The sequence below is a fragment of the Uloborus diversus genome, chromosome 5 (assembly GCF_026930045.1).
Source record: "Uloborus diversus isolate 005 chromosome 5, Udiv.v.3.1, whole genome shotgun sequence".
Classification (NCBI taxonomy): domain Eukaryota; kingdom Metazoa; phylum Arthropoda; class Arachnida; order Araneae; family Uloboridae; genus Uloborus; species Uloborus diversus.
The window spans coordinates 29,760,264-29,832,352 of record NC_072735.1 but is presented as its reverse complement, the minus strand read 5'-3'; the positions used below and the strand labels follow the sequence as shown (position 1 = coordinate 29,832,352).

The 72,089-nt window shown below is 34.7% G+C and overlaps 1 protein-coding gene and 1 long non-coding RNA gene across 5 annotated transcripts in view; one reads left to right on the top strand and one right to left on the bottom strand.

Moving 5' to 3' along the window:
• The first annotated feature begins 38,304 nt into the window (after positions 1-38,304).
• On the top strand, positions 38,305-47,588 carry LOC129222279 (uncharacterized). The gene is made up of 3 exons (XR_008580578.1): positions 38,305-38,455; positions 41,619-41,789; positions 47,294-47,588. It is a non-coding gene; the product is annotated as an uncharacterized LOC129222279 (long non-coding RNA).
• A 15,050-nt stretch (positions 47,589-62,638) lies between these two features.
• LOC129223354 (prominin-1-like) overlaps positions 62,639-72,089 on the bottom strand; it is a 192,609-nt gene continuing 183,158 nt past the window's right edge. For 3 of the 4 annotated variants that reach the window (XM_054857924.1, XM_054857926.1, XM_054857925.1), the window contains one exon: positions 62,639-65,977. In XM_054857924.1, coding sequence (XP_054713899.1) covers positions 65,902-65,977 — 76 coding nt within the window. In that variant the 3' untranslated portion in view covers positions 62,639-65,901. Of the gene's footprint in view, positions 65,978-69,386; positions 69,458-72,089 lie in introns of all 4 variants that reach the window. The other variant, XM_054857927.1, reaches the window with a different exon arrangement.

Genomic DNA, 72,089 nt, shown 5'->3' with positions numbered 1-72,089 from the left:
TGATTTTATTACTTTTTTTTTTTTCGATATCAAGGAATAATTAATACGAGAGCATATTTTTTACAAATAATGACTTCTGATACTTTTTCTCAAAGTACGGAGCCGTAGGATGTTGGTCAGTTTTGAGGCTATATTGGTCAAATTCAAAGCATGTGTGGAACTTTAAAATATAGTTCATTATTAAAATGATTACATGCGGTGTGTAACTTTTCCCAGTTTTTATGCATGGTCAACTTCAAGGCGCGGGCGAACCCTCAAAATATTTTTTTTCTGTCGAAATCCTTTTGCCATGACTAAATATCTTTACAAAAGGCAACTTTTCGGCACTATTACTTAACGTTTATCAGATTTTGATTTTTTTCACTCCACCCTACTTGGTATCATCAAATTTTTCGATGTATGTTACTAGAGGGTCGAACTTTTTTTCAAAATTAAGCAAATAAAAATAGCAATAACTAATTCAGAGGAACCCGAAGCAGCCAAACGTTAGATGAGATGTAGTTGCATGAGAAAAAAAAAAGAAAAATTAATTTGAATTTTGACATCTTGAATTCAAATTATGTTTTTCGCAATCACGAGTGTGTGTATGTAGGCGTGTGTGTTTGTGTGTGGGGTATGTGTGTTTGTGTGTAGGGGTATGTGTATATGCGTGTAGGCATATGTTTGTGTCTACGTGTAGGCATGAATGTGTGGGTAGTTGTGTGTATGTTTTTTGTTTGTGTATGTGTAGGTGTCTGTATGTATGCGTGTGTGTATGTGTATGTGTGTGTAGGTGTATGTATGTGTTTGTGGGTGTGTTTGTGTGTGCGTGTGTGTGTGTGTGTAGTTGTGTATGTATGCGCGTGTGTGTAGGACATGGATGCAACCTGGAGACGGCTTTCGCTATAGGAGCAGCATCGTGAGGAGCCGGTCGACGGTGAGGAGGGTGGCGGTGGGAAAATAAAATGATAGCACACCAAAAACAGTCAAATGAAAGCAATAAGCAATCGTAATTGCTCAAAAAAAGAGTTTTAAAATTCTAAATACAATAAAAGGCTCAGAAAATTGAGTTAACCTGAGAGCAATGTCTTAAGCATGTTTGTTATTGGTGCCATAACCCTAAGTTCTTTTACAGTAATTGCTGTCTAACACACAGATTAATTCATTTTGAACAATGAGACTGATAAAAAGAGACGAAATCATAGCACTAATGGTACATTCGAAGCGATATAGTTAATTTAGACTTACCAAAGGCTAAAGCTAAAAAAATAATAATAAAAAAAAAGATAAAAATTAATTTGAATTTTTGGCATCTTGAATTCAAATTATGTTTTTCGCAATCCCGAGCGTGTGTGTGTATGTATGCGCGTGTGTGTTTGTGTAGGCGTACGTGTGTGGGTGCGTGCGTGTGTGTGTATGTAAGCGTGTGTGTGCACTTTGTGTACGCAGTGCTGTGTGTGTACGGATGTGTGTAAGCGTTCGTGTGTGTGTATGTATGCATGTGTGTATATGTTGTGTATTCAGTGCTGTGTGTACACACGTGTGTGTAGGTGATGTGTGTGTAGGTGTATGTGTGTGTAGGTGTGTGAGTTTGTATGCGCGTGTGTGTATGCGTGTGTGTAGGATATGGACGCAACCTGGAGACGGTTTTTGCTATAGGAGCAGCATCGTGAGGAGCCGGTCGACGGTGGTGCTGGCAGAGAGTGCTGGTGGGAAAATAAAATGGTAGCACGCCAAAACAGTCAAATGAGAACAATAAGCAATCGTGATTGCTCAATAAAAAATCATATCAATTGATTTGCATAAAAAATATTCACGGAAAAGTTTCAATCTGAGACAAGCAATTTTTTTCCTACACTACAGTCGACTTCTAGCGAATAAAGCCAGTTCTTCCCAAAATGATGCGGATTTATCCAGTTCCAAGTTTATTTTCAGACTTCGTCTCGGGAGTGGGAGAAAGCTGTAGAGGAAGAGGAAAGGTCACGCGTGCTGATGGACTTCAGTCAACAACGGACTTTGAATAGGAAGATGGGGTTAAGATAGAAATGTGAAGACGGAAGAACTTCACACGGAATTCAATAACGATAAGTCGAGCCGGGAATATCCTTTTGGGGAAATCTGGATGATTTTAAGTTCAGTTTCTTTAAAGTAAACAGCAGAACCTATTTGCGCAATTTTAATCGAAATCGTATTCGAACTGAGCAGTTTATTTTTACTTCCTTTTACGAAGTGGAGGAAGTATTGTATTCGCGAAAAGAATTTCACCCAAAAATCGGTCTTAATTTCCATTTTGCTCGCCTCCGAATGAATATTGAGTTTTTTTTCAACCCGACCACACGTGGATATATGCCTAAGAACGTATAGGCGCCCGAAATATCCATTTTGACTATCCCCGAGTTAATTACGAAGAGTTTTCTCGTGACGTCCGTATCTACGTATGTATGTGCGTATGTGTGTGTTTCTCACATAACTCAAAAACGGTATGTCCTAGAAAGTTGAAATTTTGTACGTAGACTCCTAGTGGGATCTAGTTGAGCACCTCCCGTTTTGGTTGCATTTAGATGTTCCAATGGGGGTCTTTTACACCTTTTTGAGGGGAAATCATTGTTAATTTCAATGCAAACTCAAGTGGTGTTATAATTTGGCAAACACTTGGCGAGTGTGTGTTTCTTTGCCTAAGGCACTATTATCATTAAATTGGCGTAAAAGGAAGTCATGTGACACTCACATCAGCTCTTTTTTTTAAGAAAGTAGGAAAGTAAGCCTAACTGTAAAAAGATTTGTTGGTTGAAACAAGGAAAAAAAATATTATTTTTTGTATATATAGTAAAATCCCTCTAAAGCGGACACTAACGGAACAACTTTTTTTTTTGTCCGCAATAGAGGAGTGTCCTCAGGACAGAGGTTTAATAATGTTATTTGCCTTGAAATCGGGGAATGAAAAACTATCCGCATAATGAGAATGTCCGCTCATTTGAGAGGTGTCTCTTAGGAAGGGTTGTATTGTATATTAATATAAAAATGCAATAAAGCGTTTGCATTCAGCATTACAAAACTAATAAAAATCAAAGGAGCTATGCAAAACAGGGTTTCAGAGTGGCAAGCTTTAAAATTCCACCCAACTTTTAATGCTGTGACTTTGCAGTAGTACTTGAACAATTTTCTGGCGAAAAGGTCTTTGAACAAATTTCTTAGAAGTTTATTCAACGATATTATAAGGCTACTCTTTCGCACTTTATATTAACAGATGCTATTTAAGAAGTTTATAATTTGACTTTTGAGTATTTGATACAGTTTCCTATGACAGTTATTTTATAATCTTAAAACTACTATTATGCCTTAAATATCTTCACATATATGGATATCATCCTATTGAAAAATTGGTAAAAGCAACGCTAAAAGTGCGATAATTGGCATAAGAATGGGGTGGCTCCTTTAGTCAAAAATACTACTTTTAGTTATTGAAATGGATAGAATGAGCAAAACAAATTACATGACCCCAGAAAATACTTTCATTTTCCCCAACAGTTTTTTTTTTAAATTAATTTTTTAAAATGTTCGATTTTTCAAACAAGGCGTGGTCTAGATGACGTCACAAATGCTGCACTTTGCCGCATATTTCTACTACGTTTCCACGTTATGATAATCAAGCAGCGAATTAAAATTGCGCTCTACGCTTGCTATCAATCCTATCGTTGCCAATACACGTGAGTAAAGATGCGAATTAAATATTTTGCACTGTGAATGGCAACACAGAATGGCATTTCATCCTTTGGGATGTCATCGGCAAGAAATGTAAACAATGAAAGATCACCGATTTAAGTAATTTTTTTTTTAAATATTAAACTTAAACAAATTATTTAAAAAATGGTTAGATCCTATGTTTTTAAGCATGTTCTTGCAGAAAAAAATACTTTTAAAATATTGGAAACGATCCCATTGAAGCACTGTGTGGATCTCTTTTCATAAATAAGTTTTTTTTTTTTTTCATGAAAAAGAGCATTTCTTGTAATCCCGAAACACGCGTCTGCGTTTATATTGTTGCAGTTTGCTTTTTATTTTATTTATTTATTTATTTATTTAATTTTTATTTTATTTATTTATTAATTTTTATTTTTATTTATTTATTTTTATTTATTTATTTTTATTTTTTTATTTTTATTTTTATTTATTTATTTATTTATTTATTTTTTTTTTTTTTTGACTGTTGTGACTTTCTTGTTCAGGCTTCACTATTCTATTGGTTTAAAACTGCTATACAATTAGTATTTGAAATATTGAAGAGAACTATTATGGCTATTCTGCATTGAGAGGATTATCTTTACTAATAATAAAGCTGAAAGTCTCTCTGTCTGGATCTCTCTCTGTCTGTCAGTATCTCTGTCTGTCAGGATCTCTCTCTCTGTCTGTCAAGATCTCTCTCTCTCTCTCTCTATGTCTGTCTGTCAGAATCTCTGCGACGCTCATAGTGCATAAACCGTTCGGCCTATTGTCATGAAATTCAGCATAAAGTTAGTTTGTAGCATGGGGTGTGCACCTCGAAGCGATTTTTCGAAAATTCGATGTGGTTCTTTTTCTATTCCAATTTTAAGAACAAAATTATCATAGGATGGACGAGTAAATTACGAAATTATCATAACGTGGAACCGTAACATGTGCACAAGCTAATTGGAGAGATACGAAATTATCATAACGTGGAACCGTAACATTGGTACAAGCTAACTGGCGAGAAAATTCACTATACATTATTTGTAAATATACAGGCGAACCAAAAGACCTTTTAATTTTTCTATTACGGACAAAGCCGTGCGGGCACTACTAGTTATGCAATAAATTCTTTATTGTGATTACGATTATTCGATATAACATTCTTCACAATATATATATATATATATATATATATATATATATATATATATATATATATATATATATATATATATATATATATATAGTATATATATATAAATTATTGAGCCCAACAAGATCGCCCTAGAATGGCTTCACTTTCTTGGCGCAAGAAAAGGTCCTCCGCAATGAAGGCATTTTTACTCGTGCGAAGAAAGAATCAGTGACATCATTCACTAAGCGTTGGATTAATCTACCTGGAAATCAAGCATGCAGGTAAACACCGAATTTTTCACTGGGGAATTGAACAGCACTGAAGTCAAGGTTAAGGTTGCAGTAAATTAATTCGGATTATAGCCTCTATTATTCAAATGATGTCACGGGTTTTATCTCGTTGAAAGTCACTCACACGGATTACTTTATATTCAAAACAACCGGATCAAGAGACTAGAAATGTATTTATTTGCTCCATTTTTTTTTAAATAATAGATAACGAAGAAGGAATTTAAGGAAAAACTAAGGAACTAAAATATCTAATACAGTCGGACCCCAATTTAACGAATTCAACAGGACCGAAACTTTTATACGTTAAATCGGGGTTATTCGTAATATGGGGGTGTGAAGTTTTTTGAGCAATCACGATTGCTTACTGTTCTCATTTGACCGTTTTTGAGGTCCGTGCCTTTTTCAGCTTGGACCAGAAGCCTCTGCAGCACCACCGCCCACCGTCCTCTGCAGGTGGCGCGGCGCGGCTGCTCCGGTCCTGTGCTATCCGCTTCTCCTGGACGGAGGCGTCCATGTCCTACACAAACGCACACTCACACACATACACACACAAGCCTACGTGCATACACACAGGTCTACGCACACACACAAACTTACACACTTACACACACAACTATGCACACGTAACCGCCCAGGAGGAGAGGCAGGCTTGGGGGGCGGGGGGGACAGGAGCTGTTTTTAGAAACAATACTCCAATGAGTAAGGTCCTGTCTCAGTTCGTGATTGCAAAAAACATAATTTGAATTCAAAATTTCAGAATTCAAATTAATTGATTTTATTTTATTTTATTTTTAAACTGCACTTAGCTCATCTAAAACTCTTAATAAGCAACAGCGAAAAATATCCATAATGGGGTGATTTCCTTCCGTCAAACTACTTTTAGTCTTTGAAATGGATAGAATGAGCAAAAAAAATTACATGGACCCAGAAAATACTTTCATTTTCAAAACAGTTTTTTTTAAATTAATTTTTTTAAATGTCCGATTTTTCAAACAAGGCGTGGTCTTGATAACGTCACAAATGATGCAATTTGGCGCATCTTTCTACTACGTTTCCGCGTTACGATAATCAAGCAGCGAATTAAAATTGCGCTCTACGCTTGCTACCAACCATATCGTTGCCAATACACGTGCGAAAAGATGCGAATTAAATATTTTGGACCGTAAATGGCAACACTCTGTGGCATTTCATCATTTGTGATGTCATCAGCAGAAGCCTTAAACGATGAAAGAGCACCGATTTAAGTAATTTTTTAGAAATATTAAACTTAAAGAAATTATTTAAAAAATGGTCAGATCCTATGTTTTTAAGCATGCTCTTTCAGAAAAAAAATACTTTTAAAATTTTAGAAACGACCCTATTAGAAAGTGTACACTTTTTATTCCGCTTTCCACCACTTATTACACACTTGTTAAGTGAAATTTTTAAACTACTGAGTGATAGATGTTTGACAATTTCTTTGATACTTGACTCGAAATAGTTGTTCTCTTTCGGCTTAATAGAGGGAAGAAAATACTGTGCCATTTTCAGCCTGCTGCATGAGACATGTTTTTAGCTTTCGGACCAAGTAAAGCTTTTGAAAAAGTAAGTTTTAATCGGAGTTTCGTTATTGCTTTCCGCATCAGAATCAATACTCGTTGGTTGCTACCCTCGTCCGTCAAAAATTGCCAATTCCAAGAAAAGTCTTTTTCTGCTTCGGACAGTATATGGATATAATATTTAGAAAACAATCCAACATTTCCGAACTCGAATTGACATTTTTTTTCGGCTGTTAAAATAATTTGTTAATTCGGGGTTTATTATTCGGTAAATAGGGATTTTTGCCTTCATTTTAGTCGGAGAAAAAGAAAAATTCGCTGAATCATGAAATTCGTTTTTAATAGAGGTTTGTTAAATTGGGATCCGACTGTTCTTATAAAAAACAGTCGTGTATGCAAGCATATCATTACACTTTCACTCTTAATCAAAACATATAAGGACTTTTTCATATTTCTGATGGTACTGAACGATCACACCCGTAACACTCACAAATAATCATTTTATTATTACAAGCATCCTCACATAAATAATACGCGATGATCGAGTAACCTGCCTGTTTCAACTATGAAACACGCGCCACGCCATGATAATTTTATAATGTTTTGGTAATGCTTAACATGCAGGGAAAGGCTTTAATGTTGACAAGGCTGAACTCGATCCGGTAACTTAGCTGTTTTACTGTTAAGACTGTGTCATTTCAGGGGAATGAAGAAACGAAAAAGTGGTTGAAAATTAACGCTATCCACTGGAGTTTAGGGTTAATTCGCTAGAGTTAAGGTTCAAATTTCAACTATCAAAATATTTCCAAACAGGCAATTTCTTCGTTAAAATGTAAAAGAGTTGAAGCAATTTTCACCCATCCTACCTTGGCGGGCGACTTTCTAGTAATTATATAATGTTGATACTTTATATTATGATACATAATGGTTGCTCTTCTTCAACTACGTAAAAATTAAAGCCAAAGTGTAAATTTCTGGGAATAAAGTGCAAATATATCCGTAAAAACTTCAGACCCGCGCAAATGGATTGAGAAAACTACAATTAATGCTTTGAGCGTGTAGACATTGGTTCTTGACGGCTCCAATTCTAAAAACGCAGAATTTCAGATAAAAAAGACAAAAAAAGTCTTATTTTGAAACAATTTATCTTGTGAAACGTATCACTACAATCTACATCTGTTGCAAAAAAAAAAAAAAGTATGTGATGAGTATTAAAGGAAACAGATCACATGTACTGAAACCCTTCTCTGTTTACTTTTATGAGACAAAATATCAAGGGCAGTATAAAATTTTTGATAAAAGGCAAGGCCAAAATGATCAATATAATGAAAATGATAATCAAACTAGCAAAAATACCCGGCGTTGCCTGGGTCAGTAATAATTATTAGAAAAAATCGTTACTTGCTTTTGTTTTCTGTTTTAAGTGAAAGAATTTAAAACACATCTTTTTGACGTGATTAAAAATCGAGTTTCTTTCTTACCCATAAAACTAAAATAGCAATAAGTATAAAGAACAAAGTAATATTGATTTAGAAACGAAAGCACTATATTTAAGCATATACAAATTTAAAAAACATGAAATTAATCTTCTCATATTTAAAAAGATTAATCTGTTGATACTTTTTTTTTAACATGGAGTCTAAAACCTTCTCTGTATGGCTAATGAAGTACGAAGTGATTAAAAAAAAGTAGCTGCGCTCGTAATCCCCCTTATACTTGCTTTAGTTATTTCGGGAAATTTCAATCATTGTGGCTCTTGGTGCGATTTTACCGAATTTGCGAAAGTCGTTTCGTGGTACCTCCGATGATGCTCCCCCATTCTTTCCTTACTTTGTAAAACGATCTTATACATATAAAATCTGAGTATCTATCTATCTATCTATCTATGTCCAAGCTTCTTCTCCCGAACGACAGTGAACTGACCATCGAACCAGGTATCGATGGATTCGTAATCCTCCCGTCTTCATGTTTAGCTATTTAACATAATCCTCCGATAATAATTAGCGGAGATATCAATTAAAAACTATTAATTATGACTCTTACCAGGAAACATCACGAGTTCAGTAATCATGAAAAAAGTTAAAAATGGTCGCATTCGAAAGAGTATCTTTAGAAAAAAATTTGACCCAAATATTGTGTGCCCACGTCCTTTTGTTTTTGAGATATGGGGGGTCAAAGTCTGTCGAAATCTTACGAAAATTCGCCAAATTTAAAGACTTGGCAAGAAATGGAAAATACCACGTGATTTCATCGCCAGCGTCTAGCAAGACTCATTTCCATTTCTGGTCATCTGCAAAGCGCGTAAACGATGTTTCGAATTAACCCTTTACTAGTGTGGGTAAAATTAAAAAGTAACTATGAAGCCTGTGAAATGGAAACTAGAGAGCTTTATCCAGATTAGCTACAACTTTATAACGAAATTGAACGTAGGATTTAACTTTGTAATCGTGATAATAATGCATTTCAGAATTTAAGTGCATTTCAAGTGTGTTTTACTTAACTAATTTAAGTTTGTACTCTTGTAATGAAATGTGTTGTAAGTAATTAATAATTATGTACGAGAATTAATATGAATAAGTAAAAAAAAAACATGCTTATTAAAGCTTATATATTGAAAATAAAATGGATAGTTTTTGATGTTGAAAGAACATGATCATGGATTGTAGTATCCCAGCTCGTATTTATTTTTTCAAAAGTTATTATCATTCATGAAGTTTTATTGTCTGACCACTGCTAGCGAAAATGTTTAATTTAAAATCGAAAAAAATAATAATTAAAAAAAAGAAAACAACGAATAGCAAATGTCAAAAATTTGCACAGCAAAACTAACGATGTCGGAAATTACTTCATAACAGATTCTTATCAAAAATTTTATAGTCGACGTTCATTACAACAACCCCTGTAGTTCGAAAAAGTCTGTCACTGCAACTGAAAGTCACTATAACGTAAATGCACATCATATTGCATGTTATTTAGTCATTTTTAAAAATACTAAAGTCACTTTTACCAATTATGTTTCACGTTAAAAGGGAATTCAAATGCGAGCAAAATAAAAATTAATACAGTTTTTTTTTTTTTTTTTTTTGACTTGTTAGAGGGTTTACACATAACTTGAAAACGATACACATAACGAAAAACACACTGAAAATAACTGACAGAAATCGTTTTTTTTAATTTGAGAACATGGTTTGAAATCTTTAAAAATGTCGTTTTCTTCGTATTTAGATACTGTTGAAGACTTCAGATTTACGACTTTTCAAAAAAAAAAAGACTTTAAAGTGTGTTTACCGTTTCTCTAAGGTTATCATATTTTTTTCAAAACAGTTTCATCATCGAAAAAACTCTTTCAGTGAAAATATTTCACCCGCAGAAGCATAAAAGTTTTAAACATCAGTTTTTTAACAGTCTTAAGAATAACAAAAAATTCCATTGTTTTTACAATAAAATAAAACAAATATTTCGGGCTGTGGCGTTTTCCCCTATACAGTTGCACGTTAATATCACGGAACACAAGCCCCTAAAAATTTCAATGCCGCAGTCTGTGCCACGACACCCCGCGCCATGGTAGTCACCCCGAGTAAAGAATTAATGCGATATTTCTCACGCGCTTTGGTGGTGACCAAATATGGAAGTGAAATGTCTTGTCAGATGCAGATGTTGAATTCGCGCCGTACCTTCCATTTCTGAACAAAACTCGCTAAATTTGGCGACTTTACTAAAAATTTCGGCAATTTTTAAGACATCATATTTCGATAACGTGGTCACGAGGGCACGTAGTTTCAGTGCCATAAACATGTTTTCCAATGCTCTTTCGAATGCCACCAATTTGGAATTTTTTTGAATTTCCTTGATCGTGATGTTTCCTGGTTAGATTTCAAAATCAAATCCCTATTTTTCGAAGGCTTTCCTCTATTTAAATTATTATTCAGTGCTTCATCTCAACTTTCCGCAACAATGCTTTTATTAAAATGTATGTGAGCGTGAAGAAAATCATTGAGATGAAAGATCTGTTGCCATATTTTTTCTCGAATATGCTCAGGTAAAATTCTTGTTTTTGTTTTGAGGCTCTTCCTGTAATCAGGGGATTTAAAATGTTTACTTTATGGGGGTTTTCCGCAATCTGCCACAAAATTTCACTGACCTTTTTTTTTTTTTTTTTTGGTTCAAGCCTGAGTGTTGAACTCGCGTCACTTGACATAACTTTTATTTTCGAGGTGGACCGTGCACGTCGTAAAGTAAATGAGTGATTTACAAGTTATTTGAGTTCTTTGAGGGTTTGTACCTGGAAAACGGATTGATGTAATTCTTGTACGACCATGTGGATATAATCCATCCAAATATTTATCTGAGTGGTATGTTGCATTAATAAACACCCGGGCAACGCCGGGTAGTAGACTATTTTATGTAAAAAGCGGATTGTTATTGTGCATTAATATTTCCGATATAGTCTATCAGCTGTAATTCAGTTTAACGTGAGTAAAGATTATAGTTGATAATGCATATATTTTCCCCTTTTGTGCTGACTGAAAATGTACTCATAACTTGTATCATTGATAACGATTATTAACGTTGATGAGGTGTTTTGGCAAAAATGTGTTTTACTGGTGTTTTGCAAACCTTGCTTTACGCGCATTTATTTATTCCTTAACGCGTTAGAAACTAGTGTCAGTGTACTACAAAAGCATCAACTGGACTGCTCTTACATTTTTTAGGTAGCCCGTGCAACGCCGGGCACGCAGCTAGTATGATATTAATTTTCGTTACAGAGATATCGTCGCTAGATGCTGAGATATTTTTGGTCACCATAAAATGGCGCTAAACAGTTTCATCCGAAATGTTACCAAAATAAGTAATACAATTTGGTGATTGTTTGAAATTGTGCAAAAAGGAAAATTAATGGAAGTTTTTGTGCTGTTTATGGATTTGCCTAATTTAGTTGCTGGATTATTTAACACAGTAAAAAAGGTCTTTTGAAAATTCTTTGATTGGCGATATTTTGTTTACATCGTGAAAGCTGAGAAACATTATGACGTAGTCTTCGGCTTCAAAAACAGCAACGTTGAAAAAACTGCCAAATGCATCAGCTACGGAAATCTTTCTGCAAAAATTTTGGCGATCTGCTGGTTGTTTGGATAATGAGTAAGTGTTCAATCAGCATAAATAATAATAAAAACCATTAATTACATTAAAGTTCCGTTTAAATGGAAAATCATCAGCCAAATCATGTATTATTTGCCAATCTTGTGCAAAAATCTAACTTCAAGATTTGACTTGAGAAAAGCCTTGAACAATCACGAAAAGCAAAGAAAGTCAACAATACAACAATTGTCGCTATCGACAGGGAGTTGAGATGATACACTAAATACTGTATTGAGTTGAGGAAAGCCTTCGAACATGGATCTAAAAAGCTCATAACTCGTTTTTTATTCTACTTAGAAATTTCGAACAGGTGCCATCTTCAGCAGAAAAATCAGAGCTTTCGATGGACATATAATGTAAATATGTGCAAGTATTTTTTCATCCCAATATTAGAGAATTTATACAAAAATTGTGTTTTATTGCCCCTCTAAGGGGGTTTTGCCCCCCATAACGGGACGAAAACTACCCTATGTGTTATTCTGATGCATAAGCTATATTATTGTAAAGTTTCATCAAAATCCGTTCAGTAGTTTTTGCGTGAAAGAGTAGCAAACATCCATCCATACATCCATACATCCATACAGACAAACTTTCGCATATATAATATTAGTAAGATAGAGATGGTTTTGGAGAATTTTAGAGAAAAGGACCATGAGAAAAATTCACAATACAAACATTGTCTTGGTATAAATTCTTCCCCAATTTTAAAAGCTCAAGATGCGTGTTTTTTCAGAATATCTATAGAGTGGAATGATATGCCTGGTCACTTTAGTGACTCATAATTTAAAGTACAGAGCAGCGTTCCTTTATAAGTGGAACTGTTTTAAGGTTCTTTTTTACGGTTTTTAATGTTCACATCCAGCTCAGCCACTTCCTATTCCCGGCTGACGAGTGCTAATGAGCACGAAACTGCAGTCTTCGGATAGAATGACTGAGCTGGCGGTGTATTTCATGTACTTCTACCTTAGCCCTGTCTATAGGGCGGTAACTTACTGAAAATACCATGCCTTGCCTTCAATCTTCGCGTTGAACCGAACCATTGCTTCGGTCACTCGTCTGATCAGTGCTACGTCCATATTAGCTACCAGTTTGTTTGGCACTCTTGGCTTCCTTAAGAGATTTTCCACCTCCAGCTCAGTCACTTCCTAATCCGGGCTGACGAGTGCTAATTAGCACGAAACTGCAGTCTTCGGATGGAATGACTGAGCTGGCGGTGTATTTCATGAATTTCTGCCTTAGCCCTGACTATAAGGTGGTAACTTACTGAAAATACTATGCCTCGCCATTCAGTCTTCGCGTAGAACCGAACCATTGCTTCGGTCACTCGTCTGGTCAGTGTTACTTTTATATTAGCTGCCAGTTTGTTTGGCACTCTTGGTTTCCTTAGGAGGTTTTCCACCTCCAGCTCAGTCACTTCCTATTCCGGGCTGAAGAGTGCTAATAACAGTGGCGGCGCTAGGCGTCGGCGACTGCCGACGGCCTCGCGCAGATAGGGCCTCGCAAAATTCTCAGAAGTAAATTCTCAGAAGTTTTAAGAAATTTAAATGTTTTCATATGAAACTCTTATTAAATACAACAGAGACAAAAGTAATCAAAATAGTGCGTGCAGGGGAGACTGCACAGAGCCAGTCTTAGCAAATGCAGGGCCCAATTCTGTCGGGGCCTGAATTAAAAATATTCAATAGCTACAGTTTATTAATCAGCCAACTCTATTCCCCCCACCCCCGTCCTATTTCTTTTCTTTTTTCTATTGTTTCCTACGTTCGTCTAAAAATAAGAAAATATTCAAAATGCTGCTCTTCCGAACCCCCCCCCCCCCCCCATACATCCACACACCGAATGCATTATGGAGCATCTGAAATTTCGTTTCCAGGTAGGTCTTTAATTTCGCGATATTTAAAGCTTAAAGCCCCCAAATACTCAACAACATCGAAAATCGCTTAAAATTGCGTTTTTGTAGCTTGAATTTAAAAAATTACCGAGCCTAATATTACAAAATATGGCCTTATAATTGAATTTGAAGGCTTGAATTTCAGAAAATATTCGTTCAAGCGTCCCCATTCCGCCTTTCTTTTTATATCATAAGCAATTGGGTTTTTTAAACTACATTAACAAAAAGGTTAAGTGGAATGGCTCTTAAATATAAAATATTACTGAAGTTTTTAGGACCATAATTTTCAAAATTTTTCGAGGGAAGAGCTCGCTTTCTTGTCTAAAATTCTGTTTTTGAAATTTAAATTTCGAGAATTTGCAGGGGATTGATTTTGACCTATTTTTTTTTTTATTTAAAGAATTGATCTGGGACAGTCTCTGACCCTAAAGTCAATAAATATGGCCTATAATTGCGTTTTTAAGGCTTCAATTTCTAGAAATTTCCACCGAGACCTCTGTACCTCTTTTCCCCTAACATCAGCAAAGAAAGCTTAAAATGGCGTTTTTAAACTACAAGTTTCAAAAATTTTCCGGGGGAGAACCCTCGGACCCCTCTTTCTGTCAGGTCATTTTTTCCCCTTCAATGGACTACCCCCTCCCCTCACCACCACAAACAACTTCTTTTTGATTGCGCTACTGGTCATGAAATGTTTTTGTCCTAGTAATTAAGTGAATTAGGAACTCAAGTGCCAATAGTTAGTACAAAAATTAATTCCATGAATTTAATTATTTGTCGGAGAATATTTTATGATTAAAAGGACCTCGCAAAACTGCATCGCCGACGTCTATTTTTGCTCTCGCGCTGCCACTGGCTAATAAGCACGAAACTGCAGTCTTCGGATGGAATGACTGAGGTGGCAGTGTATTTCATGTATTTCTCCTTTAGCCCTGACTATAAGGCGGTAACTTACTGAAAATAATACAAAGTATGTTTCACGGTTAAGCAACCACTTGACAACATCAAGCATTAACTGAAAAAACAACTACTAATTTAACAATGTCCCCAAAACATTGATAAACGTTGCAAAAATACCCTAATATTTTGGCAGAATTGTCTACATTTTTTCGTCATAGAATTAAGAGAAGTAGACATTTTCAAGCGCACCAAACTAAAAAAAAAAGAGTCCTGCGATCTTCTGTCCCAAAGATAAACTAAACGTAGTTTTAATATGAGTTTCGCTTTCTTGTACTGACATAGTCGAAAGTCGTACGTTGACAATAAATGTTTTTAACCCACAATTAGTTTTTCTCTACTTTTCATTCGAAAAATACTGAGTAAACGCTTAACTCAAACCTATTTATCGGTTTCTTAAGTGTCTAATTTTAATTCAAAGAAAGAAAGCAAATGTTTTGGAAACCACGAGTGATCTCCGTAGACTGTCGTATTATATAAACTGCAGTATTAGTTACATGTGTTAAATCTATGGGTTCTGAATTGTTGACCCTCAAATTGACCCTTGCCAAGCCTCTGGCTCCAGGTAAAAAGTGTGGGAGGGAAGAGGCAAAAAAAACTAAAAAATATAGGATTTTTAGCGACAGCAAAAAAATGGAAGATAGAAAAAGTACAAAATTTTGCTAAGGCTAGTTTTGAGAGCACATGAGCGGTAATTGATGCAAATATAACAGCTTAACTTACATTTTTCTTAAGATTTTGATGAATTATGTACACAATAACTTTCCCCGAAGAAGCACTTAGACATGAAATAGACTTACATTATTTATCCCTAAGTACTTTGAGATGTCACAAACACTTGGTAATAATTTCATTAAGCAAGTATGGCTTGTTTAAGTGAAACAATTGGTTTACTATCTAAACAATTATAGGCCAGTATATTGAGGCCTAACTTAGGGTCGATGCACCACAAATTTATAATTAGCTGAATTCTTCAGGATAAATTACTGAGGATGTGTAGAACGAATCCTGAGAAATCTCCTAAGTTCCCACGTGAGTTTCTATCTAAAATGGGGGATCGAAGATGGCCGCCTGGTACCTTTTGCCTCCCTTATATCTAAATCAAAAACGAAGATTTTTCAGTTCTGAAAAAACCTGTAGGTTCTAGAAGTAATATAGTTTCGATACATAACTTAAAATAACCAATAAAATTTTCAAACATCTGTTTTGACACTAAAAACTGAAATTTCTGTGTTCTACGTAACATGCTCCAGAACACATAAGCTACTAAAATAAATAATTCTTTTACGGTATTTTTTAATAAATATTTTCACTCATATCTTAGTCAAGGCAATTTATTCTTCGATTTTTAAAAATGCTACTTACTCTGTTTGGATTGCTACTTATATTTTACCAAAATTTCCCCCATAAGAAGCTGTAAACGTTATGATGCAAATTGCAAATTGTGTTTTTGGCCTGAAGTGCACAATTTTCCTTTTAAAAAATTCATTGCTGATCTGCTTAGCTCCTTAAAACTACCAAAAATCGTAAAATGGTTCCGAATTCCTGAGGGAGGATTTAAAATAATAATAATAATTAAAAAAAAACACAGGTAACAATACAAATTCGTCAAAAATTCTTCAAAACTTTCATTTTTCATAAAAAAAAAGGTCATTGTTATCTCAAAATCGTATTTTTTGTGCATTTTATGTAGCAAATAGTTACTTAAGAATGATTTTTTAAAAATATATTTCCATATAATTGTAGTCGTGACAATGGAAAAAAACTCGGCGAAAAATTATTGCTTTCAACTTTAGAAAGTTCTCTTGGGGTGCTGGAAGTTCAACTTCGGAAAGAAAGGCTAATATTAAGAAATGACTGTTCTGCTCAGTCTTCTACAGCTTTTCGCCAGGATTGCAGCTGTTCTCAAAAAAAAAAAAAAACTGAATCATCTCAAATATGAATTTGCCCCTCAACTTCCCTCGCTTTTTTATCGGGTTTCTCGGAGAAAGAATAAAAAAATCAAGTGTGACAGATATCATTAAATCAGTAGAGCCTTATGTTAAGCCGCCACTGATCTATTCGCGCATTATAGAAGAAGGATTTCATATGGACACGTTGGCATGGGAATGGACGAGACTGACATATAAAGGATATCTGCCTCATATACGTCAGGTTTCTTTTGAAAAAACATGTTTGGTTTTTAATGGATACACTGGTGCATTACCAACTAACGTTGTGAAGAATGAAAGTAATAAGGTAGTGTCGAAAATGCATGAGACTATTGCCTTTCGAAGAAAATGCAGTGGCAACAAGTAAATTGACTGACTTTTTGCGGAATTCTGAGAACAAATCAAGATTAGTTTAAATTATAATGGAATACTTCCGATTAGAAGGCATTACTCTTATACAACTGGATAGGGACGCCTATATATTAATTTGTTCAATTGCAATCAAAACATGCCAGAACAGCTCCAGAACAGTCGCAGTCCCAAGTACTTATACAGATCTGCTCTCGACTCGAATTGAAAGAGGACATCACTGCACTTTTTACCCTCAAACCAATTTAGTACGAAGAAAAATCTTTCAATATGTTGAAAGAAGTCTTGGGTCCCTTGAAGGATCCTCTTCTTTTTCTCCACGCAGTCACAGGATGTGACTCCAAGTCAGCTATATTCAGAAAGCGTAAATCTCGAGCTTTCAAGTACAGGAAAATCTGAAACTGCTTTCTCCGATCACACAGCTCAGTAGTTTTCAGCTTGATCCATCCAAAAAAAGGTCTCCGAGATTGCAGAAGTGTTGCTAAAACATCTTTTAAAAGGGAGTAACACTCAATTATCTAGACATCTTACGATATAACCGATATAATAATTTAGGAACCAAAAACCTTCTTCTTCAAAATTTAAAACTTGACAACTCTTCCACCCAAGTGCAGTAGCTTCACAGCATCCATTATGTGTTTCTCCTAAAGTTTCCGATGGAATTCTGCGTTTAATGTTTTGTGACTACAAAATAACAGTAATTATGTGAGACTGTGACCTAGATGCCAATGAAAACGCGGATCTTTAATGTTCCAAGTTTTTCATGCATTGTTTAGGTGAAACATGTAAAAATTCAGTTTCTGTGCACACTTATGAAGATGATGATATTGAGTGATGCTTTTTTCTCTAGATTTTTACCGACATTACTATCTTTGCTTTCTATATTTTACATATTTTTCAATAAGATATTATCAGTCAGTTTTTATAGCACTAAATGAATGATATTCTGCAATTTTTTTTTTTTTTTTTTTTTTTTTTGAAAATTTTTAATAAGGTCACTTTTTTCCTCTTATCATATATTCTTATTCCAAGCTAGAAATAGCAAGATTTCTTTCAGAAAGGGAATAAAAACTACTAGATTATTCAATAAATGGAACATATCAATCATTTTGCAGTTAATAATTTAAAAAGAATACCATAAAAAATTCTTGGTTTTAGTAGCTTATTTTTTCTGCTGCGTATGACGTAGAAAATAAGAAATTTTAGCTTTTGGCGTTAAAACAAGTGTTCGAACTTTTTTATTGGTTATTTTCGGGTATATATCGAAAGAGTATTACTTTTAGAGCATATAGGTTTTTTTAGAACTAAAAAAATCTTTATTTTTGGCTGAGTCATTAGGAAGGTAAAAAGTATAGGCGGCCATCTTTGATCCGCCATTTTGGATGGAAGCTCACATACACACTACAGCGATGAGGAACTAATTCTGAAAATATTTCTTAATTATAAATTTATGGTGCAAAAAATCCTTAATTTTCTGGGCTGCAATGAATACATAAGCTAAATGTTACTGCTTGTGCTAAATAATGTTTCGTAAACAGATATACAAAATAAAACAAATAATTATGATTTGAAAAATTTGACGCTTCCGCTTTTTTTTTTGTAATTTCTAGTTTTGGTTTCTAAATTGAAAAATATATAAAATAAATAAATGAACCATAAAAAGTGAGGTGGGTTCCCTCCCCCCTCCCTCCGAATTGGTAGCAAAATTTATGCAATAATTATGCTCAAATCATTTCTGCCGAGAATATTTTTGAACCTAAATTTTAGATATTTTAGATTATAAATATCAGAAAAAATAGTAATTGGGGGACTCGTTGCAAACTACTACAAAATAAAGTAATTTTTGTTTTTTCGATCAAAGACAGGGCCAACTAGAGACCATGTCAGCCTAGTCGTAAACTTGAGGCCCGACCCTTGAAATGGCCCGTATAGAAATAGGATTCCGAGTTGCATGCGTTTGATAAGTTTTCAACGGAAGGATACTCCGGTGACCAAACCGAAAAAGAGCCCGTCTTGGCTCTCGACGGCCCTGATCAAAGAACAAAATTATATTGTTCCCTCAGTGGCGTACCTAACACAGGTGACACCCGGAGCGGTAATTTGTGGTGTCTCCCTCCCTCCTACAAATGCAAAAGAAAAGAAACTCATGCTATTCAGAAACTACATTTGTGTTATAACGAAATTTTTAGTCGGTTAATGTACAAAAATAATTAAAAGTGGGAGGACCGGGGATTAACCCCCCGCCCCCCCTGGAAAAATTTTTAAATTATAGTCTCAAAAATGCATTTAACATCATATTTTTCAAAAACTTGCAATTCCACTTAGGGTTTCACGCCCCCCCCCCAGACGGGTGACACCGGGGGTGAACCCCCCTCCTCCCCCCATAGTGACGCCAATGGTAACAGTCTACGCAGGGCCGGCTCTAGTAGCACTGCCGCGCTAGGCGATATTGGCAAGTGCCGCCCCCTCCCATTGAATAATAATAATAAAAATAGTAACATAAAAGAATAATATATTTAAAAAATAGAAGTACTAGTAAACTGCTTAAAAATTTGTGAGTTTCTAGTTTATTTCCAAACTGGATTCTTCATATCCAAGCACTGGCACACATTTCAAATTATCTTTTTTAAAATTAAAGTAGTGCATCTGAACATATATCTGAAATATATATTAATATTTGAAAAAGACTTAATTCACGCAATTTGCCGCTTCTAAAATTAAATTGAATTTCTAGTTAAATTCCGAACTGTTCTTTGCATGTCCAAGCACTGGTACACACTCTATAAACCTTTTTTTTTTTTTTTAAGCATTGAAGCAGTGAATTTTATGGCGCTGAAAGAGATATTCAAAAAAAAAAAGTCTACTTCAAAATTTCTCGCTCATAAACTCTGCCGCCCTAGGCGGCTGCCTAGGTCACCTACCCCAAGAGCCGGGCTTGAGTCTACGATACTCTTACATCATATACAATCTCGTATTTTGAGAAAAGTCGCAGGATCTTCAAACTTGTCTTCGACGGAGGAATAAGTGCATCTACTATTACATAAGCTATCACCAAATCTTGATTAATTTTAAAACGAAAGACCCGAATTCTTCATCTTCAACCTTAAACGGCTTTCGGAAGGACAAATTGCGGATTGTGTCCACAGCATCATCCCGATCATCACGTTCTTCTCTGCAAATATGGACTTCGCACGGAGCGTTCACGTGTCAGCAGCGACATATCCATCAGCGCGACGAGAAAAAAGTCGGATTAGAGTCGTTTCGGTTTTAGATACGGGGGTGCGTAAAAATGCATCAGAAAATAAATAGGTCATTTTCTAAAGCATTTGTAGGATGATTTAAAAAGAATAGTGGGGCGTCCCGATGGGAGGTCGCCGGGACCTTCCAAAAGACTTCCTCATGCGGCAAGCTTTGTCGGACGACTGAGTTTATTTGGAGAAAGTATTTTAAAAATCGCCTTTTTTAATGCTTTTAATTACAAAAACAGCATTTTTTAGTTTTTATTTTTATTTTATTTATTTATTTATTTTGAATAATGATGTAACTAATTCTCAAGCTGTGAATCAGCCCTAGAGGCCATCCGGAATGGAGAGACAAACATCACCACCACCAAAAACAACTTGCTTTTGCAACATTGCAAAGGGAAATCTTGCGTGTTGCAGTGGATACCCGCACAGGTAGGCATCGAAGGGAATAAGTGTGCGGACGAACTGGCCAAAGAGGCACGTGGTCTTGACCAACCTCTCCCCACCATAACGCAGTGGCGAACACAGTGGCCAGATGCAGACTTCTAAACAAGCCCTTAAAAAAAACCTATGATAACCGACTTCGACTTCCTTAGAGACATCACGACCACACTCGCCCGACTCAGAACAGAGCATTACAGGGGAATAAAAACACTTCCTAGCGGGACAAGAACTTATTCTTACTGCAAGAACTGCCCAGAGACCCAACTCACACACACACACCAAGACACATCTATGAATGCCCAAGCATTACTGCAGCGATCTTGAAACTCGGCTTGCTACCAGACGGAGATCTGCTGCAGGAGACCCTCTACAGTCCTACGACACCGAAGTTGACGGCTGCGATCCTTCGGACCTTCGACAATATTTAGCACAACCTATTGACACGACATCATCATCAATGATGTTTTATGACGTTTTTCATTAAATGAAGGTATCTAGGTGTGAATGCTGAAAAATTTTATCATTCGGTAAAGTTCGTAGTTTACTTCAGCAAATTTCAAATTTCCCTCCTCCTAAAAATTGAAATTCGGGGAGCCCCTACTACCGATGTGGAAATATTGAACCTACAGCTCTCTGGTGAAGATTGAATGAAAGAAGGAGTTGTAGTTTTTTCATTGATTACCGCTAAATGACTCAGCAAGTTATCGTATGTGTCCCACTTCTTATTTATTTTTCAGTTAGCCGAAACGGTGATCAAGCAAAAAGCGATTTATCAATTCGTTACCCCCCGCCCCAATGTCACCAGGCCTAACGCGACTTAGCTTTTTTGTGGGGGGGGGGATATTTAAGGGATAAGTACTATGCTTAATTCCACTTTCCTGTTAATCTTGACGAACTGAAAAATCGGATCACCGCAGCGCGTACATGCTACAACACAACGTGTACGTGTATGGCAGAAGTTTGAGTATTTTCGTGATATCCTTCAGGTGTCAGGAGGACGGCAAATAGAACATCTGTAAGCTGATTTAAGCAAGTAAAAAAACTTCGTTGCCGTACCATTTTTACTGTTAGAAACATATACGTCAGAAATTCCACCATTCTTTTTAATTCTCGTCCTGGTGTGAATTTGGGTGAGACAAGCTTTTTAATCGCTGTCAAAGGCAAAAATTAACCAGTATGTTGTGGCTATCACGAAACTTTCTTCTATATTTTTCCTTTTTCTGATCCCTCCCCATGCTTGACGAGGAAGCAATATTCCTAACAAAATCAAAATTACACATGCAAAAACTTGACGACCATCCCAACGTCTGAATTATTGTAAAAACAAAACAAAGAGCGAAAATTGAAAGTTACTTTAAAAGCCTTACTTGAATCAATTACAAATGTTTTATTTATTAACAAACATAAGATGGCAACAGTTAAAAATTTTAAATCATTGAGATAATATTTCCGATCATTTCCATACAATTAAAATCACGAGAAATACGCAGACGACAATCTATTACGATTTATCTTTCTTATTATTAATAAAACTATTTTTATTCGCAAAAAAAAAAAAAAAAAAAATCAACACCTCTTGGAGCGATTGGAGTCAAAATTGAACCAAAGCCTGTTTACGTATAAATTCACATATATTCCAAATTTCAACCAGAACGTAGCATTACTTCTTGAGATAGGGCACTCACAATGGAAAAAAAGAACGGGCGATTGCGCTACCCCCTTTTTAGCTGTTGACACCAAAATAAAATCAGCTCTTATACCCACTAAGGGCTACTTGTCAAAAAATATTTGTTTGTTATTTCTTGAGATACAGCAGTCACAATTGACGACAAAAAACGTTCTATAACTCAACCCCCGTTTGAGTTATTGACACCATAATTGAATCAGCACCTGTTTCTGTTACTGGCAACATATGGACCAAATTTTGTTTGATTCCGCCAGTTACTTCCTGAGGAATAGCAATCACGCGTAACTCAAAAAACGTCCCATTGCTCCACCCCCCTTGGAGGAATTCGCGCCGAAAACCAATGGGCACAAATTCACATAGGGGCACATATGTGTACCAAATTTCGTTCAATTTTATGCGGTAGTTTTTGCTGTAGAGCGGCCACAAAAAACTGGTCACACACATACGTGACACACATACACACACACATACACACACACACACATACACACACATACACACACACACACATACACACACATACACACAGACAGACAGACATTTTCCAAAAATAGTCGAAATGAACTCAGCACACCTCAAAACGTTCGAATCCGTCAAAATTCGAAATTCGAAAATTTGCACGAATCCAATACTTTCTTCTATATATTAGATATAGAAGAAAGTAATAATAGTAATTTGCTCAATCCATTTGGAGACATTGAACATTTTTACGCATATATTTTAAACGAGCATATTCCTGGAACAAACAAATCATTGTTTTTGAAATACAAGAAAACTTTTTAGGAAGTTGGTACTTCATATTATGTTATAAATTATCATTCAAAGATGTTTTATTATTATCGCTAGTGGTACCCGCACGGCTTTGCCCGGAGTAGAAAATTAAAAGGTCGTTTGGTTCGTCTGTACATTTACAAATAATGGATGGTAAATTTCTCGCGAATTAGCTAGGTTCATTTGCTCGCATATGTTACGGTTCCACGTTATGATAACTTGGAAATTTACTCGTCCAGGTTATGATAATTTCCTCGGTAAAATGTTCTTTAAACTGGAATAGAAAAAGAACAAATCCGAATTTTCGAAAAATCGTTTCGAGGCGCTCATCCGTATGCTACGAATTAATTATGTGAAAAATTTCATGAAAATCGGTCGAACAGTCTAGATGCTATGCGCGTAACAGACATACAGAGATCCAGAGACATAGACATCCAGAGATACAGACTGCCGTGCGCAGGTAAACGGCAGTATCTGCAGAAATGAGTTTTCGAGATATTTGAAGAAATGTGTGGGGGATTCAATGTTAACCATGGGGAAATCTTGGAATTAGCCTTTTTTTTCGCGCCCTTTTCTCAGCGGAAACCACATAAGCGAGCTTGTACAATAAAGATAACGTACAATAGATGACAAAAATGCAAAAAAAATGAAAAATGAGAAATTTGCAGTTACTGCCCTTTACCTGCTGCACGGCAGCAGACATCCAGAAACACAGATTTTCAGCTTTATTATTAGTAAAGATTAATATTATTTGTGGCAACATCATAACTTTGTCAAATAATTCAAACTTCATATGTAAGACATCTTTTTAACGATTTTTATCATCTCTTTCGGCGAAAAATAAACAAAAAACTCAGATTATTGAAATTTTTTTCAAAAAAAAAAAAAAAAAATGTGTGTTCTGCTTTTTTTGCTCAGCGTTTTTTTAATATACAGCACCCCACGAGTGTGGCTCAGATGGTTAGAGTGTCGTGCTAGAAACGAGAACATAGTGTGTTCGATCCAACCACGGATTTTTTCGTTTTTGAATGACTTTGATCTTCATCCAAATTTCTAAGAATTTATAATCTAAACTCACTGTAGGATTCTGAACCACAGTCGTAGTGTTGCATTAAAATCAGAAATGAAAATGTTTATTTTACCATTGTAAATATTTCTTTTTTTTTTTTTTGGTGATAATTTTATACTTCTTGAACCTATAAAAGTAAGGTATCATTTTATTCTACTTTTCACCACCATCGGCGAAAAATTAACTAACAATTCGCACTGTGTCTGTTTTTTAAAAAATCACCATTAAAAAATCGGGTTTTTAAAGGGGTCGTTTCCAAAATTTTAAAAGTATTTTTTTTCTGAAAGAGCATGCTTAAAAGTATAGGATCTGACCATTTTTTAAATAATTTGTTCAAGTTTAATATTTTTAAAAATTACTTAAACCGGTGCGCTTTCATTGTTTACGTTTCTGTCGTGTGATATCACAAATGATGAAATGCCATTCAGTGTTGCCATTCACGGAGAAAAATATATAATTCGCATCTTTACTCACGTGTATTGGCAACGATATGGTTAATAGCAAGCGTAGAGCGCAGTTTTAATTCGCGTGTTGATTATCATAACGTGGAAATGCGGTAGAAAGATGCGCCAAATTGCATCATTTGTGACGTCATAAAGACCACGCCTTGTTTTACAAAATCGGACATTTTAAAAATTAATTAAAAAATAACTGTTGGGAAAAATGATAGTATTTCCCGGGTCCATGTTATTTTTTTTTTACTCATTCTATTAATTTCAGTTACTAAAAGTAGTACTTTTGACTGAAGGAAACAACCCCATTGTCAAGTGCGAATGTTTCGCCCGGGTCAGCTAGTAATGGTTCCTTACATTCGAATACATCAATTTTAAAAGCCAAAGTTTAAAATTTCGGGAATGATGTAAAAATATCTCATTTGTGCAAATAGATTGAGAAATTTACAGTTAATTGTCAACGAAGAAAACAAATTAATTTTAAAATGAACTTGGTTGGGTTGAAATAATAGGTTGAAAGAATTTAGAGCGAAACATTTGACGTGAGAGAAGCAGGTTCGTTTAGCTCTAGACGAACTTCTTAATTAATCCCATCACTTTAACATTTTTCTGGGGGGGGGGGACTCAATGCATTTCTCAATGCATGGATGATTACTTTTTGGGGATAAGTCAATGTAAAGAAGTTGTATGGTTGATATCTGTTGCATGATTTTCTTATTGAAACAATTCCCCTTAATACTTTTATCTTCATTTTTTACTTTTTTAAACTATGCACCGATTTTCAGAGACCGACATAAACTAAAATTTTTGGCGCTAGGTAAAAAAACTTATGTGCCACCCAAACTATTTCTCAGAGAAAATAGAAAAGTTCAATGTAACATGGTTTCTCTCTGAAAGATTCCTGTTCTGAAAAAAAAGTCGCCAAGGGTGTTTTTTTTTCCCCCATCGCCCGAGCTATTTGAGCCAGGAATTTTTTCGGACCCTGCCGATCATACATAGAACCATTACCTAATTCCGATGATCCGATGATAACTATGATAAGAGGCACCTAAAAATAGTGCGAAATTACAAAAGCTGTTGTTCTTAAAAAATAAATAGATCTGTTCTTAAATCTCAGAAAAAAAATGTTTCCTTTTGCCAAAAAAAAAAAAAAAAAGAGCACAATTTGAAATAAATGAATCAAGCTGCGCAAGAAGGAATACAATCTGGAAGCTTCTTGTTTTAAATATTGCTGTAAATAGTAAATGTCCTTAATAAAGAACTTTAGCCGCAGATAATAAAATTTCGGCCTCAGACCATACGTGCAATGAGCCACCAGAGGGTTCAAGGAGACTGTTTAAACACGATAACCTTGTGACGCAAAAGCTATTATCGTATTAAAAATAACTCCATATCAAAATTTGAAAAAAAAAAGCAGACTCATTATAGATCTATTTAATCGATGGTTTGCAGAACCAACAATAGTCGATGCGATAAATTTAATCAGAATTTTGGTTAAATGCAGAACAATGGGGTCGTTTCCAAAATTTTAAAAGTATTTTTTTCTGAAAGAGCATGCTTAAAAACATAGGATCTGACCATTTTTTAAAAAATTTGTTTAAGTTTAATATTTTTAAAAAAATTACTTAAATCGGTGCGCTTTCACTGTTTACGTTTCTGTCGTGTGACATCACAAATGATGAAATGCCATTTAGTGTTGCCATTCACGGAGAAAAATATATAATTCGCATCTTTACTCACGTGTATTGGCAACGATATGGTTGATAGCAAGGATAGAGCGCAATTTTAATTCGCTTCTTGATTATCATTACGTGGAAATGTGGTGGAAAGATGCGCCAAATTGCATCATTTGTGACGTCATAAAGACCACGCCTTGTTTTACAAAATCGGACATTTTAAAAATTAATTAAAAAATAACTGTTGGGAAAATGATAGTATTTCCCGGGTCCATGTTATTTTTTTTTACTCATTCTATTAATTTCAGTTACTAAAAGTAGTACTTTTGACTGAAGGAAACAACCCCATTGTCAAGTGCGAATGTTTCGCCCGGGTCAGCTAGTAATGGTTCCTTACATTCGAATACATCAATTTGTAAAGCCAAAGTTTAAAATTTCGGGAATAATGTAAAAATATCTCATTTGTGCAAATAGATTGAGAAATTTACAGTTAATTGTCAACGAAGAAAACAAATTAATTTTAAAATGAACTTGGTTGGGTTGAAATAATAGGTTGAAAGAATTTAGAGCGAAACATTTGACGTGAGAGAAGCAGGTTCGTTTAGCTCTAGACGAACTTCTTAATTAATCCCATCACTTTAACATTTTTCTGGGGGGGGGGGGACTCAATGCATTTCTCAATGCATGGGTGATTACTTTTTTGGGATAAGTCAATGTAAAGAAGTTGTATGGTTGATATCTGTTGCATGATTTTCTTATTGGAACAATTCCCCTTAATACTTTTATCTTCATTTTTTACTTTTTTAAACTATGCACCGATTTTCAGAGACCGACATAAACTAAAATTTTTGGCGCTAGGTAAAAAACTTATGTGCCACCCAAACTATTTCTCAGAGAAAATAGAAAAGTTCAATGTAACATGGTTTCTCTCTGAAAGATTCCTGTTCTGAAAAAAAAGTCGCCAAGGGTGTTTTTTTTTTTTCCCCCATCGCCCGAGCTATTTGAGCCAGGAATTTTTTCGGACCCTGCCGATCATACATAGAACCATTACCTAATTCCGATGATCCGATGATAACTATGATAAGAGGCACCTAAAAATAGTGCGAAATTACAAAAGCTGTTGTTCTTAAAAAATAAATACATCTGTTCTTAAATCTCAGAAAAAAAAATGTTTCCTTTTGCCAGAAAAAAAAAAAAAAAAAGAGCACAATTTGAAATAAATGAATCAAGCTGCGCAAGAAGGAATACAATCTGGAAGCTTCTTGTTTTAAATATTGCTGTAAATAGTAAATGTCCTTAATAAAGAACTTTAGCCGCAGATAATAAAATTTCGGCCTCAGACCATACGTGCAATGAGCCACCAGAGGGTTCAAGGAGACTGTTTAAACACGATAACCTTGTGACGCAAAAGCTATTATCGTATTAAAAATAACTCCATATCAAAATTTGAAAAAAAAAAGCAGACTCATTATAGATCTATTTAATCGATCGTTTGCAGAACCAACAATAGTCGATGCGATAAATTTAATCAGAATTTTGGTTAAATGCAGAACAATAGGGTCGTTTCCAAAATTTTAAAAGTATTTTTTTCTGAAAGAGCATGCTTAAAAACATAGGATCTGACCATTTTTTAAAAAATTTGTTTAAGTTTAATATTTTTAAAAAAATTACTTAAATCGGTGCGCTTTCACTGTTTACGTTTCTGTCGTGTGACATCACAAATGATGAAATGCCATTTAGTGTTGCCATTCACGGAGAAAAATATTTAATTCGCATCTTTACTCACGTGTATTGGCAACGATATGGTTGATAGCAAGGATAGAGCGCAATTTTAATTCGCTTCTTGATTATCATTACGTGGAAATGTGGTGGAAAGATGCGCCAAATTGCATCATTTGTGACGTCATAAAGACCACGCCTTGTTTTGAAAATCGGGCACTTTAAAAAATTAATAAAAAAATAGCTGTTGGGAAAATGAAAGTATTTTCTGTGTCCATGTTATTTTTTTACTCATTCTATCAATTTCAGTGACTAAAAGTGGTACTTTTGACTGAAGGAAACAATCCCATTGTCTACAGAACCACTGCGTGTGAAATAAGTCTTAATTGAAAATAAATCTGGACAAGGGGTTAATATGTGGTCGTAGTGCATTGTGCACTGCAACGGGGTGCTGAAGTCGTGGCTTCGATCACGAAACAGATTAAGTCGCTATTTGAAATCTTCCTCGAACAGAATATTGCTCCACGATCTGCAACGAAAATTTTCGAAAAGTGGGAATAGAACAGTGGTGATTTACAGTTAAAAATATTTTTATCATTTTTTACTCGTGATTAAAGTTTTTTCATACCTGCTTTGCTTCTCTTTTTCTCCTAAACTATGAATTCACTTAAAATTTTTATTTTGAACCCATTTGAGCTCTTAAAGCTGCTAGCTTCAAAAGTTAATTCTTAAAGTAAATAAAACTCAAATTATGAACAAACTGTTCTTTACTCATGTTGGCTATTGATTTTATTCATATTTTAGCTGAAAAATGTCAATCTACCTGTATCACGGCTTAAAATTAATGAATCATAAGGAAGATTGATTTAAGGCACAAAATTATTTCATCAGCTTTTTCTTCAGAATAAATCAGAATCCTCTCACTTTTGAGAACAATTTACAATAATTCAGTGTATTATAAGTGAAAAACTTTTGCGATTTTTATCATACAGTCGGACTCTGATTTAACGAATTCATCGGGACCGAAACTTTTATCCGTTAAATCGGGGTTATTCGTAATACAGTAAAACCTGTCTACAACGATATTGTTGGGACCAAAAAAACATTGTTATAGACAGTTTATCGTTATAGACAGTTGGATGTTTTCATGCTGACATTTTGCTGGGACCAAGAAAAATATCGTTATAGACAGGTTTATTGTTATAGACAGTATCGTTATACACAGGTTTCACTATATTAGGGTGTTTTTTTTTTTTTTAATTTTCACTTACCTTATCTAAAAGCCATAATAAGCAAGTGCGCAAAATATCTCTAATTAGAAAGTGTTCGCTTTTTATTCAGCATTCCCTGACTTATTACACACTAGTTAATTTGAAATTTTAAAATACTGTGTAATAGATGTTTAACAATTTCGTTAATACCTTGACTCGAAATACTTCACTTTCGACTTTATGGGAAGAAGGTCATTTACAGCCTGCTGCATGAGCAGTGGCGTAACTTGGGGTTGGCAGGAGTGGCTCTCGCCAGGGGCGCAGCAGCCACGGGGGCGGCATTTCAACTAATTAAAACAAAAAATATCAAGATTTTTTTTTTTTTTGGTCATAGAATTTGAAAAATTCTTTAACATAATGAAAAAAAACCGCAAGAAACAGAGCTAGAGACACACACATAACATCTACTGAGAAGGAACATTGGCATCATTGAAAAACAATTCTAAAAAAAAAATTACAATGCTGCATCCTATTTGTCAAAACTAAATCAAAATGTTCCCAAAAAATGTCCCCAATTACACATTTTTCCTCACAGTGGTCAGACAAATAATGTGTTAATTATAACTTTAAAAAAAAAGAAAAAAAAAAGAACTGATACCATAATCCATGACCATTTTATATTTCAACATCAAAGACTATCGTTTTATTATCTGTATATAGCTCAAAGTAGTCTGATTTTTGTATTTATTCGTATTAATTCTTCCAGATTACTTACAACATATTTCATTAATAAGAATTAGCACTTAAATAAGTTAAATACACTTAAAATACAGAAAAATTCTGAAATGTATTATTATCACGAATGAAATGATACAATTTATGTTTAATGTCATTGTAAAGTTGTCGTTCCTCTGGATAAAGCTTACTACTTTTCACTTCATAGGCTTGATGGTGAGTCTTTAATTTAACACACACAAGTAAGAGATTAATGCAACACATCTTTCACACGCCTTGCAGATGATCTAAAATGGAAATCAGATGCCTTGCATGATACTGACGATAAAAAAAAAAGCGCGGTGTTTTAAATTTCTTGCCAAGTCTTTAAATTTGGCAACTTTTCTTAAGATTTCGGCAGACTTTAAGAGCCCATATCTCGAAAAAGAGGGGACGAGGGCACAGAGTTCATGGGTCAAATAAATGTCGAAATATTCTCTTTTGAATGCGACCATTTTGAACTTTTTTCATGATTACTGAAATTGTGTGGTTCCCTGGTTAGAATATAACGGCAATTTTCTTGAATATGAACCAATAAATAGACATTGATTCTATTACTAATGTTATTTTTTAAAAAATAGAAAATTTTTCGAAATTCCTTGAAATTTAGAAAAGTTTACTTCATACAAAGTGTATTCCTTTCCATCGTTAACAAAGGGTTATTGTGAACCATAAAATATTTCGTTGCGAGCAACAAACACAAATAATCCCCTATCGCTTTTGTAAAAATGCGTAACCAATACTCAAATTAAAATATAAGGGAGGACAAAAAGAAATGCGTTAACCTCTAAATTTCTTCGATCTACGTTCACAATGTTTAGTCCTTGAAATTTTGAAATTTCTTAATTCATAGAAAGTGTTATTTCTTTTCGTCCTCAATGAAGGGCTTATTTTGAACTACACTCCTCGGGAGAAAGATGAAGGTCAAACAAGCTACGAACGGAAATTCAGCGATATTTCTTCTCCGTATTTGGTGACAGAAATGCAATTTTTGAAAAAACCCTCTTATCACGAGCCGCATCACTCGGCGAAGTTGTGCTTCTCCAGATGACTTATCAGAGGCGAAGGACACTGCCGAGCATATATAAGAGCCAAGAGCTGCCAACGTCCAGTCGCTTGCGATTAACCAAGGGGTGCACTTAGCAAAGTTGGCTCACCAATCCTGCTTGGATCAGACATCAGTCCATCCGTCGAGAAACAGCAGACGTGCCGTCGGATTTAGAAGAGAAGATAACTTCATCGTCTGTCTTGCCTTCTACAGATCCATCCACCTTGCTGTTTTTAGAGGATCTCCTGAGCAACACTTCCAGAGTGGATTCCATCAGTTTCTTCACCCTGACGCCCTCGACGTGGCCCCCTTATGCGAAACGCGGATTGCCTTAGCTGGAACCTGGCGTTCAGAAGTCGCTTCCTTTTTAATAACCTGAGTACTTCTAAAGGAAGCCGACAAGGTAACAGTGGAAACGTGCTAGAACTGAAAGTCCTGACGCAATTGCACCACGTACCTTGAAGAGAGTGAGTAGTTTTCTATATCAATAGTTTGTTTTAAAATATATATATATCAATTTTATAAACTAACGTTTACCTTTATGCAGAAAAAAAAACATAAAATCATCGTTTTTTGCTCAATTTATGATCACGGGTGTGACATTTGTACCTATAAATTTACCTATAATTGTACCTATAAATTGTGCTATAAATTTACATTTTAATTCAGGAATTTTGATCTTTGGCTTCTAATTTTTTGTTTACTTGAATAAAAGTATCCATTATGTATCTAAATTCAAACTGTCTTTTTTTATTTAAAAATACTAGTTTGACATATTGCAGGTGTGACTTTGTACGTCACACCCGCAACACGTACAAATTGTATTTTTTAATACAAAAATAAATAAATAAATAAATAAAATAAATAAAAAATCAAAAAGTTGATGCGTTATATTTTGATACATAATGGTTATTTAGCAATATGTAGCTCACCTATATATTGAGTAGCTTGTACTTAAATATATGGTCATTGAAAGCCAAAGTTTTGGTTCTTGAACTAAAAAAGCAAATATGTACTCACAAATGTCGCACTCGCAACAATGGATTGAGCATTTTAAATCTCATTACATTAACCCTGAAACATTTGAGTTCTAAACTTTGAGCAGGAATATAAATGGAGTGAGCAAGTCCAATCATTGGCTTAGCTAAAGCTGAGGCTACAACTCCAAGTCACGAGACACAACAACGACGAATGTTTGACACGCTTTGCGTGAAACCAGCGAAAGAAACCTGATTTCTTCCACACACAATGCTTTGCTTTAAAATCTATCACGTGACTCGGGGTCTTTGGTTCACGTAAGAAAGTCTTCACTCCCTTCATTTTACCTCTTCTCAATGGTTCTAAAGTTGATCCCTTTTTTAAGAGGAAGTTTTGATCTTTTTACGACAAAATAACAGCTGTTCATCGTTGGAAACTCAAACCATTTTTGCATTTAAAAAGCGTTTTTTGTAATTTTAAAGCACATGCTTGCTATAATTTTGTAAATTTTTAGTTTAGTAATGTTCATTTTATCCTTTGCATAATCAACTTCATTGACATAAGTACGCACAAAATTTACGATTTTTTTTTTTTTTTTTGTAATATAACAAGGCCGTAACCAGATGTTTGTTTCGGAGGGGGTTTTACAAAACACATTTTTTGAAACATTTATATGGTCTATCAAATTTTGTTTCATGTGTATTCTATTGATTTTTGTTACAATAGATTATCTAAATGGAGGGAGGGGATGTTCTTACAAAACGCCATATTGTTACATAATAAATGATTTTCTCAACAAACACACAATGAGTTTGTACAATTTTTCATACTAATTTCTTTTCACAAATAAAATTGAAATAATAAATAATAACAACAATATTATTTTTGTCATGAAAATATAAATAAAATAAATAAATAATGGAAAGCATTTCTTTGGATGAAAAATTTCGGAGAGGGTTTGAACCCTATAAACCACCCCCTTGCATACGGCCCTGCAATATAATTTACTTAAAGGCAAAGGATGTTGCCTACGCAGAATGGCAAAAGTACAGAGAGTAAATATTTAAAGCAGCAAGTCTAAAATAAATGAAATAATCTGGGAAAATTCTCAATTGAAAATATTTTAGTTTCAATTTGAAACTGTTTAAATTTATTTAAATTCTGTTTTAAAAATCTAATATTAAAGACAGATTGCAAAAATTATGTTCAGGAAATTTTCAGCCCAGTCACCATGAGCCCCAGTATTAACGAACACGGAGGATCCTCGGCCGAGCGACATCAAACCCGGAACCCTCCTGTTGCTAGTCCGATGCTTAACCATATCTGGCCACCAAATCCTCAAAACTATATAAGGCTGACTTATGTCGCTTTCATTCTAACCACAACAAATGTAGTCTTACTAAAAGTATGACTCACCCAAAGCCCTGTGATTGATAATGCTAAGAGAAATACTGCTTTCAAAAATTCATTCCCTCGAAGTATTTCTTTTGTTTTGGTTGCACTTTGGGTTCTTATATCGATTGATGTCACTGGAAATTTCGACAGCTTAAAAGATTATCAATTGTATCAATATTACAACATTTTCATCATACACACCAAACTGTGTTGCTATGGAACGTGCTCCATAAATTCAGATTTTTTTTTTTTTTTTTTTTTGACAAAAATTTGAAACAGTTCTATGTAGGTTAACTATTTTTACACTTCAATTTGTGTTTCGTTTACGAAGTAAATACAGCATTACTTTTCTCCAATGACTTCCTACATTTTAGCGTGAAGCTTAAGATTGCTTTATAGGGCGGGAGAAGTAATATGTTCATCAAAGCTACACAACAAAACCAAGATAATTAAAAAAAGACTTCAAAAAAATGGTTACTACTCAAAAGAAAAAGCTTAAAAACAAATTGACGATATATGGCAGGTTGAACACTCTCACTTAATATCAAGCTGCGTTAAATGAAATAGACTCAGCATTTTAAAACTGAGAATCTATTTCTCGTCGAACTGTAAATCCATTACCGAAAAATATCTTAATTAACAAGGATATTAGATTCAGGTCAATTAACCTACAAAACAATAATTATTTCGATAATGATTACTTTTGCGTTATCAATAACATGAAGTAAAACAAGTAAAATTGCGGAGAAAGTTGCCTACGGGTGCATAGGCGGCTGGTGCACCAAAAAAGTGGAGTGTCAAAGGCGACCCCTTTCTTCCAATTTAAAGCTCCATTTTACTTTTCAAAAAAAAAAAAAAAAAAAAAATTCAAAACAAAACATAAAGCCTACACTTATTGAGCCAGTTCTTTCTTTAAGCACGTGAAATCAATCAATTTTATCATTTTTTGATCGATTGTTACTTTTGAACTTAGAAAAATGGAAGAGCAAAGCCCCTTTATTTTTAAAAGTGAGGGGTGCAGTTCCCCCCTTGCCCCTTGCGAGCCGCCTGTGTACACGTGTTTCAAAGTTAGAGGGAATCCCCTCGTCAGTTTTTTAAAAAAATCGAGTTCAGTGCCAAAAACAGTCATATAGACCTACTTGTAGGTTTGATGCATGTACCAATACAGCTAAGCTTTTGAGGAAGGACAATTTTTACCTTATTTGTTCCTTTTTTTCCTTTTGCAATTTATCCGCGATTTTTATTATCCGCGGCAATTGTGCCACCCAATTCTGCGGATAATCGGGAGTTACTGTATTTCAATAAAAGCAGTGTGATTTCGATTCAGAAATATAAATTCAATCAATGTTCAAAGCTCCTATTTTTATTCTAATAGTTAACTCTCTGTTTAACGACTTTCAAGGGACCACGAAAGATCGTATAGAAATCGTCCTTAAACAGAATGCTTTTAACACTATAGTGGGCCATCTGGGACCGTGAAAAGCCGTCGTTAAATAGAGAAAGTCGTTAAAAAGAGCGTCGTTAAACAGAGAGCCAACTAACATAGAATGACTGACGGACAATCCCAATATCGAATCAGTATTCAAGATTAGTTCCAAACAGTAGCTTCAGAATGATTGGACTGCACAATTAACTGTGTACAAGTATTGGCAACTACAGTTGAACTCTCTTAATACGATCACGTTTAATACAAAATCACGGCTAAAACGAACATTTTGTTCATCACGTTTGATTTGCTATTTAATTGCATTGAAACTTTCACGTGTAATACGAATATTAAATTGACTCGGCAAAGACCAACAAAAATGTGTGGCCTCTTTGCTTTAAATATTCGTGGTTGGATACTATAGTTTTCTTTTATAGAAATTGTTCATTTTGTTAGGTAGTAGAAGTCCCATCGTGCATCGATAAGAATTTCGCATAGAAAATAAATCCCGCACATTTACTTACCTGTAGACATTTCAATTTACCCGAAGATAAAACCGTTCATCTTCGATTATGGATTACGACCTATTCCGCAACTGTCGATTGTCATTTTCCTTTTTCAATATTCTTCAAAACTATTTTATTTATAAGAAACAAGTGTTTTTTTTATGAATGTACTAATAGTTAGAATACAATATGTGTTAGTAGTAATATTTTTTAAATGTAGGTAAGCATTTCTTCGCTTTTTCACAATGTCATTCTTTCACGGTTGTTACGAATAGCGGATCATACGAACAAATTTGTGAATTTTTAGCAGTTCATATAAACAAAGTTCAACAGTATTTTGATAAAATAGAAAGTGAAAAACTGATATTATAACCTTGTCAGCAGAAAGTAGCATTAACCTGCTCTCTAGCTTTTTTTTTTTTTTTTTTTTGAAGTTCAAAAATACTGAAAAATATGAAAGAGTGGAATATGAACCCTCGTGGCTCAAAGGTATCCTAAATGACTCTAAGTTCTTTGAAATTCGTTTGAAATGAGTAATAAACACCCAGCTATTACATTTTCGATCAATCTTTCAAATACTTCCTCTTGAAAAATATGGGTTTATCACTATTTTCAATCGGGATGAGTTTTCAGTCTTGTAACATGTTTGTACCCTTTCCAAAAGATAACTCGTTCCGATTTTGAAAGCGAGGACTTGACCCAACTTATCGATAACAATCAGGCACATGCATATCCATAAATATTTTTTCGAAAGATGCCCTAAAACTAGATGCTTCAAGCTTACTAGTGATGTTATATAAGCCACTTTGTAAACCTTGAATTAAAATCTTTGGGAGAGATGTACTCTCAATTTGCTGAGATGAGACTTATTGAACAATAATAAAAAGACGTGCAAGCATGCATACCTACGTCTAATGAAAAGAGACATTAGGCGTCATTATTGTCGTTATTTTTAATGCAATGTTGTAATTCTGTCTCCAAGTTTTCTCAATCGTCAGACAAAATTTTCCTGATATGGAAAAATTTTCGAAGGTCACAGAGACCTCTCGTGACCTCCTCGTTGCCCCCTTGTTTCTAACGCTTAACAGAAGTGAACAGTTTAAAAGACTTCTGGCTCGAGTAAGGTCAAAGAAAGTCAAGATTAAAAGTTGCTTAATAATATTTTTTTGTTGCTATGAGGAGTGTGCTAAAAGGGAACACTGAAACAACCTAGAACAAAGTTAAACGTTACAAGGAATTAAACAAAAGATTTGTGGATTATCGGCAATAATCTCTTTATCTATACTAATATTATAAAGAGAGAGGGCGGATTTTTGTGTGTTTATTTGTTCAAGGTAATCTCCGGAACCACTGCACCTATATGAAAAATTCCTTCACTATATGAGAGGTGCTTTCTTACTGAGTGACATAGGCTATAATTCGAAAAAATCCGATAAATAGTTTTTTTTTTTTTTTTTTCAAATTCCAATTTAGTCCCAAATTTCACATAAATTCCCGAATATGGGAGTGAAAAATTACTTGCACATATTAATATTATATATCGTTGAAAAGGGTAGAATTTTCTGCGTTCTAAACAATTTGTTTCAATGCTCTAACTTAATTACGGCGGGAGTAATTTGCGTTTTTAGCTCGAACTTTTTTAGGCTTTCTTCAATAAATTTATCGATAAAAAGCAAAGGAATTGTGGCACAGTTTTCTTTTTGACACCACTGAAAAGAGCGGTTTTTTTTTTACTCTAGGTCTAACTCGACCTATGGTCGAAAAGCTTAGTTTCTATCTCCAAAAAAAAAAAAAAAAAGTTACAAGCCGTTAAAATTCAAGTTAGAATAATCGCATCTCCATTAAGCTTATTGATGTTTTATTTGGCGTTGCCATAATTACATCTTTTCGATTCACACAAACTTTAAGGGTTTCGATTTTAATGAAAAATCTTAGGCTCAACTCAATTCAAGCCCCGAGCTAAAGAGCAAAATATTTTACTAGAGACCACGAATATGAAAGCGACTTTTCAAACGTACAAAACTGCAGTTTTGCAATACTCAGGAGCCTCTTAGCCCTTACGGCTCTGCAAGTTAGTACAAGATATATTGAAATCCGGGGAACAGGTGCTTTTTGATCCAAACATAATGCATTTTTAATCTGTTTATTTTTGATTGACGATTTAAATCTTTGCGAATCAAATAAGATTGCGAAGCAATCTTCGGGGGTTGGTGAGCGCTAGCGAGCACGGGGCAGAGCCCCCTAGTTCTTTTAAATAAAAGTGGTATTATGAATATTTTTTATCACATTTAACAGAAAATAGATGAACAGAGGTTTTTTCAGAATAAACAGAGATTTTGAGTATAATATAGTTTTTTTTTTTTTTTTTTAACTTCAAATCTACCACGTACCCCTTTCTTATTCTTATCTGTATAGGTTGGAATTATCAAACTGCTTCTCCAAGTACACCTTCCTTAGGAAGTTTCCATAACATTTTCTAGGCGTATTTCGCAGACTTTCAGACAGTATTACAAACTAATAATAATAATTATCAATCCTACAACCAAGCAAAACGATGGACTTGTTTTCTAATTGTATAGAAATTTCTCCCTTAAGTACATAAACGCGTCAAGTGTTGCAGATTCCTTGCTCCCCAGTCAAAACACACACAAAGCTAATGATAAAAATATTTCTATCAGTGACGGCGAAATGTTACGTCAATGAAAATCAACATATTATGCCATATTAAGGAAAGGAATAGTAATCACGTAAGAAATTTACGTAATTAATATGCAAGTGCTTAGCACAATGTTCGCATATTAATCCATCCAAATGAATGTGTCGGCTACTTTCAAAAAGCAGTTTTGTGCTCGTCTCTTTCTTCCCATTTGTAACCGATGACCTTCATTTAAGCTTCGAAACAAGTTTTTAAAAAGTTCTGGAAGACAGGTACTACGCACAATAAACTAGAAATTGTAAGCCTCGTGAAAGCCGACGTACCTGCTTACGTGTGCCTAGAAGGTCGTGTCATTAACTTCTAGGTATATATTCGGTAAATATGTTTGTGTTTATGTCGGAAGCAGATTTAAACAGGACGATTTGTTTGGATAGCGGGAGCTGATCTTAAGGATAATCTTAAAAGTGAGTACACGATATTTTAAAGTAAGACGATTAATTTTTGTTTAATTTGCTCGCGATCTAAAAATCGATTTGTTTTGACGTGAAACGTCTGTGTACCTATACACACTCAGTTGTTTTCAAGTCTAGAAATAGTGAGATTAGCATTCGTTACTCATTTGATACGATTACTGACGAACCATGAAAAAGAGGAATCAAAAGACATGCCGTAAACCCTCATTAATTTTTGAACCCCATTAAACCGGACTTCGCTTAACCGGGACAACCATTTTGATTTATATACTGTATAAATAAAAGGGGAGGTAGCGCAATAATGTATTTTTGCAGATAGTATATCGTATTTTTGTAATTGTTTTTTATGCAGTTTTATATTTCGTTCTGTTGAATTCAAAATACAATTTTTCTGTGTAAGGTAGTTTGTTTATGCACTTTGGCGAATAGGTTACAACAATTATAGGGGGACCGGGATCCACTATTAGTTTGGATTAATGAGATTCTACTGTAATTGGAAATCGTGTTAATGCCAACATAATTTAGGAAAAAATTCGATTTTTTTTTTTTTAAATTACGACATTTTTAGAGATTTGAAACGTGTTTAGTGAAACTGAGTACCGTTTTCATAGGTACTCAGTTTCACCAAATCTCGTTATGTTGGACCTAAAAAAAGGAAACAACAAAACAATGAGCTTTTCTGCGGGGACTAGGTAAAACAACTTTTTTTTATGACACATTCATATTTTGCCATTTTGCTTGAGATGTATTCACAATGTCAATGAACACATCGTAAGTTACATCGTTTTTCTGCAGTTTTCTACAGTAATTAGCTATCAAAATAAACCAGTTGCAGAAGCATAGGGTTTTAAAAATTAGTGCTAGCTGTACTCAAGCTTGGAATACAAAACAGGGGGGAGGATAGGGCGTCAAATTTCATGATTAAACCCTTATAAAAATGTTCTTTTGTATTTTTAATGAAAAATAATTGATGTGGGAAGAAATACTAACTATAGTTTGATTATATTTATATACACACTAAAAGACCCGACAGACGTTGTTCTGTTCAAACTTTGTAAATTGAAAAGTTAATAAATTTTAGTAAACCGTCAAGTGTTTGAACCGTTCTGTTGAAAAAAATAATTAAAAAAAAAAAACTTTTAAGCTGCTATGGTGTCAGAATGCATATATTTTTTACAACTTGATTTATCTAATGCTCACTGAGCAGTTGTTTTATTAATTATTTTTTCTCCCGTACTTGATGGTGTGTTCCTTCAGCCATACTCAAAGCATAAAAAGCGTCCCACAGATATTAAGTGTAACAAATGAACTACCCATCTAGAACAAACGGGAAATCCCGCTGCAACATCACCCATATGAAAAATAAATAAATAAAACAATCGAAAGGATATCGTTAAAAAAATGATAAAGGTAAAAACCGTTCTCTGAATAAGCGAAAATCACTCATCCCCCCTCCCCCCCGATGTAAAATAAACAACGGGTTAGATATTTATTTCAGTTCTCCCTCAACAATAGGTTAAAATAAATATTAATCATTTGAGAGATGTCCAATGTTTAAATTAATTAATTAACAAAAACGTTTCCGATTCGATCCATCGCGCTTCGAAACCATGCTTGCCACAACTTAATTACACACAAAAAATTTGATCAAAATCGGTCCAGCCGTTTAATAGCCTTATGGTGACAAACGTCCGTACAGAAGACTTTTATATATTAAGATATTTCTTTTTCTAATAAATAAATACTATCGAAAAATCCTTTAGCACGTAAAGGTGTTTTAAATGGAAAATTGTATTTTTCCACTGATCGCCGAGAACCAAGGTGTGCCCCCTTACTTCTCTTTTCTCTTCATCACCCCACCATTCTAGTCTGGTCGCCTGGCCAAACAAAACACGGCGACCCACATTTTCTACTGCATATAAATGTTTATTGCCTAAATATCTCTGCTTCTCACTTTCTACCACCTATGAATACACAAATATTATAAACTATAAATAACTTCATTTTTATTTTTTAACCGACCTCCGACAAAACATATTTTTATAATTTTGTCGGAGTAAAGGGGGTTAAATCCAAAATTTGAATTTTTCGAACACTTAGTCCTGTATTGTATAGTACATGTATTTATTTTCTATCTTCAATAATTAGCGTGAAATAATGCAACGCTAATCTCTAGTTTTAAAGTTTGATTTTTTTTTTTTTTTTCAGAAAATCTTTTTTTACTTCCTTTTACGTAGTAAAGAAAGTATTGTATTCGCGAAAATAATTTCACTCAAAAATGGACCTTAATTTCCATTTTGCTCGCCCCCGAAAGAATATTGAGTTTTTTTTTTCAACCCGACCACACGTGGATATATGCCTAAAAACGCATAGACACCAGAAATATCCATTTTGACGATCCTCGAGTTAATTACAAGGAGTTTTCTCGTGACGTCCGTATGTACGTATGTATGTGCGTATGTGTGTAAGTATCTCGCATAACTCAAAAACGGTATGTCCTAGAAAGTTGAAATTTGGTACGTAGACTCCTAGTGGAGTCAGTTGTGTACCTCCACTTTTGGTTGCATTTGGCTGTTTCAAAGGGGGTCTTTTACACCTTATTGGGAGAAAATCATTGTTAATTTCAATGCAAACTAAAGTGAAGTCATAATTTGGCAAACACCTGCGATTTATCGCCAAGCTTTTGGTCACCAAGTGTTGTCGCCAACTTGGCGAGAAATTTGGTGGTTTTTTTTTTAAATATCTGGTTTTAATTTGGCCACTATTGGCGATGTTTTGAGAGTTTTCTATTGAATCACATAAAAATTGCCTGTATTAAGAAAATTTTTCTGTAGGAAGCGTTTTTTTTTTTTTTTTTTTTTTTTTTTTTTTTTTTTGTTTTGGTTCACAACAAAGTTGGGGTGAAAATATTTAAAGTGTTTCTTTGCTTACTCCATGGCACTTTTTTAAATAGGCAGAGTAGACAGCTGCCTAGAGCTGAAATTTTTACTTGCAAGTTGTTCAGTATCTTTGAAAACTATATATTAATTAGTTTTATTTTCTATATTGACGTCATTTTTGTTTCAGTAAATAATATTCATTTTCATTTCAGTGATATCAGTGTGTCTCTACGAATATAGTTGTTTAATCATAACATCTTCTTTTCTTCTTTTAGGTCGAAGAAAACGTATCAAATATTTTAATTATAAGTGGTAAAACGCCTACTAAGTCCAAAAGCTCTGAAACAGCATTACAAAAGGAGAGAAAAACTAACGAAGCCAAATCGAGAAGATCTTCGAAACATGGGTCTCGAATTCCAAATGCCGAAGAAGCCTGAAAATGACAGGTAATTAGACCATTCTTTCTATTTAAGGCATTCGGCATATCGCACCCCAAGCAACAGAAGTGTTGTACTCAAAAAGTACCAAAACCTCAAAAGTACTTTTGTTGTTGTCTTGTGCCGGCTAAGCTGGCAATTTGGGGTGCGCTGCTTCACCTCTTCAACTGTAACGTAATTTGGTGTGAAGTCCGACTTCCACAGTACACACGTGCCACAAGAACCCGTTTAGAGGGTGGGCAACAACCAGACACAGCATAACAACACATTCACACAATGGGAGGACAAGAACAGGAAAGAGAAAGTACATCCATGCCTCAGCCGGGATTCGAACCTGAGACCTCCCCATCGCAGTCAGATTCCTTTGACCACTAGACACGGCGAACGGCCTCAAAAGTACTTAAAACTAAAATTAAGGCTCTTTCTGCCACCTCGCAGAAAGTTACTTAACACAACTGATGCATGGTGCAGAAACGACATAATCATTAGTAACACTTTATTAAACTATCCATATTTATGACAAAATTTTTCGAACATTTAACACTACTAATTTAGACCAAAAAGCAACCAGTAAAGAAATCGTCATTAATGTTTTGGGCGTATTGTTGTGTTTGAGAATAAATCAGTGAAACGAATATTGGCTTAGATCTTGGATTTCTTCCAATGCTGTTTCCTTCTAAGTTGTGTTACTTCTGATGACGGGACGTAATATATATACATGCAGTAAAACCTGTAAAGTTGACCACCCTTGTAAGTTGACCACCTGTCTAAGTTGACCGCTAGTTTCAGGCACAGAATTAGATCTATAGCATATAATTCAACCTCTATAGGTTGACCACCTGTTTAAGTTGACCACTAAAGTAGTGCACCGCAAGTTATCAACTTACACAGGTTTCACTGTACCTTATTTGTACAGTACATTGCCATTTTTGGATTAGCAATCTGGTCATAAAACTTTAATTTTAGAGGTTTAGCCCAATTCGATTCGCTTCTGCATCTAACTTTTAACAAATAAATCAAAACCAAGAAATATTCGAATCCGTCAGCTTTAATTCTGTTAGGAAAAACTGTCGCCAAATAAATGAAAAAGACAACAACAAAGTAAAAAACATATAAACTGTAAAGATATAAACTGGCTCAAAAATACACTTAACATATTTGCATTAACCGCGGATAAACTCCCGATTATCCGCGGAATTGGGTGGCACAAGTGCCGCGGATAATAAAAATCGCGGATAACCGCAAAAAGACTAAAATGGGGGACAAATCAGGTAAAAATTGTCCTATCTCAAATTCTTAACTGTATTGATGCATATCACTTTCTGCAAACAGTGAAAATATATATAGAGTACAGTACAAATGTTTTGTATTTTTGCACAACCGAACTTAACATCAATAACAAACAAGTGTATGCACGATGAAGAACGCACAAAAAATGATAATAATAATAACAATAATAAAATTAAATCAAAGCAATCAATCAAGCAAAAACAACTGAGTGTAAATTTACTATTTTTCAAAAAAAAAAAAAAAAAAAAAACAGCCACTGGTATTCGCTTTTTACTGCGAAAAATACATGTTCGTGATTGTTGATTGAATCGCGGATAATCCGCCCCGCGGATAAACCGCTCGCGGATAATCGGGAGTCTACTGTATCTCGAAGGTTCATAACTTAATGCGTTTTTGCAACCCCGAAACTCGTGTCTAAAACATTTTTGCAATTAGTGCTCTATGAGCATTTATTTTCTCATTTATTATAAACAACGAAATAATAGTTTTACAACTTATCAAACAGAAAATGTAAAATAATTCAATTTAAGCTATTTGTTTACGTATATAGTATCTGATATTTAAATCAGTGCTAACTAAAAATGAAATTGAATTAAATGTTCAAAAAGAAAGATTAAAGGCTTAAAAACTTAAGATAGATTTTCTTACAATAAAATTTTTGCAAGGTATTGCTTATCACCGCAACAATATTTAAATTCATCTATTATTATTTTTTATTCTGGTTGGTGGTTGCAAAACATTTTGTTAAAACTTAATAGTAAAACAAATGTCATAATCTAAACGTAGATTTTGCACTTATTTTCAGTCATCTCCTCAAAAGCAGCACACAATTAAATACATAGCACTAAATTTGACTTTTGAACAGTTCGTTCAAAGCGTTTACAAGTAAATGATTTTTTAAACATCATCAACAAGTTTAATATTGTGCAAATTTTTAAAATTTTGTACATAGTTATGAAGTAACATGGTAAGTCAAGGACTTAGGTGCACATGGATGATTTAAAAAGGTTATTTTGTATTTAAATACTGTAAAAAAGCTTTTGCCTCCTTTTGATAATATATAAAATCAATGTTTATTTAAGTGACTCGAATTTTGGTTATTAGTATATCTCCATTCAATATTTTTAATAATAATTATTCAACAGGCGATTTCAGATGAGTTCCACAATTTTTCGCGAAGAATGAAAACAGATTTCATTTTAATGTTAGGCACAAAAATCAATGCCAAAAAAAAAGTCCCTGAAAACGATTAAATTTGAGTAGTGCACTGAAAATAAATTTTCAGGGACTTTTTTTTTTTTTGGCATTAATTTTTCCGTTTATTAGTGCATTGTATGTAGAATCCGCATCGAGCCATGTGAACATAATTCTAAAAACAAAAATCCTTTGCTATTTTTACCAAAGTTAAAAGAGCGCGTGTCCCGTCCTTTCATGCGCCTGACAAACGTTTTCCCAATCTCCTGTAAAGTAGCGATTATGTGACTTTGTTCTGGCTCTGAAGTACAGAAATTACTTACGAGTTTGCAAAATACTCGCCGAGTACGGTTTAAAAGTAAATAATGATCAAAGTAAACGCTGCCGTTTGGCGTGATAAGTGGAAACTTTTTGTCTTGATTTTTGACCAAAAATTTGATGTTAAAACTTGACTTAGCGAGTACGCGTACGTGACGTAAAGAGTTTATCTCAACTGGGAGAGAAAATTAAGGAGTTTTTAAGAAGGTACCTACACTGTGACTGAATTAGAGTTACAAATTTCTGATTATTCTTCTAACCCTTTCTGATCATTCTTCGGCCGTTCATTTTGAAGCAGCGGAATTTTGAAGATTAGGGTTTTGGGTATAAATCTCCCCTTCCCTCAAAAAAAAAAAAAAAACACTCAGAAATTTTTCTTTCTTTGACCATGTAAGAGGACTACAGTTAACCATATCCCCCTCCAGGCCCGTCATTTAAGGGGCATCAAGGAGGTCAATTGCCCTTCCCCTCCATGACTTCGGGAAACCATCATGTATTTACGTATAAGTCGCGTTTTGCTGGTTATGGTGTAATTTGCAATGAGTATGCATAGGCTTGCCAGACGTCCCGGTTTTCAAACAAAATCTCGGTGTCCCGTAAAAAGATAAATTTGATTGCAAATGACCAAAAAAGTCTAAAAATAATTAACTGCAAAGGATTATTTAGGATAATTACTTTATTATTTGTAGAATTGGACTTGTAATTCGTAAAATTTGAACTTGTAAGCCTCACCGGAATAGCTTATGAGAATTTTTACGACATGATAAGAACCAAAAAGAACTGTCTAACAAAGACCTATAATATGAAAAGTATATCTAAATATTGTTTAATTTTCATTCCTTATTCAATGTACCTTTTTCTAACTAAAATGAATTGTAAATATTTACAGCTAAGAAGTGAAATGTTCAGATTTTATCTGCTTATGTCATTTTTTATTACACCTGTTTTAGTATTTTAATTAATATCAGGGGGGCCCACCTAGGACATGGCGCAGACTGTGCCATTGAAATTTTTAGGGGGGTGTTTTGAGGGATATTTTTCTCATTTGGGGGGGGAGGAAATCTTACTCTTAGGACGTCTTTGCGATATTTAGGGTGTATGCTCTTGCTCTAAGGGGGGGGGGAGCACCCTTGATTAGTATCCATCTATTCATTCATTCCTTGCATTAGGAATAAACTGCCCTTTAAAACAGTCCAAAAATCATAAGCACTGAAAAAAGTTCTTTCACCAAAACATGCATCAGAAATTGTCATTTCAAAATTGTATACCTTAACGCAGCGGTCGGCAATCCGTCGATCGCGACTGACCGGTCGATTTCGAACCCGTTTTCAGTCGATCGTAGCAATATTTTGGTTTTTGCTTCCAGTCAAAGTGATATAAAAAAACATAATTTTCTTGATCAAAATTAAGTTTATTCACTGGAATTTTTACTGTCATCATTTTACCAATTTTAAAGCAAGCAATAATATTTGTTTGAAAATATTTGATGTAAGTTAATAGTGTTCACGTAACATTATTTTAGCACTTTAAAACAACTTTTTAATAAATATCAATAAGTATGTTTTTATCAGCGTTAACCTACAATTTGCAGAAAGCACATTCTCAACTTAACCATGTGTGTGCAACACAGTCGTTTAAATCTATACTGGCCTCTAACCACCACCTTACCAGTTGATCTTTGTGTTCACCAAACTTAGAAAGTCGATCTTCAGTCAATTTTGGTTGCTGACCGCTGCCATAACGTGTTTCACGTTGGGAATTACATAACGTAAGTAAAGTTACTATGAAAATTATGTTTTATTTACACCAATTGAAAGTACATGGTTTTCTAACCATCATTTGAAAATATTTATAATAATGGTAAAGACATTTATTTGGGTGGTGAGCATAGTTATCTCTTGTTCTGTTGAAAGAAAAGTCAGAGATTGCTATGGATATATTAGTTTCAACCAGCCATTTTGCTCCAAAACCAACTGATTTTTATCAATCCGGAATGGAAAATTTACCCGTTAGAAGACAAAAAGTTGTTTCTGACAACGATATTTACATATTGAATACAAAAAAAAAAGAAAAAACCCTATTTGTTTGAAAATAAAAATGAATTCACTTTCCGGTATTCCTAATGCTGGCGTGATTAAAATTAGTAGGGTAAGTCATCCTAACATGATATTTGAAGTTTTTCAGGAAAAAAATCTGGACTACGTAAATTTTAACTTCAAGAAAGAGATTTGTATCCAACAACAGATACTTATTTTTTATTGAACTTCAACTTTTAGCCAACGTTACTTTTAATTTTCAAGCAACCTAGAATGACTTCCGCCCCTGTCATTCTGCACTTACAATGGTGTATTGAAAGTGAAGTGCATCCTAAAACAGAGTTAGGAAAAAGTGAGGTTTTCGTCAAGTCCATCTTTTGGGAGGGGGGCATTGAAGTCTATTACCACGCAACCTGGCTATAGAAAATTTAAGTATTTACATGAAAGTGGGAGTAGTTTTTGTTTTCCGATACAATTTAATTTGAGTAAACAAAATCCGCCCCCCCCCCCACACACACACATGGAAAATTTCGAAATGAAGGGTATGGCTTTCCTAGCCAAAAATTCTGGCTATTACTCCAACTTTTTACTTTTGTTCCTTTTCACTGTCTCATATATTAATTAAATTAAATATTTTCCCAAATGTTTAATCGTTTTTATTTTTTTGTCTTCCAGAGGCGCAGCTTACGGAGCCTGGGTCACCAAATACAACAATGCACAACAGTCATATGGCTGGAATTCGGCGAACAACGAGAAAAACGCCGCAACGAAGAGTAACCCCTGGGGCCCCATTTTCAAAAATAAGCAGAATTTCCTAGACATGCATTTTTGCTGATTTTTTTTTTTTTTTTTAATTTTAGACTCCATTTCATTAATAGTGTCATATTCTAGTCCATGTAATTTCTACAGCACGTCATGTTTTTAGAAAAATAAACACAGTTATCTTATGCTTTAAAAGATGTTGTGTGACGCTGTTTAATCATTTTGTTTTAGTCATAGGGTAATGGCACCAGTAACAGACAAGGGTCCAGTAAGAGACAGTTACAAGTTTGGATTTAAATAATAAGAATTTTAGGCGGATAAAACTAATGTTGCTGTGGCCAATGAATGCGGTGCAACCATCTAGTGTTATCAGAGTGAATTTTATGAGCCTGTTGGTATTTATAAGGCAGTGGGGGAAGGTTATGAACAGCCACCACGAGCTGGTGTTTAATGTATATTTTAATTTAATAAGGCTTTTGTTCTAAAAATAAAGAACTTTTGCTCATTTGGAAGAGAAAAGGGGAATTCTGTCCAATACTCGTCCATTCATCATCCTATCTGTTACTGGGTATCATCAGAATTGTCGCTGTCTCTTACTGGGGGGTCGGACCATTTTTTGAAATTGAGCAAATAAAAATAGAATTAGGATTCAGAAGCAGCCAAGCATTAGATGAGATGTAGTTGCATGAGAGAAAAATAGTTAAAAAAGTCTAAATACATTAAAAGGCTCTGAGAGTTGAGTTAACCTGAGAGCGATGCCTTAAGCATGTCTGTTACTGGTGCCGTTACCCTAACTGTTTTAATCAGTTCTGATGCAAAAGTTCAAGACAATTTTCATTTCAAAAATTAAAAACATTATTAGTTAACCCTTCAATGCATGGTTTTTTAAAAGCACTTTCAAATAGGAGCCTGTGAGAAGCAAAGGACTGTAAGTGGCAAAAATAAAACTTTGGAGATAACCAGTACACATGGTAAGGTAAACCTCTCCTCTGTCTTGGAGCAAGAGATGGTACTGGTAGCCCTCGTAGTTGCTGCTATACAGCATGATTTGGAAAAAAAATTCAATGAAAGTCTACCTAGGATGTTATCTTAAAACGCGTTTTAATCAAAACTTGAAAATATCCACTTACATCCCTTTGCTTCTCGCAGCCTCATATGTTCTTTGGCTTTAAACTTCTGTTAAAATTATAAGAAAAATATTTTAATAAACCATAGTTAAATTAGATTGCTTGTTTTCCATAATTTACCATCAAATGTCCCAAAGCATAGATTTTTTTTTTAAATACCTTGCTATTTAAGTATGTAGTAAAATGTATTCGTCATAGAATTAAAAGAAACATTTTCAAGGGCATTTAGCTTTTAAAAAAAAGTCCTACATTTGCGAATGCCAAAAAAAAAGAAATCTACAGCCTGAGTAAAAACTTTAAGGCCAGTATAATTTTCTTTGAAAAAAGGAAATTGAAATTAAAAGGATTTTAATATTATTGTATTATTAATTATTAATGTTCATTGGTAAGAAATAACGCAACAGGCAGGATTTGTAAAGCATGCAATAACCAGAAAAGCAGTGGTTTATTCAAAGTTAGCATTTCAGCTTGAGTAAAAACTTTAAGGCCACTAGCATTTTTTAAAAACTACAAGTACTTATACTGTAATAAATGTCACCTCAGTTAACAAGAATGTGGAAACCCTTCAACTTGCAGTTTTGTGATTAATTTCTTCAAAGATTTTGTCCTACTTGTGACGATATCGTAAGGTAAAACGTTAACTGTTCAAGAAAGAGGGTAGATTCAAGCTTTTCCTTCAACAAGGATAAGTAGGCGTATTATTGCGGAAAAATAGGATGATCGAAGACTGAATTCAACATTTTCGTTCCATTTAAACACAATTAGGGTAAAAAGAAAACCCGCGAAAGCTTAAAATTTTGTCCTCGCGTCATGGAAGAAGAGTTTGGAAACTAATAAATTACCTGAAAAGTACTCAACCAGGAAACTTATTCAGACGATAGGTTTAAATGATTGTCAAAAACGATATATAACACAATTAGAAGGTGTGGAAATTTTATTAATGCTGCAAATTACTTAAACCTCATTTATGAAAATACACAATGTAGAGCGTTTCAACTTTAGCTAGGAAATCATGACCTGAGATAACCAATGAATACAAATAATTTTTTCTAACGAAAAGAAGTGGAGTTTGGATGGACCAAACGGACGGAAGTACTATTGGCATGATTTACAAAAAGAAAAAAATATTCCACAAGCGATAATTAGATGAAGACTCCGTCAGAACTTGAGAGTGCTTTGCTTACAATGGTGTGTGCCCAGTTGCGTTTGTTTCAGATAAAATGAACTCACAAGCATATCAAAATGTCCTCCCAAGTCATCTTTTACCAAGTGCTGAATTTATTGCTGGAGAAAATTGAAAATGTCAGCAAAACAATGCATCTATCCATCCGAGAAACAGTGCAAAAAATAGGCTCCAAGTAAACAATGTTGAAACTTTGAAATGACCAACTAAGTCTCCAGATCTTAACCCAATAGAGAACTTATTGGGTGACTTAGGAAGAAGAGTTTATGCGAGGGAGAGACACTTTACTTCATCAATAGAGCTGAAATCTACCATCGAAGATGAATGGTAAAAAATACATCTCGAACTTTGTCAAAATCTAGTTTCATTCATGAAAACAAGAATATTCGAAGTAATTTGAAGGAATGGCTCCCACACAAGCTTATAAATATTTGAATTTTTGTCTTCAAATGCTTTTTTCTGTATTGGCCTTAAAGATTTTACTCAGGTTCAAATATTTATTTGTAATATTTTCTGATAATGAAACACTTACAATTAATTTTTTTTGTCTTTTTTACTTGCATTTAAGGTTAATAATTATCACTCATGTGATTTTTGGTCCTAAGATTAAGGTGTCTCCAATTTCTCAAAAAAGTGCACTGGACTTAAAGTTTTTACTCAGACTGTATATATGTTTTCTATCAGATTGATGCATTGACAAGTTTGACTGATTTAATTGCATCTTCAGTGAGTGCAGGCGTCCCTTGTATAACACGGTACTTTACAACACAGTTTCGATATTACACGGTACCAAATTTGCGATTATTATAACACGGTTTCGATATCACACGGTACAAAACTTGATTTTAAATACTACACGGTTTTGATATACCTAAATGCTATATTTATAAAAAATGGAATTTCATTTTTGTTTAGTAGATTCTTTTAATTGCTGAAAGCTCTAATAAGTTTTTACTTTGTTTTTATGAAACTCGGTTTCGATATAACACGGTACACATTACTTGATTTACATTATTTCTAAGTCTCGTAGAGCACAGTTTCGATATAACGCGGGGAACACGATTTCGATACAACACGATACTTTATATATATATATATATATATATATATATATATATATATATATTGTAACGGATTCGGTGCGACTTCCACTTTCTTGAAATGAAGACACAGTTCTTGATAAAAACACAGGAAATTTATTTACACTATGTACAGGAAAGATCTTCAACAACTGCTAAATTATTCATCAGCAATTAAGCAATTATCACACAACACCGTAAACTCAACGTTTACACACGTATTTACTTCCAAATACGAAAACAACACAGCGAAATGCCTCGCTATAAACAGAGCAAAATGCTCTCCGTTCGAAATCTGAATCGAAACTCCCTGTTTATCTATCGCTAACGGCTTAAATACACCGAAAAGAAATTTCTCAAATATTCCACAAGCTTCTGTAAAGTAGTAGACCGTTATCAATGAAAAGAAAGAAAATAGGGGTCGTATAATTTAGCCGAATGAAAAAGGGGTTGTATATTCATTACGGGAAACTATTTACAGGTTACGTTCCTACAATAATTACTATTTACAGAATTTGTAACATTGCCCCCTTCCTAAGGACTGCACGTCCCGGGCAGTACAATCCCCAGAAAGGGTGCCAAACTTCTATCACAAGTTTACAAATATACACATTAATTAATAACTAACAGATACAGAAAACACAATAATAACAAGAAATATTACTAAACATTAAAAGCAAAAATTATCTACAACTTTTATGTTATCAACCATGGTTGTTTACGTAATACTCATGAACTATGGCCATAGTATGGGGCTAACCGATCATAATGTACAACCCTAGGTTTTGCATTAGGTGATTTTTGGATCCTCACTACGACGTCATTTAGTCGGTTAACGACTTTGTAGGGTCCATCCCAATGCGACTGCAATTTGGGTGAAAGACCTTTCCGTCGGATGGGATTCCATAACCAAACCTTGTCGCCTTCGTTGAATTCATGTCCAGTAGACCTTGTGTCGTATCGGGTCTTCATCTTCTCCGCCGCGATGTTCATTCGCTCTCGTGCGAAGTTATGAACGTCTTCCAACCGGGCCTGGAGATCCTGGATGTACTCCTCAGGCGATGAAGGCGCATCCGGAGGACGACCGAAGACGAGATCACAAGGTAGTCGAAGCTCTCGTCCGAAGAGCATCTGGGATGGGGCAAATCCGGTAGTCTCGTGGACAGCACTGCGGTAGGCCAGCAGGAACAAAGGTAGCTTCTTGTCCCAATCCTGTTGATTTCTGGATACCATAAGTGAGAGATTGTTCAGGATTGTGCGGTTAAATCTCTCCACCATGCCGTCCGATTGTGGGTGTAGTGGTGTTGTCCTAGTTTTCTCAATTCCGAGAATTTGACATAGGCCCTTAAACACAGCAGAGATGAAATTCCTCCCTTGATCGGAATGAATCTGCAAAGGTGTTCCATATCTCGAGATCCAATTTTGGACTAGAGTCTCTGCTACGGTGGTAGCCTCTTGATCTGGAATGGGATATGCTTCCGGCCATTTGGTGAAGTAGTCGATGGAAACAAGAATGCATTTGTTCCCATCAGCAGTTCTTGGTAGAGGACCCAGGATGTCGATCCCAATTCGTTCGAAAGGAGCTCCAACGTTGTACAGATGTAGCTTCCCTCTGCTTCTCTTCTTCGGTCCTTTACGAGCAGCACAGGCGTCACAAGAATGGCACCACTTCTCCACGTCATCCTTCGCCTTGCTCCAGAAGAAGCGCTCCCGAACTTTATTGAGAGTTTTCAAGACACCAAAATGTCCTCCAGTCGCACTACTATGTATTTCTTTCAGAACATCTGAAATCCTGGATCGAGGAAGTAGTAACTGCCACCTAGATGTCTTGCCGTCGTCAGATTCCCATTTCCGGTGTAGCACACCGTTCCGTAAATGGAGTGAGTTCCATAAAGCCCAGTATCTTTTTGTTGCAGGACTGAAGATGGAAACGTCCTGCCAGCTAGGGCGTCGACTGTCACTTTCCATGAACTCTAAAATTGGTTTTATGTCGGGGTCTTCAAGTTGATCTTTTCGAACTTGGTCATCACTCCATGGATCAGGTTCTGATGATGTTGGAGTCACTGCCACCTGATAGGCGGTAGGGCTAGTCGTTCCATACTGTTTCTCGATTCGGGAACAATAGTGGCAGTTCTCAGGACAGGGTCTCCTTGATAAAGCGTCAGCATTACCGTGAGATAACCCTTTTCGATGCTTGATCTCCATGTCATATTCCTGGAGCCGCTGTATACATCTGGCTATCTGGCCTTCTGGATTCTTGAAGTTCAAAAGCCAAGTTAACGAGGCATGATCTGTCCGAAGCAGAAATTTTCGGCCGTAGAGGTAATGATGGAAGTGTTCTACAGCTTTCACTATGGCCAGTAACTCCTTTCTGGTGACGCAGTAATTTCGCTCCGACTTTGATAAGCATTTGCTCCAGTAAGCGATGACATGTTCATTTCCGTCAATTTCTTGGGATAAAACAGCTCCAATTCCCTCGTTGCTCGCATCAGTGTCCAGGATGAAGGATTTTTCAGGCTGAGGATAGGCGAGGATAGGCGTTGATGTTAAAGCCTCCTTCAGTCGTAGAAATGCATCTTCGCATTCTTTGGACCATTCAAACTTTTGCTTGCTCTCCGTCAGCTTATGCAAAGGTCGTGCAATGTTAGAAAAACCCTTCACAAACTTCCTGTAGTACGTGCAGAGCCCCAGGAAACTTCGCAACTGATGGATGTTTTCGGGACGACTCCAACTCCTGACCGCAGATACCTTCTCTGGATCGGTTTGTACACCCTCAGAAGAGATGATGTGACCAAGGTAGTTCACTTCCCGGCGGAACAAATTACATTTGGACGGGCTTAACTTCAGATTGGCTTCCTTAAGCTTTTGCAGCACCTTCCTAAGATTTGCCAGATGTTCTTTGAAGCTGCGTCCCACGATGATGATATCGTCTAAGTAGACCAGACAGGATTCGTAAGAGAGTCCTCTTAACACTGTCTCCATAAGACGCTCGAACGTAGCTGGTGCATTGCAGAGGCCGAAGGGCATCACTTTAAACTGCCATAAGCCTTGTCCAGTTGTAAACGCTGTCTTCTCTCGGTCCTCAGGGTGTATCTCAACCTGCCAGTAGCCGCTCTTCAAGTCCAGGGTCGAAAACCACTTGTGTCCGGAAAGAGTGTCCAAGGTATCGTCTATCCGTGGAAGAGGGTAACTGTCTTTCTTGGTGATTTCATTCAGCCGCCGGTAATCGACACAAAATCTGGTGGAGCCATCTTTCTTTCGGACCAAGACGATGGGAGACGCCCAAGGACTGGATGACGGTTCGATTACATCGTTCTCCTTCATCTCTTTCAGGAGGGTCTCAACCTCTTCCTTCTTGGCGAACGGTAGTCGTCTTGGGTGCTGTTTAATAGGGAGGTGTTCTCCAGTGTAGATCCTATGCTGCGTTAAATTCGTCCTGCCCACATCCTCCGATGTAGATGAAAACAGATGCTTGAAGTCCTCCACCAATTGTTCCGCAGCAGTTCTTTGATCTTTCGATAATGGCGCACTCCCAATTAACTTCGATGTCAAGGGCTCAGAAGACTCAGTTTCGGGGGAATTGATTCTTCTAATGATGCAGTTTACTGGAGTACAAGTTGCCAACACTTCACCTTTTCGGATATTCCTTGGCCTTTCACTCACGTTGGCGACTCTCACAGGAATTACATCCTTAGAAAGGTCCACAAGCGTAGATGCTACCAGCACTCCTTTTAGATTATTGTTTAGGTTAGGGTATTCAACGAGTCCAAATCGAAAACTATTGCTTTCTTCAATGGAGCCAGGTATTAATGATTCTGACCTTGAGGGAATTGATAAATCTGTTTGGGCTATTATTTGATGAGCGGATTTTACATCATTTTCAACGTTGAAGATGGCTATGTCTTCTCTCATCGAGTGCAGTTCATTAGTCTTGAAGTCAAGGGTGAAGTCGTATTTCTTTAAAAAGTCCAATCCGAGAATGAAGGGGTCCGTGATATCAGCAACGAATGCCGTATGATGGTAGGTGGCATTCCCAAACACTATTTCAAAGTCCACTTTACCCTCAATCTCAATTTTGTCACCTGTCACAGTCTGGAGACTTACGCGTGGCGATGTCCACAACAGTTTCAATCCCAATTTACGAGCCACATCTGTCCTAACGATTGTCACATTGGCTCCAGTGTCGACAATCAGTCTGCAGGGGTTCCCATTTACATGTGCGTAAATGAAAAGTCCATCACTGCCACTACTAGAAGAGGAAATCTGCAGAGCTCTGGTGGTGGTGATTTCCTTCCCTCGCGTAGCTTGGCGAGCCGGACAACTCCTTCGCAGGTGTCCTTCACTACCGCATTTCCAGCACTTCTGCTCTTGTTTCTTTTGGGCTGTTATGCTGCTCAGATGTCTTGTCAAGTCACCGAGTTGTCTCTCAAGTTCAGCGAGATGGGACGACCTGGAATCAGACTCCTCAGCTGCCAGAGTACGGATGGGATGGCGATCCACACGGGTTGCTCCTTGGGCGGCCTCGTATCTCATCGCATACACCAAAGCAGATTTCAGGTCGTTTACATCCGCCATCCGGAGGGCTTTCTGGATTTCAGGATTCCGAACTCCGTCGATGAAGTAGTTGAGTGCTAAGTTGTCTCGAACATCCGCAGGACAGTCGCAAAAAGCAAGATGAGACAATCTCTCGACGTCCGCCGCTAGCTCTTGCAGGGTTTCCCCGGTTTTCTGGAAACGGGACTTCAACTGGAGTCGGCTGAAATCTTTCTGGCACTTCTCACCGAAGCGAAGCTCCAACGCAGATGTGAGGGCGGCGAAATCCAGGCGCTGGCTGTCCGGAAGGGTCTGGAGAATGTCCGCTGCTTCACCTCTCAGGGATGCTGCAAGATGGCAGGCCTTGGTAGCAGAGTCCCATCCGTTCGCTTCCGCCACTATCATGAATTGAGTTTTGTAAACCTGCCACGAAGTTTTCCCATCAAAGGTGGCAAGTTTAATGGACGGTCGAGCAACCGATGTGGGAGCGCCAAACTGTACAGAGCTGCTTTCCGCGGTCGCCAATCTCCTTTCCAGGTCTTTAAAGATGTCTTCTTTAAGTTGATGAAATTTTCTATCTTCTTCTTCCAGTTTATTTTCTACAGCATTGCATCGGCCTTCAACGGAACTTAATTTTTCTTCAAATTTCTCTTCGATTTTATTTTCCACTGCGATGAATCGGCCTTCAACTGCCTCAAACTTTCCTTCAATAGCATCAACTCGATGCTCTATCTCATTAAATTTATTTTCCATCACAGTCTTTACCGAAGTAAGATCGTTTTTAATTTCCTCTTGGTTAGAAACTAGGTCATTTTTCAGCACCGTTAAATCACTTTTCAATTGGTTTTGATTAGCCGCCATATCATTCTTTAATTGTTCTTGATTAGCTGCCATATCATTTTTTAATTGTTCTTGATTAGCTGCCATATCATTTTTTAATTGTTCTTGATTAGCTGTAAAACTTGCAGTCAAACCACTTTTTAATTGTTCTTGATTAGCTGTAAAACTTGCAGTCAAGTCACTTTTTAATTGTTCTTGATTAGTAGCCATATCACTCTTCACAGAGGTGATTGCGTCAAGAAGTTGTTTTAATTGTTCATCCATTGCGCGAGTAATCACCATAAAAAATAAAGTCCAAATTCAAAAAAAGTCTTTATGAAAAAATGTCCAAAGTCACACTTACTCCAAGAAAGTCCAGAAGTAGCCCCACGTTGGGCGCCAAATTGTAACGGATTCGGTGCGACTTCCACTTTCTTGAAATGAAGACACAGTTCTTGATAAAAACACAGGAAATTTATTTACACTATGTACAGGAAAGATCTTCAACAACTGCTAAATTATTCATCAGCAATTAAGCAATTATCACACAACACCGTAAACTCAACGTTTACACACGTATTTACTTCCAAATACGAAAACAACACAGCGAAATGCCTCGCTATAAACAGAGCAAAATGCTCTCCGTTCGAAATCTGAATCGAAACTCCCTGTTTATCCATCGCTAACGGCTTAAATACACCGAAAAGAAATTTCTCAAATATTCCACACGCTTCTGTAAAGTAGTAGACCGTTATCAATGAAAAGAAAGAAAATAGGGGTCGTATAATTTAGCCGAATGAAAAAGGGGTTGTATATTCATTACGGGAAACTATTTACAGGTTACGTTCCTACAATAATTACTATTTACAGAATTTGTAACAATATATATATATATATATATATATATATATATAATCTGATTTCTTTCATGCACATACATAATTAGTATTAAAAATAAGTAAAAATGCTATTTTTAAAAACGTCTCTTATAACACGGTTTCGATACTACACGGAACGAATTAACCGTGTTATGGGACACCTGTATTTTTTTCGTTTTTGGCAACTACAGAGTTTCAATTTGTTCCTGTAGTATTTTAGAAGACTAAATTGGGTATGTTGCCAAATGGCAACGCAATGCATTTAAGGGTCAAACGAACTTTATTTTTAGTAACTTCAAATATTAAATTACATTCTTAAATAAAATGCATACATTTTAATTACAAACTAAAAGAATGATTTGCATGATATTTTAACTTTCTATGTTTTAAAACGCACATAAACCCAAACCTGTTTTTATGCGGTGGATTGGAATCGCACAAAAAAATTGCTCGAAACTTCACGAGTAGTTATAAAAATTTGTTTTCGCAACACACTTAAAAAAAAAAAAATTTTATGAGGTGGATAGGAAACGCATAATAAAAAGTCTCACGCAGAAAATAACTCAAAAAGTTATCTTTAAACGAAATCAAAATTCACCAAGTGATGATAATTTTGCCGACTGCCAAAGAATTTCCCGAAAAAGGAAATTTTTGGGACGTCACAGTGACTTCCCATCGGGATGCACCAGTCGTCACTTGAAGATACTATCTCGCACTCGTTTTATAAATCATTTCCGATCGTTTTACAAATAATTTTCATATACCTCGCACAAAAAAAAAAAGAAAAAAGGAAAATTAATTTGACTTTGTCATCTTGAATTCAAATTATGTTTTTCGCAATCACGAGTATGTGTGTGTGTATGTAGGCGTGTGTGTTTGTGTGTGGTGGATATATGTGTTTGTGTGTAGGGGATGTGTATGTGTGTGTAGGCATGTGTTTGTGTCTGTGTACAGGCATGAATGTGTGGGTAGTTGTGTGCCTGTGTGTGTATGTGTTTGTGCATGTGTGTGTAGATATATGTATGTGTATGTGTTTGTGTGTATATGTGTGTGTGCGTGTGTGTGTAGTTGTGTATGTATGCGTGTGTGTGTAGGATATGGACGCAACCTGGAGACGGTTTTCGCTGGAGGAGCAGCATCGTGAGGATCCGGTCAACGGTGATGCTGCAGAGGGTGCTGGCGGGAAAATAAAATCATAGCACATCGAAACAGTCAAAGGAAAGCAATAAGCAATCGTGATTGCTCAAAAAAATCGCACAAAAACGGGTTTGGGTGCATTTGAATTTACATATAGGGTAGTCAGTCCCTACAACTTATTTTTACTTGTAAATACAGTAAATTCCGTTTAAAATTTACATACAATTGAAAAGAAGTGAAGAAGCTCAGCTTCCGCGAGCTCCAATGCAAACTAAGCCCTGGTTTGACCCAGGGTTAGGTCTTACCACAATTCATTTTCAATAAATCCAATAATATCATCAAAAATTGTAGTATTTTGTGCATGACATTCAAACAGTTTTATTGATGTTACTATTAACAAATAACAGAGAGAACTTTTCTGATATTGTCCGTTTTTCACAAGAAGGCACTTGACTCACGTGGTATCCGATGATTCTATTTCGCTGTTTTCGGCAGAAGGTATATTCGGATCATAGCATTTTGTTGTAAAAGCAGCGGTTTTTAAAATGTAAGAATAATTAAAATGACAACAGACAAGTGAAGCAAGTGATGTAAAGGACACTAAGATCTTTTTTGCACATTAAAATGCACGCCCAAGTTAAGGCTGTCTCCTTTGGAAGCGCGTGGCACCGATCACCCCCGCGTAAAATGGAACTCCGCGTTCAAGGAGGCGTGGCGAAGTGCCTTCTCCTGAAAAACGGACAATACCATTCCAGCGTGAATGAACAACAACTGAATGGGTGGCGGGGGAAATGTATGTTGAAAACAACAGCTTTTCACTACCACAAAAAAAAAAAAAAAAAACAACCTGCTTTGCAATATACTAAACAGGCCACATACAATGTTTTTCCATTCAATTACCTACTCATTTCCTATTGCAAGGACCCCGAAGCAGGTTTGCAACCTATAACGTTTTTCCATAAATTTCGAACACTTAATTTACAAGGCCAATGCCAATTAGCGCATTCTCTAACCGTGTATAAACGAACTAAAAACACATGTGATTCATTATCTGCTCTAAATTCATCATTTTTGTACTGAAAAAATGGGAGGGGGGGGGTATTGATTCACTGACCTTTCTACTCCAGTGGTGCACAACCTGTGGCTCGAAGGCCAGAAGTGATCCGCGAACTCGATCCATGGAGCATTCCAAAACAACAGATATTCTTTATTCCGTATTTGTAGTTCTTTAATTTGAAGCAAAATAAATAGAAATTTGCTTCTGAACAAAAGATGGAAACTTCGCATCAGTAAAATTAGCATGTAGCAATGGGGGTGTTTCTTTCAGTCAAAAGTACTACTTTTAGTCACTGAAATTGATGGAATAAGCAAAATAATAATAATAATAATGATAATAATAATAATAATAATAATAATAATAATAAAATATGGACACTTTATTTTTCCAGCAATTTTTTTTTTTTTAATGTTCGATTTCGAAAATAAGTAGTGGTCTTTATGACGTCACAAGTGACATACTCTGGCTCGTTGAAATTGGTTACGCTTGCTGTCAACAAGCCAGTATATGAGAATAATGAAGTGAATTAAATATTGCACTCTAGACTAATGGCATCAGTGTATGGCATTTCATCACTTGTGATGTCATGCACAGAAGCGTAAAAATGAAAATGAATCTGTGCACCGATAAAAATAATTAAAAAAAAAAATACTAAACTTTGTTAAAATATTTTTAAAAATGGTTAAATCCTTTGTTATTAAACATGCTCTTTCAGAAAAGAACACTGATAAAAGTTTGGAAACAACTCATTTATAACAATAGTGCTTGCATTGTAGTTATCTTTAATTTTCCGTGTTCGATGTTATCAATAAAAAAGATTTAAATGTATTTAATTCAATTTGGCCAGACTGTGGGGGGGGGAGGCAATGGGTCTAGTAAAGATATTGGGAAATAGGGGAGATCAAACTGCGATGAAATATAATCCGATTACACCAATAATTCATACAAGAAAGGAATGAAAATTTTTGCATCGAAAATCTAAAAAAATCTGCTTATTGTACTGAATTTACGCCCCCTTTCAAGCACAAAAGGAGGCATTTTTGCTCCTTCCAAAGTAACTTTCTTCTTTTTTACGCACTTTTATTATACTTGGCGCCTGATTGTCAGGGAGAAATCTGAGGCTTGGTTTTGCTTATATCTCTGCAACTAGATTACTTAGAGACTTCGGGATTTCACTAAATGATTTGCTTAATCTTAAGGTACAACTTAGCGCTGAAAAATTAAAACACTAAAATAAAATTACTATTTCAGTTAGGATGAAAAAAAGCAAATTTCATGTAATTTCCTTATTAAATATTTAACCATTGTTACAAATTGTTACATTGTAAAAATGTTAAACCATTGTTACAAATTTTGTTGCCTTGCAACAATAATGTTAAAAGCAATTATAATCTGATTGCATGAAGAAACTTGGAAACCGCTGCATTCAGTGAACCTTTATTCAAAACATGCAAAATTTCAACAAAGGTAGCCAGTTGTTTAGTGAGCCATTTGTCTTGTTAGGTCATCCCAAAAGAAAATGTTATAAACACGCAGCTGAAATGATACACAGAGGAAAAGATGATACAAGTGCATTATTTCTAATATTTTAGATGCAAATCTTTAAGTCAAAATTTTGCGTTTGTGAAAAAGGGTATGTAAACAACAGTTTGATGAACATACACAATTATTTTAGATACTTGTAACTATGGAATCTTTAAATATAGCAAAACTACGACTTAGGCCAAAGATATGCGGATACCGGACCCCCCCCCCCCTTTTTTTTTTTTTTTTTTGACGAGCATGCCTGGACCCCGAGCCCTTTAAAATTACTGAAAATCATCTAGAATTGCGTTTTGGAAATTTCAATATCAAAAAACTTTTCGAAATCAAAATTCCAAAAAGGCAGTTTAAGGATAACTTTACAATCGAAATTTTTAAACGTTCAATTTCGAAACATTTACGAAGAAGCTCCATTTCTCAACATCACCAAAATTCTCCTAAAAAAATTGCGTTTTTAGAATTTTAATTTCAAAAATTCTGGAGCAAAGTCCCCAATCAATTCCTTTCTTGTAACGTCATCAAAGGTGGCCTACAATTACGTTTTTAGGAGCTCCATTTCGAAAAATTTCTGGGGGAGAGTACAGTCCCCAAATTCCCTCTCCTTTTCACAAACGAAGGTGTCTAAAATTACGTTTTTGGAACTTGAATATCGAGAGATTTTCAGAAGAATCCCAGACTCCTTCCCCCCAAAGGTGACTCACAATCACGTGGGTAAAAACTTTCGAAAAATTTACAGGTAAGGACACCGGCACTTCCATACTCTTAACCGTCGCTGAAGAACATTTAAAATCCTTATTTTGGAAATTCGAAAAAGTCCGAGGCCGAGTTACTGACCACTTTTCATTGTGTTCCAAAAAATGGTTTACAATCGGGTTTAAAACTTCAATTTCAAAAACTTTACGATGAAGGACCCTGAACCTTCCTTATTCCAAATATAGTTTGAAATTACGTTTTTAGACTAGAATGTCAGAAAAATTTTAAACTTCTCCCTCTCCCCCCTATTTCTGTACAAATATATTTACAATTACATTCATATTGCTAATTCTTTTTCTCCTCATTGTGACGAATTCTACGGATTTCTGTAGCTAATGATCCCTTTCTAAACTAAAAGCTCCACCCCCCCCCCCCCTCTTTCTCTCAATGTATTATATTTATGCCTTGTAATGTATGTGTGTGTGTGTGTATTAGGAAAATAACTGTGGGGCCGACAAAATTGAAAAATTGTTTTACAAATATAGATTAATACAATTTATAGTAGGGGGTCCAAAATCAGATTTTGCGGGGGGGGGGGATTTGAAGTTACGCAACTACTGATCGAGAGTATACTGTATTTCTTTAATCAACATAAGAGTTTTTTTGAAAAAGTTTACTTCATTATTAAGTGTTAACTAGTTAGCCTGTAGAAAATAATTAAAAATAAATATTATGACAAGGCATTATTTTTGTATAAATATAAAATAAGTTTATTGCAATTTTTAATGCTAAATAATAAATAAACGACTTAAATTTTTCTGTTTGCATAATTTCTATGTTATGCAAAAATTGACAAAAGTATACATAAAACTTGTAACTATTTACAAGTTGCCATTTGTCAGGTGTATTAACTTAGACTCTTTCATTGCTGCCCAATTTAAATGTGGCTTCCAGTAGTACAAAAGATTCCTCAGCTCTGAATTAGAATATTTTGAGTCCATTTACTAATATCCCAAGTATTGATTCTTATTTAGCTTGGGAATGTCATACGTTTATAACTATTCTACAATGCCTGTAGTAAAGGAACTTTAGATGAAAAAGAAATGTTTCAAGAAAAAATTAAGCTTACAACGGCACATACATAAATGTATGAAAATTAAGTTTTTTTTTTTTTTAAATAAAAGATGAAAAAAGAAACACAAATCTGACACTCATGACATTTTATTATCACATTTCCAATAAAATTACAAGCTAAATATTTGGCACATCTGTAAAACGTGAAATGTTCACAACATTATAAGTTTGTTCATTACAATTTGCAAACAGAATAGTTGCAAACATCTTTTTTCAAAAATGCAACAGACGGATTTAAAATATTTTGTTGACAAAAATCATGATAAACTTAACATTCAGTGCAAAAATGAGCAACAAAATGACTTAATTATCATGTTCACACAGACTTGACATGTCTGTAAATTTCACATCCGTAAAATATATGCCATCTAAATTTTGGAAGACAATCAACTGGCAAAAACCAATTTCTCTGGTGAGAAAAATAATGTGACATCATTTTAGCATTTCAAACTTTCATATTAAAATATACTGTGAATTATAAATATGGGAATGCACGTCTTGCAGAAGTTTTTACAAATAACATTGAAAACATACATTAAACAAAATACAACAACATAGAGCCCCATGATAAATGTGAAGATTTCAAATTTGCACTGAAAAATATTTTTAAAAAACAGCATTGATGTCAGATCCTCTGAATTTTTTTTTTCTCCAAGAATCATGTGTCCTTCTTTTATGTTCAAAAAGCACATTTATTAATCAGAAATTTATTTCTTACTTTTGAATGCTGAGAAAAGGGACAATTTTAATCAAAGACTTAGCAAAGTATGGTGAAAGAATCAAGGATCTGTCAAAATGAAAAGCAAAATATATAAATGTAATTTAAAACAAAAATGAAATATTTTACAAGTTTGATATGTGGAAGTTTTTTAAAGTCCAAATAGTTTTAGGATGAAACAGCTTGCCAAAGTAAAAACTGTCTACGTATTAAATAGTTATTGTGTAACACATATAACACTGCAAATGTCTTTCATAAACTTCAGTAGCCATATAAAGTTTTACATTCAGAATGTACTTAACTTCAATACATTTTTATCACTATATATTATATACAATACAGTACTGCATGTTTTTTTTTTTTTAAATATCAAAACCCATTTCACAGAAACAGAAAAATATCAATTAATTAAATCTTCAAATGTTTCACATTTTGTATAAAAATACTTCCATGATTTTTTAGCTACTTTTCTGAAGTAATTCACTCTTCACATTTATCATGGGCCAAACACAAAACATTCGACATTGAAGGAACAAATTAATAAATAAAATTCTAGCACTCCACAAGATAAATAAACGACACAAATATTTACAGTCATATGCTCACTACACATAAATTTAAAAGTTCATTGTAAATTGTTGAACATGACTTTTATGATCCCCACACATGTAGATATTTGTGATGAATAATTACAAAGAGAACATGAAATTTACAATGATCATGACAAAAACAAAAGAATACTGTTAATAATTAGGATTCATTTGATTTGCTTAGCTACCTACTAAAATGTTATTAGTACTGTAAAATATGACACAATTTAGTTTTATTTAGTTTTATTCCATTTTTAAACTAAGAAACCAAATTGATTAAAGCACGGTTCTCTAAGAAAGACATGTACTGATAATAACACTGCCAGAAATGTCTAAAATTTATAGCAATGATTTAATTTTAAACTGCTTCGCAATAAAATATGTTACTTAATGCAACACATTGTGCAGTTGATATTGGTCACAGGGTTTTCACATTCACTATATATGATGCATAAATAGTTCAACAATTATCAAGCAATGGATGTGCTTTTTTATGCTGTGCATGAAGAATTGTAAATTTCTAACGTCAAATACACAACTACAACACATACTGATTTTTTTTTTCTTTTTGCATAATTTTTTATCACAGTTCAAAGAAACATGCTGATCCTTTCAATATTTTAACGTACCTAACTTCACATAACTTTTTCCATCAAAGAAGGGATAGATCTTACTCAAACATAATTTCAAGTCGAAAAATGCAAAGTTTTTAGAATTTTAAACCAATTCAACAATAAATTGCCTGCACCATTCATAATAACTTACATAACTCTTCTTTATATTTTCTAAGCAAACTTTTAAACTAACGATTGGTATATTACAGGATTCCTTCACTCATCGTCTTTCAAAATTAATGACCTTATATACAATTTTCAGCAACTACTAAGGGGCCATTCATTAATTACGTAAGAGTCTCTAGGGGGAGGGGGGTGGAAAAATCTCTACATATCCTTACTTGAGGAGGGGGGGGGGGTCAGACCCATTCTTATGTAATATTTTCCACATCGATGCAGTCAAGTGATTTGGCAGGGATCATATTTCATTTGTTTCTGGTAGGTAAAAAAACGTATTAGAATGATCTGTTTTTTACTTTTTCAGAGAATGAATAATGTAAAATATAATAAAAGAATTACACTGTGTATAGCATGTCTTATTCTTAATTAGTATCGCATCATATACAAAAAATGTTTGTCGAAAAAACATTCAGTCTAAATTCCTTTTAGCAAATATTTCTTAGCACAAAAAGTTTTCAAAAAAATAATAATAATAATAGTGAATTTAATATTGATTCCAGTCATGTAAGATTCATTATTTATTATTTTGAAAAAAGAAATGGAATCTTACGTAAGATAGGGGGGAGGGGTTTGAAAAATCTTACTTACCCTTACATGGGGGGAGGGGGGTCAAAAATTGCCAAAATCATCCTTACGTAATTAATGAATGGCCCCTTATGAAACAGAAAAATATATTTACAAAATATTAAAGTTACTACATTCAAGATTCAAATTTCATATAAAATCATCACAACAAAAATAATTTATTTCAGGCTAATATAAAGGTTTGCAATAAATGTATATCAAACAAATAAAGCATAGCTTCACAGATTTTTAAAAAAAATGTCTTTGAAGTAGAAAATCAGCAAATTACAATAAAATTAGCACCATTTGAAATGTTCAATTGAAATTGTTTTACATCATTTGCAAGAAATGATCAGGATAAATTTAAAAAGGGGAAATATATATCAATGATACACAAAAAGATCAGAAATTTTTTAATCACATTGGGAAGTTATTTAAGAGTAATCCTGTAATACAACTAATCTAAGTTTCAAACAAATTAATCTCCTTTTCGTAACTTCAATGAGCAAAATAGTTTTTTTTTTTTTTTTTTTGAACAGAAAGGTAAATGCTTCAGAACACATCAACAGAATTCATCATAACAATGTCCTTTTTTGTATATGTATAGCTATATATATATGTATATATCTTTCCAAAACCAGGACTGTACAAAAGGCACTCTCTGAAACAGATCCTATTTATAATGGAACTGGCGGGTTTGGCTACTTGCAGGATGCACCATGTAATTCTGGTGTTGACTAAACTGAGGCCTATAAAAATAAAAATTTAGACATTTCTATCAAGAAAATAATATAAACTTGAAACTAATACACAGATCTTATTTTCTCATTTTCATTCACAAAATTCATTGTATCATTACTTTTTTTTTTACTTAAAAATTTAGAAGAATGGCGGGAGGGTGTTTTCACCTCAGTTGATAACTTTAATCAAATACATATCCTGCACTTGTCTCTTACTTTAAAGGACAAATTATTCTAAGATACAGGGTTTGTCCGGAAAGTAAGAGGACTGATTTTTTTCCGCTGCAACTGTACTTCGGAGCGTGCACGCGCCGGCTGGATTCAGTAGAGGGCATTCCTAGCTAACGAACGAGCGGCAAGTCGATTGTCTCGGAGCACCTGGAGAGTCAGGACAGGTATTTTCGCTCAACGTGTTTCTGCGAGTGGTGCAAGCCGAAAATGCAGCGTTCGTTAGAGCAGAGGTGCGCGATTAAATTCTGTGTCAAACTCAGTAAATCTGCGACAGAGACGTTTGATATGATCAAGCAGGCTTACCCAGATGTTGCTTTAGCAAGAAGTGGTGTGTTTCGGTGGCACCAGGTCTTTTTGGCGGGCCGGGAAGAGGTCGCCGATGAAGACCGTGCTGGAAGACCTTCGACTTCGACAAACACCGACAATGTGACTCATGTGCGCAAAGTTTTGAACTGAGATCGTCGACTAAGTATTCGTTTAATTGCTCAAATGTTAAATTTACCAAAATCTGAAGTTCATGGTTTTGTGACGGTGCATTTGAACATACTCAAGGTGTGCGCGAAGTTGGTCCCAAAAGTGCTCACTGACGACGAACAGCTACCTGACCAAGGCCGGCATCCCAACACTTCCGTAGCCGCCCTACAGCTCAGATGTGGCCCCCCGGACTTTTTTTTGTTTCCTCGCCTGAAAAGGCTGATGAAAGGCAAGCATTTTGAGACGACAGAGGGGATCCAAGCAGCTTGCACCGCGGCTCTCAAGGCTATTCCGGAGAATGCCTACCGTGACGCCTTTAATGCTTGAAAATCACGCTGGCAGGGCTGCATCCGTGCAGAAGGAGCCTATTTTGAAAGTTTTTAAGTAATTGTAACAATCGACTCAGTCCTATTACTTTCCGGACAAACCCTGTACAATCCATAAATATTAAACAAATAAAAATCTTTTATTATATTTTCATTCCTGTATGGTGAAAATTTATTGAAAACATACTACATAACAAAAACTTTTTATTTTGCAAACACATTAAACTCACACACAGATTGGCTCTGAATGTTGCAGATTTTAGGCCATTTTGCTTAAATGAATGTTTTTTAATAAATAATATTTATTTAGATCAATCAATGTCAGTAAAATCAAAACTAGAATAACAAATTAAAATCATGTAATTAAATCAAAATGAGAAAATAACAAAAAAAGCATTACTTAAACTGTCAAACAATAGTAAAACTAAAATAACTTCTTCACCTGTATACGCTAAGTTAAAAACTGAAAAATATTGTGAAAAAATAAATAGCAATATGAATTGTAGACAAGTGTATGAAAAGACATTTTATACGTAAGCACATTTCTAGGCCTTGATTAACACATAGGTCAACTGGACCCATGTCGAAGGGCCCCCGATGTTATGTGCTCTCAATTGAATTCTCTTTCTCCAAAAATATAATTTGGATTTTTTTTTCATCACTCTTAATGTTATATTTCTGATCATTTTTAAACAATATTGCACGAAGGAATAGCTAAAGTAAAAAAATATTAATTTTGTTAATAAAATGCACTGCTAAGTGGCAAGCATATCTTAGTTAATTTTTTATTTTGCTATTACATTTATGACCAAAAACTTTTTATGACACGATACTGGAAATCTTTCAAATGTCATACTGCAAATACTGGAATTTTGTATTAACAGATCAGTCGACACCTTTTCATAATTCTTAATAAAACATAAAAACTGCTTAAAATGTCATAATGCAAACATTGTGGCGATGATGATTTGGTGTGTAGAAAGGAAAGAATGTGGCATGGCTAAATTGGGCCCTGCACACTACTTTTATGTTGAAAAAGAGGTTCTGTGTAACCCCATAACAGACATCAGTAAATTGTGCTTCTTATTTGTGTTGATCTTGAGTTTTTAATTGTACCATAACTTCAGAAAAAAACACATGCTCTTCTAGAGTAAAAATTCTTAATCACCACAAAGAAAGATCACCACATTCAGGAGCTTTTTTCTTGAATTAGTATTAGCAAGAAACTAAAACTAATGAAAAAATAATAAAATAGCACCAAATTAGCATAAATCAGGGATTCCCAAACTTTTCCAATTCGTGGCACCTTTTGAAGAGTTAGAATTTTCTCATGGCATCCTAGTCTATATCTAGGATATCGCACATATTGATACCATGGATACTTCGCAGCACCCTTGACCTCTCCCTGCAATGCCCCATGGTGCTGTGGCACCCAATTTCGGAACCCCAGGTAAAAATTAAAAGTAACAAAGATTAGTACTGTTACTTAAAAACAATCTCAAGTAAACATGATAAATATGTATTAAACCTTTCCTCATCATATATAAAAATAAAATGCTTAATACTTGAAAAATCATGAAGGTTGAAATAAGAGTAATATTATTTCAGAAAGGTTTCTGTCAAAAACGCTTAAAATGAACTATTGTAGTTAATTCCAAAAGATTGGTTGCTTTTACTTAATAGCAATAAAGTGGGAAAAAATCGGATTATAGCGATCAGAAAACATAATTCAAAATGAAAAGTGCCCAAGGAAAAATAAGACGAGAAGTTGCAACATTAAATTATTCTAGCAGGCGATGGGGTCATTGTTTGCATGTGTAAGACTAAATATAAGTGGCAATTTGGCGAGAGATCAGGTGCTTGAAAAGGGAGTGTCTTACTGTATCCCTGCATATGACACCAGTAAATTATTTGACTGAAGAAGTTGTAAACATCTAGCATATATAATAAAAGTTTTTATCACATCAAAATATCTCGTTTAAATTACATAACAATGCAAAATTGCTACATATCTCATTTAAGTTATTAAAAAAATCGTGAATGTTGAAATGTGAGTGATATTATTTCAAAAGAATTTTTGTCAAAGAAGTTTAAAATGTGAACTAATCGCAGCTAATCTTATTTGATATGAAATTGACAAGCAAAAATCAAGATTTTCAGTCAGTTTATATGCATTTTTTAAACAAAGACCTTAGAAGCATGTTGAAAAGATATAGCCAGGATAAAATAAAAATAAAAAAAAAACTGAACAGGGAAAAGCAATTAAATGCATCTTGTTGAATGTTCTTATTCAACAATGAAAGTGGAATAAAAAAATCTAAATTTGCCCTTTAATTTTAAATTTAAAAATAATTAAAGGGAATGCAGAGAAAGGAAAATGCACATACATAGACTTTAAACTGTACAAAGTTCAGTCTTCTTAGCTTGATATATTCCACCAGCTTTTCCCTGAAGTATTCTAGATTTTAGAAAAACTTAAGTAAAAGTTTGTACTAGGTAAACCCATCAACCTTCAGACAAAATAATAACCATAAAATAAGAAGGTGCTTTGTATAATATTTATTGCTGGTACATAAACAATAAAGGTAATAATTACTCAAAAAAATGCTTAGCTCCTTTCCTTTTTTTATTTTATTTATTTATTTATTTATTTTTAATTGTCAAATGGTATCAAGCAAGAAAGAAGGCAGGGTGTGAACATAATTTTAAGTAAGTTTTGCCCTTACATTAATTTCAACAATATTCAAAGAATTTTTTTTTTTTTTTTTTTTTTTGCAAAAACATCTGCATGAATCATTACACAGTTATAAAATAGGTACAAAAAGAAAATTAGCAAATAAATTAATCCAAAATTTATTTCACAAGAAAGTGAACTAAAAGCGGCATGATTACATTCAGCTTTCAATTGTTCTATCTATAAGGACGAAATTGTGAGAAATACTTCCCAAATTTACATTGGGTGATTCATCTAAATCATATTATGAATTTTTCAGGACAGTTGATAATTTCCTGTCTCCCAGTAATTTTTCAGTGATTTGCAAAGAAATTTTTATGCCAGATAAAGATTAAAAACTTGCAAAATTTTGAAATAACAAAATCTAACTGAAAAAATAGAGAATGATTCCTCTGTGGGGGAGAAGGCTTTGGTTTCAATATTAGTTAAAATAATTAGTGTAACTGGACCAGTAGGGGAGGGGTAAGAAAATTAGCCAAACAATAAAAATAAATATTTTCTTTTCCTTCCAACAATAAAATTTGTTTATTTATTTATCTGTTAAACATAAATAGGTATTAGTTTTGCATGTTTAATCAATAAGGGTTTTGTTATTTTACCTATTAGTATATATATACAGTAAAACCAGTCCTAACGGATACCCCTCAAAAACGGATACCCCTCTTATGTGGACATTTTTTAATTCCCCGATTCCAATGCGAATAACATTATTAAACTCCTGTCCTGCGGTCAACCCTCTATGGTGGACAAAGAAATTTGTCCTGTTAGTGTATGCATTAGAGGGGTTTTACTGTAATTGAGTATCAAATTTTGTATACTTGAATATGCGGCTTAAAGAAAGAAGTCAGAAAAATTACTGAATTATGAGGGTATGCTAGTTTTTCACTTAAAGTTCAGAACAAAATAAATATATATAAGAAGTTTATGCATAGCATTTAAAATTACAATACTTAGTGAATGACTTATTAGTATGGTTAGATAGGAGATATAAACAGTTACAATTTCCTAGGGCCATGATCACCCCTGAAGACATTGTTGTTGAAACATCATTGCTATCATATAACATTGCTTTTCTAATTGCTTAATGAAAGCGTACTATGGGTAAAAAAATTATGTAGACCTTTCCCTACTAAAATGAAAAAAAAAAAAAAAGTGAAGACAAAACTTTGGATAAGTAAAATTTCTCAAGAAAAAAATTATTTTAGGAAAAGTGATTTTCTTTCAGCAAAAATCAATTTAGGAGGCCTTGATCAAAGTTGATTTATCGCCACAAACCTGGGCTGAAAACAGTCAAAGAGTAAAAAGTGGACAACAAATGGTCAATTAAAACATAACCAAGGAGACAAAGAGGAACTTTAAAAAATTACAATAAAAAATCAGGTCTATCAGAAAGAGGAAAATAAAAGTAAGAAAGAAAAGAGAAGAAAATGAAAAAAAAAGGTAGTGATCCAAAATTTGATTTGTTGCCTGGCATAAGGGATTAGCTCTTGTATACAGCATACCTTTGGAGGAGAAGGAATTTCTTCACCTGACTGTTTTGAAAGTGATTTTGTGCTTAAGCCAAGGAGCTTATAAATCATTCCCTTGAATTCTCATGTTCTCAATGAACCAAGAAATAAACTAATAGTATATACCTGGATTAAAAAAAATATCAAAATGTTTACATGCCCAGCAGAGCATATAAGTTTGTAAAACATCTTCCCAAATAAAACTTTTACATGCTCAAACATCTTACTAAATTGCAAATTGATAAAAACATAGTAAAACATAAAAGTATCTACTGCTTACACATATCGATCTCATTGCTGAAACTGAGCAATCTCTTAACTCCTATAGAAAATACCTAGAGGTTTACAAAGTCCAGTGCTTGTCATTTCAGACATTAGCGATAGCTATTGGAGGACTTTCCATGAATAACAAGAGTTATAAAAACCATTCCACAAAAAACCAACAAGTAATGAAAAAAAAGGGAAGTGTAGGAGGAAAACAAAAACATGGATGTATGACAAAATAACTACAGGGTGTCCAGCAAAGGACTCCCTGGTTTCAAAATTAAGTATCTCGAAAACAAAGGACGATATTGGAATAAAATAAATGGTATGTTTATTGTGAAACCCATAAAAATCATATACAGGAACTTGTAATTAGTTTTAAAAAGTTTCAACAGGTGGCGCAAAGTTGGATATCCAATAAAATATAGAAGAAACTCAGCCATCTATCTAATGATAAGTACTCTCATTTTATATGAATCAGAATGCACCACTAACTTAGTTTCAAAACAGCTTTTCAATTGAAGCAGGAAAACAGGAGTTCATTGGCATTGAAAACAAAAACATTGAAGTGACACATTTTGCCT